Here is a 70000-nt window from a genome sequence, read left to right as displayed (position 1 = left end):
TGACAGACATAGCTGACCATCAATTTTTTGATAAAGATATGGTATTAGTTTTGAACTGATGGATGTAAGAATAGAAGCTGTATATATTCAATAACTTGATAACATCGATAACATTCAGCAACTTGATACCTAAAAGGTCCTGCAGAATTTTAAGAATAATTCCACTTATATTAGGAAAATACGACTTTAAACATTGCATTACTAATGTAATCAACGCGGATATTTTAGAATATAGTACTATTTGCCATATGCAAGTACAAGACTTTGTTTATTATTTCAAAAGTATTTACTGATTCTCTAAAAACGGAATTTTCTATTGCCTTCATTATCATTTCTTTCTTGCTGCTTCATTATTCAAAGTATCGTAATTTACACGTTATAAAATTTATATCCAACTTAAATTTTTAATCATAAAATTAAGGTATTTGCAAGTAAAATTAAATTGAAATTTCCAACAAATAATTATTTGACCAGTTTTGTTGCCAATTCGAGAAAATTCTAATACGCATTCGCATGGATAAAAAGAAAGTGAAAAGAAATTTTACTTTAATATACACAAAACCTCTCACTTTCTTTCTCTCACCCACTTTCCTTCACTATTTTTCTCTTTCTCTCTCTCCCACACATGAATATATGTGTATATATGCATATGCTTATGTAAATGCGAGTGCATGTGTGTATAAATATGAATGAATGTGCACGTATATATACTTTCATATACATATACGCGTGTATGTATGCGGGCGTACATATACATATTACCGCATATATACATAATATGTGCATATAAATATATATATATATATATATATATATACAATTACTGAACGCGATGATGTTTTATTATGCTCTTAGCATTTTCTCTTTCGTTTCAAAAAATCAAAATTGAGAAAATAAAAGAAATAAAATCTTTCCCTGAAAAGTAATCCATAGACTTAAGTTTTCACTAACATGATTGAAAAGTAAAATTGGTGTAAATTTGGTGCTTTTAAATTTTTATTTCTCCCCATAACATCGCATAAAACACGTCCCGGCTTACATATGTCTTCATTTCAATCCTTCTAATACGCATGCTTAATTATTCTGAATTTTAGTTCTTTCGTTTGATACCAGGCTTATATTTACTTTGCAGTGGACGAAACTATTGATAATTCCAGCAACTAGAAGCTATTTATATTTTAGCCGAATAGCGATGGCATTGTTTATTTGTTTATTTTTTTGTCAGTATTTTCTATATATTTATTGATTTATTTTCTTTTTAATTGAGAGATTAATGGCTGTTAAGAATAAAACAATATGGCGTAGAAACAAAGACGATTGCAACATGACGCACAGAAGCACGGATGCGCACAAGCAGACACAAGCAATGGGCATAAGACGCACACATGATGCAGCAAATAAAACACACACACACACTCACACGCAAACATACACACACACATATAATGTTATATTACATTCTAACCAATAAAAATATAGCTTCTAATCACGAGCTCCAATCTCTTCAATGCATTATATTGAGACGGAATGGTGAAAGCACGTCAACAAAAATATATGAAAAGCAAAAGAGAATAAAAGAAATGGAAAATAATAAATGTATATTTACGGATTAATTCTATGAGTTGATAGAATCAAATTGGTCGTTCGATTTTAAAGGAAATCTTCAAAATAAATATTCCATTTTATTTGATTAAATCTTCTGATCCTGTAATATTCCTGTAAAATGGTTTTACACGTGACAATAATTAGACAAAACTACATCTCCCTTTTCGACACAATTGACATTCTTTTGCTCTTTCTCAATACTCACACACACACACATACACGCATACACACACATATATGTAAGTGTATATGCATACATACTTACATATATATATATATTTGTAACTATCTCTATATCTATCTATCTTTATATATATATATATATATATATATATATATATATATATATATATATATCACTGATGTTCATATGTTGGTAAATGTGGTAATTAAACCTCCGTATACCTTGAGCAATTTTGTAATATCATAGTGTCGATCCCGAGTTCTAATCGGCCTAATTATGTTGTTATGTTCATATTCTGTTATGTCCCTGTAACGTGTCGATGTCATGAAGCAGTCATAATTTATGTCTTACGCTAACTAAAGGAAATTGGATCTCACATATACACTTAGCAAGGAGATTCAAATAGATAACACGATAATAAATATAAATATAGTGGTCGTGTTAAAGATGAGGACGAGGATAATAATGGTTTCTAATTTAAGATATAGGCTGCCAATGCTGAGGGATCGACGTAAGTTACTGCCATCGATCCCAGTTGACTCGTTATTTTATTGACTGCGTGAAAGAGTAAATCTGTTTTCGGGGTTATTTGAACTGAGAACAGACAAAAGCCGGAACAAACTCCCAAGGTATTTTTCTGCATACTAACGACTCCGTCATCCCGCTCCCCGCTCACAACAAAAATAAAGCTTTATAATATAGTAAGAAGGCCTGAAATTTTGGAGATGGGACTAGTCGATTGTTATGTGAAGATCAATGGTGGAATCGGCTGTAGGTATACTATGGACGGGGAGAAACACCCTTGGATTTTGCCGATGACATTAGTCTGTTGGCTGAGAATCACCCAACACTACAAGAAATGATAACAAAAATGGAAAGGGAAGCGGCAAAACTGGGCTAAGAATTAGCAGTCAAAAAAATGAAAGTAATGCAAGTTGGGAAACAAGAAGAAAGTGTACAGTGAAAGTTGGACAAGAACCAGTCAAGGAAGTTACAAGCCTCTCATATCTAAGAAGCGTAGTGACAAACAACGGTTATCAAGATATCAGCTGCAGAATTGGCAAGGCATCAGAAGCATTTAGAAGACTGACAACACATTGGTGTATCAATAACATAAGTATAGAGCTGAAGATTCGTATGTACAAAACAACAATACTGCTAATAACGATTTATGCTGCTGAGACCTGGAAGATAACAAAGATCGCTCGTCAACTCGATGTATTTTATCAGCAGTATCTTAGAAAGATCCTGAGAATCACTCATGACAAATGAGCCATTCTCCAAGCAGCAATATAAGGCACTTGCATGTAATTGTAAAATGAACGACGAATAAGAATGGCTGGAGACTTACTAAAACTGCCATCAGAAAGGCTTATCAAAACAGCCATGGGCTGAATGCCGTTCGAAAGTGAGAGACAAAGTGGCCGGCCAAGGAAAACATGGCGTAGTAACTTCAAAGAAGACCTTCGCAGACTGAACATCGCCTGGGAATAAGCATACCGCTTTACCAGAAAAGGAGATAATTAGCAATCATTGACTGCCCAATGTGCAGCTCAAAGGCAGCAACGGACCTAAAAAGAAGAAGGAAGAGGAGACTTGTCGATTATATTGAGTCCAGGGCACAAGTGATGCATATTTCATCGACCTCGAAAGGGTGAATGAGCATTAAGGCATTTTGTCCGGCTCGCTAACGACGACTCACCGCCTGAATAATAATAATGATAATAATGGTTTTAAGCTTTGGTACAAGGCCCGCAGCTGAGATATATCTTAACTTTCTCACTTTCTTTCTCATTCATCCTGTGGTCTCACATGGAAGCAATATCCACAATAATTGCTTTGGTATTCTCTACAACAATGTCAGGTTTTCTAGCCGCGATCAGATGGTGATAAAAATGCTACTAGAATAGAGAGACTTTCGCTGTTGTCTTTTTAATTATCTGTCCGTTTACTTAGTTACTTCGTAAGTGTATACAGCGCGTATGTTGACAGGTCCTTGTTGTGTGCCAAGTTTATAAGTCTTATTTATTTCTCATTGCATTACATATAAATATATATGTTTTTTTTTTTGTTTGGTTACAATAAAAACAATTTTACATTAATCTGAGGGGTTACTCTACACTTTTGTAGAGTATTATTCTTAAACACGAATATTGTCGACAGTTAACATCGTACAGTTAAGCCATCGTCGCTCTCTCTCCCCTCTCTCGTTCTTTCTGTCTGTCTGTCTGTCTCTGTCTCTGTCTCTGTCTCTGTCTCTCTCTGTCTGTCTGTCTCTCTCTCTGTATATATATATATTACATACTTACATGCACACACGCACGCACACACATATATACATTTATGTCATTACTGAGTGGAAAATTCGAAGATATCTTGGCTCGCTACAAAATGTCATCCCAAAAGCCATATAAGAAGTGTCATGATAAGTGTACAATCAAGCACCATGAAAGGCTCTCAAGGAAACTAACAATGCTATGGGATTTTGATTATATTTTGCATGACATAACAAAAGAGAATGTCCATAATAGTCGCTACAATTCCTTGAGAAAAGAAAATAGAAAATATCTCAATATATGCTTAATTAAAGATGAAATAATAGGAGAGTTTGGATGTCCAGTAGACAAAATAAAATTTGTAGCAGTTATCAAGAGAGATTTATTTTTAGTCCTTCCCAAGGGACTATCAAACCCATGGAACATTTAGACATCAAAACAGATGAATGCCCCACAAATCTTTCCCCTTTCGAATGGCTTGTATTCTCAGGAATCGACTTCATAATTAATATGGAGAAGAAAACAAAATTTAATATTTTTACTCATAATGTGCTTTTACATTTAATGATCCTTTCTAATATATCATCGAGGCTGTAAATTTGACAGACGTTTTGTTCAGTCAATTTGAAGGCGATAATTGAATGGTACAAAAAAACACTTATACCCTGCTCCACCGTCAAAGTTGACTTTGACGGGATTTGCATTTTAATGAACCCCATAGCTATTCTATCAAACCAAATCCTTTCCAAACATTTAAATTTTGGACATGTTATCTATTTACATATTAGTAAATCTGAGAATTGGCAACTGAGTCAAGTAGTAGCAGACGTTGTACAGCATTGAACATGTGATACACACTTTTATGCATTGTTATAAAACAATATGTACATACATCCATACATATGTAAATACATTCACACACACACACACACACATATATATATCATATCTACATAAGCATATATATATCTATATCTACCCATCTATCTATATATCTACCTATCTATCTATCTATCTATATATATATATATATATATATATATATATATATATCTATATATATATATATATATCTATATATATATATAATGCGTTATAAACCAATATAGACAACTGTCTCCATATAACCATATTGAAGTCTTCAGTTGCACTCTATATTCATCATCATTGGCAGTTATTACGCTTGATCATTTAAGTTTCACCTCTTGAATCGTAACTGGCCTATAATAGACCAAATTTATAAAATATATATAATTACCCTCATACTTGAATCAAATCCGTGCGAGCAATTTAGAATGAAGAAATAACTTAATATTTATTTCATTAGTCATGAATTTGTTAATAAATTCCTAAATACTGTCTCTAAACCTTCTTGCTATTTTTTGTTTTTTCTCTGCAGCTATTTACCGTTTGTCTTATTACTAACCATTTCTTCCATTTTGTTTTCTTCATTTGGTAGATCTCTACTGGGATCTGGGAATACATTTTGATTAGGATAAATCTAATCTACTAATCAATACTTGTCGTCACGTACAGTATTAGCAGAGTAAAGGAAAAGGTGTATTGTTGGTTGCAGAAGATGGGTTTCTAATAAAATAACGCAGTGACATATTCCGGTTCATCAGATTTTCTACTAACAGAGGAAGAAGATAGAAAAGTAAATTAGAAGCGAAATTTCAGGAGAAAAGTAACAGATAGCGAGTAGATTAGATGATAAATGAGGTCTGCAAATCAAATGAAAGCAGCACGCTGCATATTTCGAACTTTAAGGAAAATTACCTCAACTTCAAATAGTTTATATAATGTGAATATAAGAGATTCAGTTGAACGTATATTTATGAATGTTAACCATACAAATACCTTCGTCATTTTCTTTTTATATATTTTCTTCCCTCTTCTCTCTCAGGATAGTCGCCTTGCTGAAGTGAAATTACCAGTGTTTTCCAATGATCTCGAAAGTTATGCACGTGAGTGCTGAGTTTTCTACTACTGCTGCACAAATTGATACTCAAATTGTCGTTAGGAAGTTTGTAGGTGCCTTTATCTCATTAAAATATGATGCCTTTGAAAATTTAGCATACGGGAATTTTAGCAATAATGATCAATGATGTACAAAAAGAACTGGTTTGTGAACCTGGAGTATCTCAGTACATCAGCAGTGTATGATTGACAGACATTTCATTGGCTTGCAATGGAAGAGAAGTGAGTTATCGCAGTTGTATTCATGACCTGCCTGTACGTTTTAGACTTCACTCTCTTCGCTGTGAATGTCAAATTGGATACAGAATGTGACCTGTATACGATGATATGATATACATCAAAGCACCAGTCTGGGTAACTACATTCAGCGAGTAAGCCAATTCACAAGGCCTATGACTGTGATCTAGAATATTGGAACTTGCAGCGATCAAAACCTGAAGGGCGATTGAAGAGGTGAACAACAAGCGTAAAGATCGTTATTGGCAGCTTGGGAGAACCAAAAGTTTGGAATACACCAAGACCAAGAGAGAGATAATTGTGCTAAAGAGCCGAATATTCAGGACATGGCTGCAGTATTAGAGTGGGTGGGTGTGTGGAGTACCCCGTAATGTTGCTTCATTCCATTTCTGTTATATTCAACAAATCACATCCAGTGCGAAGTGCCTGTATTGTGCATGAATGACAGCTTTAAAATACTAATATATTAAACTACAAAAGGTAGTGTCATGTAAATATCTGTAAGTGTGATTAGACAGTACATCTTGCTCGTGATATACATATATATATATATATATACTACTAATATAGGATAAAATTTATTTAGGAGTTTACAAAGAATTTGAGAACTGACCTGTTTTAGCATTTTTCGTTTTGTGCGAAACGAAAAATCCTAAAACAGTTCAGTTCATCTCAAATTCTTTGTAAACTCCTAAATATATCTCCTTCTGTGTATATATATATACTACCAAATATGACTTTTTTTGGACTAATACTTTTCTGCGTATATATATATATAGATACTTCCAAATAACATGATTTTTAATGAAATCCTAATATTTTTATTGACATTTTTGTTTAATATTTTCTCAAGATATTTCCTTGTAAACTGTTTTTCCCATTTTCTTATTATTATCAAAGAATGTATATATGTATTGTAATATTTTGTGACAAAACAAAGCTTTACATTTTACTTTTAACAATCTATATCTCAAAAAAAAAGGGACACCGGTAAAGTGAATAAACATCTTTAAAATTGCATTTTCAAACCTTCTTTCATATATATATATATATATATATATATATAGTGTGTGTGTGTATGTGTGTGTGTGTGTGTGTGTGTGTGTGTTGGAGTGTATGTGTGTGCGTCTGTGTGTGCATATTTATTATTGTGAGGATGTAAATACCTCTTAAAGGGATGTTAGCTTCTCATCGATGCAAATGGGTATATTAATATTTTATCCTTTATGTATGAGAAAAAGAACATGGAGAAATCGACTGATAGACATCAATTTATTAACACAAATCCAATTTCGAATAACCTCAATTTCTTATAACCTGCAATTGTTTCCATGTTCAATTAATTCAAATTACAAATAATTAAATTAAAGATGCATTTTGAATATAGTGAATTGAATATTTCATCAGGCTTAGAAATCGAAAGAAAAGGAATCACATCTCAATGGAATGAGCGATCCTTGGTAGACTCTGCATTAAATTCAGATGTGTGTATGTGTGCATACCAATGCTTTTAAAACACTGTTACTTGTGTATATGTAATATTGTTTTATTATTATTTAATAGTATCTACGTGCGTATGCGTGTTAATATATTTGGAAAACAAAGGAACCGTTTAGTTGCATAAACAATACCTTCGATACAGTAAACTGTAAGTAAAACTATTTATCCTTAAATTTTCATTATTACTTGTGAGAGTATGAAATGCCAGTATAGCTTTTTAATTACCTAAGAATTATTTTCTCGGTCACTTAGCCATAACTGCTAGTTTTAGCAATTAATCACTAATTTTAAAATTAATTCTATTTAAGCTATAAATCTTAGTTATTGTTTACTGTGTACCATATGACTATGACGTATTCAATCTGCTTTCTATGATACCGTAGCTGCATTCTACGTCATCAAGATTTGGGTACAGTATATTATTTTATTATCAATAATGAGAAGATACAAAGGATGATATTTGAGAAATACATTAGTATTTAGAAAGTTATATCTATTAATTAATTAATATTTACTATATTTTACTTTAATATTAATTTATATTCTAACTATCATTTTAATTAAAACAAAAACTACTTATATTTGCTTGATAGTCAATTTATAATTTCAGTAACTTTTTTCATATTAACTGTAGGTTGTAAGAAATTAAGGTTATTCGAAATTGGATTTATGTTAAAAGATTGATGTCGATCGTTCGATTTTATCAATTTTATTTTCTTAAACACACACACACACACACACACACGTACACACACACACACACACACACACACACGTACACACACACACACACACACACACACACACCACACACGTACACACACACATATGCACACACACACGCACTCACACATACACACATGTATATATAGGGAATAGTGAGTATACTGACGAAATTGAATGTTTAAATGGCATACCAGGATGCAAATAGCTTCATCGATTCAACTCTCTTGAAACTTATCATTATTCTACAATGTCCACTCTGAAATGTTGAACATTAAAAGGTCATTATTTTTCTAATCTGTAACACTGAGAGCTCATAGAATCATTAGCACGCCAGACAAAATGATTAGTGGGATTTCGTCCGTTTTTACGCTGTGTGGTCAAATACCACTGAGTTCGACTTTGCTTTACATATTTCCACGGTCGATGAAATAGGCAATAGTTGATCGCTGTGATTGATCTAATCTACTTGGTCCCTTCATCAAAATTTCAGGCCTTGTGTCTATGATAGAAAGGCTTATTTTCACGATCTATGACAACAACCGTAAAAACTTTTTTCTAAACGACCATTGTGTATCAACGATATATTTTTATGGGAGATTTGAGTGAGAGATAAAACCTTAAAGTCTATAATCCATCTCAAAATATATAGATGACTGAATGTCTTTCCATCATCTAATTTGATTAGGAAAATTATGGACCTCACAACACACCATTTCTCTTCACAAGGCAAATCAATACGAAACTGGAAAAACCAGGAAAGCGGTCAGTACCCCACTTCATGCCATCATGTTGCTGCAGTCAACAAATCTTTACAACAACCCAATTAATTTATCATTAAGTAGGAACACTACAGTAGTTTAACACCTAAGTAAAATTAGCGACACAAATGTGAAACGGGTGACTGAATGTCTTGCTATATGGACTGTAATTTTACTAGTGTGATAGCTATCCACAAAAATGCAAATCCTAAATAGTCCCATTCATTTAATACCGCTTAAACCAAGGAAAAATGTTATCTCTGTAAATTACTGTGAATCAAGACAATGATTAGTTTCAAGTAAACTACTGAAAATGTTAATGTGAAAGGACGAGAATAGAATAAATGAAGAGTAATCGCTGATATTACGGAAACGGAAACTGGTCCGGAGAATCAGATTTTCTGTAGTTTAGCATCACCGAACAAGTCAGGCATGTTATCGCAATTGTCTCATTGGCAGAGACTTCGCATTTATAACTGTCATAATTAACATGGAAAGTTATTTAAAGTATTTACTTTATTCAATCTCATTCTGTTCACGAGCTGTAATTTGAAAGGGAGGAAGTAGGTTGCTTGTGGAAACCGGACATAATACTTAGAGATATTCAATGCACCGTTTCTTTTCAGTCTAAGCTTTGTTTAGTTGAATTTCATAGCTCACCGCCACCGCCAGGTTTTATAAAACACTTACTAGCACGATCCTATATGATACTAGGGGTCTAATACAATTGAATGGATCCTTCCCCTGTAAATGTGTAGCCATGCGCTACTGTTTTATAGCATATTAATAGCGTTACCTCAACCTAAATGATTTGTTAAATTTCCAGAAAAAAATATACAAAGCAGTTTTAAAATGACATTTTTTGCCAGCCATCACCTCTGCATAATCTGAATATGTATATTATGTTTCTTCTGAATATAAGTAAATGTAAAGAAACCCAAGAGTGAGCGATAAAGTATTTTGTCAGAGGATTGACTAAATATTTCAAAGTTAGTTTCGAACTGGCATATTTTCGTATCAGACTTCAAACCGACTACAAGTTTTCTCTCACCAATTACCAGATTTAATAAAATATATAAAAGAATATGGGAAGACTACAAATCATTCAAACTGTTTTAGAGCGTCAACTATGAAAAGTATTCCTGCTTTTACTCAGTGTTTGATGCGCGGTATTATAATATATATGTTTATGGAATAGTAGATCGTATTGTTGGCATTGAAAGTTCATATGAACAGTAATTGCAGTTTTGCAGAAGCTGTAACAAAAGCAAGTTTTAATCATATTTTCATTAGAACCAGAAAGGTACAGTGGCATAAGCCTGAATCAGACTAGTGAAGCCTGAATGGCTAATGTCCAACTTGAACGTCTCCAGTTTGATATCTGTAAAGAAATTTGAACAATGCGAAAGTACCAGATGCTTAAGATTCTGGAAAGTAAAAGTAAACGAAATATTTCAGGCGAAGTTTATTTTATGGAAATAAAACATAGAGGTTTGTGGAGGATGGCGTACAAAGTATTATATTTAAGAGGGATAGGAACGATTTAAATAAATGTGAAAGTGGGAGGGAAAAGAAAAAGAGACACGGATAACAGAGATGAATACGGAAAAGTGGTCAGTGAGTACTTGTACTGGATTCCTGAGTTGTCCCATAAATCCATCTCATGATTTCGTTTTGCCATCAAGCATGTGTGTAGTCAATTACTGATCCAAAATAAAAAGACATTAATATAATAGTAATGCATATTATTGGACCCGAAACTTTTTCTATTCATGTATTTCAAATTGAGACATTTTACTTAGTATCGGCTCTGTTGTTCACTAAAACTTTGATTCGACACATGTTTTGGGATGAGAAGTTACTGCTGGGATTAATTCAGAACATGAAAATGAGTAGATTTTCTCGATTAATTTCAAGATATAATTCAAAAGTTAAAGATTATAAATTTAAGCGTGGAACATATTGCTGGAAAGCCAGAGTTTTTCTAGTGAACCGATAAAACTTGCAGAATGTGCTAGTATATTGAAAGTAACATTTTGACCACAAGTGTGATACCTCTGTGGACAGTGCTACGAACACCGAGATATTGGCGCAAGAGAAATGATTCAAGTGAGCCAATGGCATAAATTTATAAAACTAAGTGGAATCGGCTGATCTGACTGAGGAAGAAACATATTTACTTGAGAAAGAAATAATTTACAGGAAATATTACTCTTAGTGAAAGAATTCAAAAACATAACGCAACAATAAGAGACATTTAAAAAAAAAACGGATAATAATTCCTCCAAACTGAAATTATTTTCAGCAAATGAATTTATCACTTTAGGATAAAGCCTGATGTTTATCACTGGTACAGTAACAACCAAGGATTCCCTCGGCTATAATTAGTCGAGTCGGCTTTGATTAATTGGCAACATTTTAATTTTCATAAAGAAAACAACTATTTGCCTTTGCCACAAATTTAGGGAAAGAATGAAGTCCGCAAATAAGTTGTTAGTTTTGGGGTTTATAAATAATTTCTATATTTAATTCTTCTCACATTCAAGATTTTATTCAACATGTTATACATAAAGCTGTATGTTAAATTATTCATATACTCAACTGTGTTATACATCAAGCCGTTCTTTGAATGGTTTTACATACGGCCTTCCACAATCAGCTATAACTTTCATGTAGTATATATTAAACTGTTACGTCAGTTACTTATATACACTTTCAGCTATTATATTAATGTAGACACTCACTTTTTGTTTGATGTGTGATACATGCCGTTAGAAAACAAGCTGCGCATTGCTACATCAGATTTAAGCAATTTCTGCTATTCAGTAGTACAGAAAAAAAAAAACAGAAAAAAACCCCAGAATACTTTGGAAAAATTTCGAAGTCTGTATTCCTTTACGTTTTACATCCATGCATCTTTTAGGATTTCTGCTGCCATATTATTTAAGAGTTACTTAATTAACTTAGAAATTATTCTCCGAAAATTATATTATTTGCAAAACATATTTCATTGCAAATAATTGATAATTCAGTATTATTTCTGAGATGACAAGGAATAGTATTCTTATAGAATTAACTGATTAATACATAATCACGACTTGCTATTCGCCCATTCTAGATTTGTTTCTTCTTGCTTAACAACTCAAGTGTCATTCACACAATTAAATCAATTCGTTGTCACACCATTGGGAATATATTTATCAAGATTTATTAGTTATTAAATATATTGAAACTAATTGAACATAAGTCTTGCACAAACGATTACTTTATCAGCTTTATTATTTTTGTTTTTGTTTTATCTTACGTAAGAAATTAAGGTCTTATCTAACAAACATATCAATTTTCTGTTCTTTAATCTGTATAAGTGCATTATTTTTCTAAATGTTCCACGTATTTGCTTGCAAATTTTTTACTTTATGGCAATACGGTACTACATTTATACCATATATAAGTACAATAATTTTTGGCACACTTAGACAACATTACATCAACATGTATATGTGAGAGATAGACTGAATGTCAGGCTCAACTTTAAGTCACTTCCTGATCCAGTTGTAAGGATTCGAATCAGGCTTCACGCTTTTGAGACACCTTGTACTTTCCTTCCCATCAACCAGGAAGGTCCTGTAAATAATTATGAGCACATCCATTCCTTTTTAATGCGTAATAATACTAACAATAATATGTATATGTGTAATGTACAGCATTATGTGTGCACGGATGTATATATATATATATATATATATATATATATATAATATATATATATATATGTATAGATGTATGTACATATACGTATGTATATATGCATATATATATATATATAATATATATATTATATATATATATATATATATATATATATATATATATATATATATATATATATATATATACATATACATATATACTGTTTTACGTGTTTCAGTAATTTGACGGCGGCCATGCTGGTGCACCACCTTTAGTCGAGTAAATCGACCGAGGATTTATTCTTTGTAAGCCTAGTACTTATTCTATCGGTCTCTTTTACCGAACCACTAAACGATGGGGAAAGAAACACACCAACATCGGTTGTCAAGCGATGTTGAGGGGACAGTGACACAAACATATACACACATATATAATGCACACACACACACACACACACACAAACACACACACACACACACATATATATATATATATATAATATATATATATATATATATATATATATATATATATATATACGCCAAGCTTTTTTCAGTTTTCGTTTACCAAATCCACTCACAAGGCTTTGGTCAGCCCGAGGCTATAGTAGAGGGCACTTTCCCAAGGTGGCAAGCAATCGGGCTGAACCCGGAAAATATGTATATGCATATGTATGTATATATATATATACATATATATATATATATATATATATATATATGTTATATGTGTATATACATATAGATAAATACATACACACATTCATATATACACTCACAAATACTTATTATAGATATAATTTCATTCTCGATAATACTCTTGTATTAGTGATATCTATGTTCTCTTTTATGGTATCTTTTTTAAGAGATCGGAGTCTGCTGATTAGACTGATCTTTCAGTCAGTTCGGGCCAGTATATTTCTACCAAATGATAAAGTTCTCCTAAGCATCTTATCATTTATCTTTTACTTGTTTCAGTCATTAGACTACAGTCCTGAAGAATTTTAGTCTAACACATCGACATCAGTTCTTATTTTTGTTTGTTAAACCTGGCGCGTATCCTATCGCAATATTTTGTCTTACTGCTAACTTACAGGGACGTAGACACACAAACAGGGGTTGTCAAGCGGGGGTATAGGACAAGCACAGACGCAAAGGCATGCACACACACTTATATAAATACGACGGTCTACGTTTAGTTTCTCTCTGCCAAGTCCACCAAGAAAACTTTCGTCGGCACCTACTCGAACTGTCATGCAGTAGGAGTGGATCCTGTTCCATGTGGTTGGCATGCAAATTTCTTACCGCACGTTTACGCATGCGCTTCTATGTACAAGTTGTTGTGTTGTTGAGTATTTTGTTCTGCAGGTTTTGTTGCGTTTCTCAGCGATGTAGACGTTATTGCTAGCAATATAAAAATTTGTTATTGTATATATATATATTGTCAATGTTATTGTAGTCAATGGAATTAAATCTCTGTATAGCATATTTCTTATTTGTTATTTATCAAGTATTTGTTCGATAAGATAATAAAGGATAAATTCTCTTCAATTGAGAATAAACAATTACAACCTGCTTTACAATTTACAATCTATATAAAAACAAAAAAGAAAATCAGGCACGAATTCAAAACAGAGGTATTTAAAGACATATACATAATTGGACACATAAACACAACTATTTATACCATGAAAATTAATTCTTAATAATTATCAATGATAAACATTAACTAACAAAACGTGATAATTCACAGCATGGAGTCAGGCACTTCTTTATTTCGAAGAGATTGACTGACTGAAATTTAACTGGAGTGAATTGCAAAACTGCTTAATACATCTCTTCGACAACAGAACTAAAACAAAACGCGGACGTTTATAATATAAAATAGAAAATCATTGAGAGTTTGAAATTATATGTAAACGGTAACTGAAGAAGTCACTCTTTACGAAGGAAAAAATACACGAATTCCTTTCACCACCTCAATATATAATTCGAAATATTTAACCATTTTTGAAAATGCTGCAATATTTATTACCATCAAGTTAAATTCCTTCTCCATACCATCCATATATTTAGTTATTTTTGTCTGAAATATATTAGTACAGAATACATATATTCATTAAATATTTACGCTATTTTTGTGCAGCCTTAAGAATATATAAGTTATCAACAAACAACATAGCATTCAATAAATTCCCTGATGACCTCATTCACGTTATGCTTTCATTTCATCACATTTGATGTCATATGCATGTGTATATATATATATATAATATATATATATATATATATATATTATATATATATATATATAATATATATATATATATATATATATATATACTAGCTGAAGGGACCCGCTCTACGCGCGGGTAAGAGCGTGGTATATATATATAAATGTATACAAATTATATATATATATATACATATATATATATATAAATAAATACAGATATATGCACTTTGTATATATAAAAATTATTATATATACATATTTATATATAGATACACACACACACATATAAATTAACCCAATAAATATCTGATTCATAATATTTGTTGTCATGATTGAGTGGTGGTCGTGGCGATGATAATTCTCTCTATGAATGCAGACAGATGTAGAGAGTGAGAGTGTGTGAAAGCGCTGTGGAAGGCAGGGAGGAGGGATAACGGACGCTGTGAAACGACGTTATATAGAGAAAGTGAATGTAAGGGAGGTAGACGCTGTGAAACGACGTTATAGATAGAATGTGAAAGGAAGGGAGAAAAGTGAGTGAGTGATGGAGGAAGACAGATACATAAAAGAATGTGAGTGTTGGACGTTTTGTTTGTTGGACCAATGTATTAAGGTAGTATTGTTTTATTGTTTTAAAACGAAAGAGGCAATGTGTTTGTTTAAAAAAAAAATCTGTAATAGTGAATGAAATTAGAATTCACACCCAGCTCAGTTTTGTAGAAAGAGTATCACGACGTGAACTCATGAGTTGGGAGTTTGACTGAGAGAGTTTATATGGTGACACATGCCAGTCCTTTCGACACCACCTAAACAATGGAATCTCTCTATATATAAGCGGCAGTTTGTCTGTGTGTGTTTCTGTGTGTCTGTTAGGTTGTACCCTCACCCTGACCACGGCTTTCAACCGATTCTGATGAAACTTGACACACACATAGTCCAATGTCATAATTCAAAACTAAAGCAGCGAAAATTTTGAAAAGTTCCCCCAGTTCTGAAAACAATCGATAAATTCGACATGGGGTCGAGAATCAGAAACACAAACCACAGACTGTCTAGGGGATGCAACTCGACCTTTTTTACCATCATTTTTTTCCATTTTTTGGCTATAACTCTCTAAAAATGCTTTATAGTTATTTCCCTTACAAACCCGAGCAACGCCGGGCGGTACTGCTAGTAGTGTATAAAATGTAATTAACAACTCATTCACTTTATGAATGTCTTATGTTAGCGAAGAAACAATAACTTGACAAAACCGTTTAATGGAGACGTAGAAGGAATTGGAAAATGAGGAATAAAGAGAATGAGTTGGATCAAATGTTTGCAAACATGTGAACCCGATGTTCTTTATGAAGCATGTTCTTTTTAATGTCTTTATTTTCAAGAATGAAGAGGTGCAAAATAAAAAATCAAGCAAAATTTCATGACTTACAATCAGTTTTCTTTTGTCAGAGCCTCCTGATAAACCACGTTCCTTGTGCGCTCATGATTGCCAAGAATGAAGAGTTTATGTGGATTTCCAACTCGAGAACAGGCTACGTACAATTGACCATGGCTGAAAACCGGTTGTGACAGGTTAATGCCTACAATGTCCAGTGATTGTCCCTGTGACTTGTTGATTGTCATCGCGAAGCATAGTTTTATCGGAAATTGAAAGCGTTTAAACTGAATCGGAACATCAGAGGGTGAAATACTCATTTTATGTATCATCTTGATTGTTCCTACAAATGGTCCACTCAAAATTTCAGCAGTTATTACATGGCTTTGAATCCTCCTTATAACCATTGGTGTTCCATTGCATATTTCAGGCGTTTCCATATTTCTGAGCACCATGATTGGAGCACCAACTTTCAAACACAAATGATGAGGTGGAAGTCCCGGAGGTGTTAGCTTGTTGAGTAGCTCGGGTGGATATTTGACTGCATCATTGTCATCTTTATTTGTATCGATGGACATGAAAGAAACTATCTCACCAGGAATGATATCAAGTACTTGTTTATTTGTAGCATCAGCTGTTGTATTATGAGGCGATAGAATAGCTCTTGCTCTTAGCCAATCGAGATCCTGGAAGTTTGTTTCGACGTCAGGTAAAACGGCCCTTATAAGTTCCTCTACATTTGGAACGAAATTCCCAAAAGGCAACCGAATATGCTCATCATCAACGAAAGGCAAAACTCCATCACCAAGATCTAATAGGTGTTTTGCGAAAGCCTCAGACTCCACATCACAATGAAGGTGGGCTCTCATGTTTGTTTGAAGATGGCGAATGATAACACTGTGCCACACATAAGAATGCTTTATACATGCATTAACCTCATCGGCTCTAGTGCCTGCTCGGACAACAGGAAGAGTTTGTCGAAAATCTCCTGCCATGAGAAACGTAGCCCCACCCATTATTTTTGTATTGTGACGCAAATCTTGGAGAGTTCTGTCAAGAGCTTCAAACATGGCCTTATTACTCATTGTAGCCTCATCCCAAATAAAAAGACTGCATTCACGAAGAAGTCTTGCTCTTGAGGAACTACGATCTATATTACATATAGGATTATCTTTCTTTCCAATGTCCATGGGCAATTTGAATGCACTATATGCCGTACGGCCGCCTTGAAGCAGTGTCGCTGCAATACCACTTGAGGCACATGCAATGGCAATTCGGCGTTCAGCGCGCAGCTTTGCGAGAATTAAATTGATAACGAAAGTTTTACCAGTACCACCTGGAGCATTCAAAAAGAAAACTTTCCTTGGTTCAATGTAACGCTGTCAATAATTTCATTATAAATCTCTCTTTGTTCAGGCAAAAGTCTTGGTTCATCTCGCGTAATTGTTTCCGTCAATTCGGCAATGTTGTAGTTTTTTTCTGACATGTATTCAACATCCAAAGGCGCTTCATGATGGACAGGTGTTGGCAGATGGAATTCACTTAAACCGCGTATAACATAGCGTCTGATGTGTCTGTCCATGTCGATTAATGCCTCATTATAAACATCGTCGTTGCCATCAGGTAGCGCTAAATTAGCCTGTATGTCCTTTGATAGGCTCTGTCTGAACGATTCCCAAAGGTTAAGAGGGTTGCTGGGATTACAGTGGATTAATATGCTACAAAACAATCGACGCATTTGCCATGGCAGTTTACAATTCGAGGCCTCTGCTAATGTCCTGTGTAAGTGGTCGTCATTGAGAAGAAGTCTGCGCCTCAAACATGCTTCCCTGTAAGTGGCGCAGATGATACCATCAACCGTGCGAAGATCAGCAAAAGACTTCGGTCCAGTAACTACATGAAGTAGCATTCTCAAAAAGAAGATTTCCTGTTTGGTAGGATGAATATTATACACACGTCCAATGACGTTCTTCCTAGAAACACCAGGCCAATTGTCAAGTTCTGTTCCATGTGACCTGCGCTTCCAATTATTGTTGTTGTATGTGTAATATTCCGGTACTTCAGGGTAAATGAGAGTAGCAGCAAACTCATCAACTGAACACAATTTAAAAAATGCTGTAAGCGTAGTCCCTTTTGGATTTTCAATGACTTGACGTGCATTTTTCTCTGTGAAGTAAACCAGCTGTCTCTTCTGTAAATGAACATTCAGGTGGAAAACTGTTGGTGAGCTTAGATGAATCTCGTATCCAAAAATGCGCCACGCTGCATAATTGGAGGATACATACCTACTAAAACGAATTGTTTAATTTCGTCATGTCTAAGGTTTTCATCACTGAATACAAACACGGCCATATCATCGCCCTTATTAATGTACTTGCAGAGGTATCGTATGCATCTCACCGAACTGCAGTACTCAACATTAATGTGTGCATTAAATGTTTTGGAAAGCAAAGGGTTGAATGGAACGATCCAGGCATTATCAACATCGAATGTTTTTAGCCGTTGTCTAATTGTAGCTGTGCGGCCACGCAAACCTGGGTCACGCCTTCGGTAGATGGGATATCCGTCATTCATAGTGCAGGTTTGACCGCAAAAGTCTCTAGGGTACCGCTTCGAACATCTTTTATTCTTCATGCATGGACTTCTCGGATTAAATTCACCACATGGACCGCGAATCATATGCTTTGTCACACTGCTGTGCAGCTGAGGATCAGCATTTTGATCGGGCAACTCAGCAGATATAATTCAGTCAATATCCACAGGGTGGATTCTATCGTGACACCAGGCTAGCATATGAACGTGTGGAAGACCTCTCTTCTGCCATTCCACAGTATACATCCAAGCAGACAGTGGGCCAAAAATATGCAAAACTTTCATTAAAAATAGCATTTTCTTCAACTTGGCATGAAAAACGCGCGCCACAATGTCATGTCTGTGCTCTGGCAGCTGCCCAGCGAACACATTGTCTTTAATCTCTGGCCAGGTAGGATTGCAGGTAAATGTAATGAAGAGGTCCGGCTTTCCAAACTTACCGAGGTATGTCATTGCGTCCTGCATTTGTTTATTCATATACGGAGGTGAGCCAATAAATGTTGAAGGAAGAATAATACGTTTCCTACGTTGGCTGCATCATTGTCTTGACGCATTGCATCCTCTAGATTAACGTATTCTGTTGCTCTTAATTGGTCCTGGTGAGAACGAATGTATTTTAAACGTTCGGACTCAACTTTACAATACATGTCGACCAAAAACTGATTGGTCAAAGAGTGGCACCTTAGTACTAAATTGAAATCGTTTTCTCGCACCATGAGTCAATAGGCGTAAAATGCCTTGCAGGAAACCTTCTTGTCAAGAAGTGTGAGAATTGTGGGATCAACCTTTTGAATTTCTAAGTGGTATCCATCCTCTCCATGAGGAAAAAGGAGAGGGTACTGCAAGCAATCGTAACATCGGTGTAATTCTGAAACAAAAGTCACGTCTTCGTCGCGGTGACGGAGGATTATGTCACGATTTCCATGGACCTCATCGACCATGAGTGCTGCAACTTCATTCGTAGTTGGAGCGTTGAAACGACCAGGGTGCTCACCGGCAGGAGTTTTGTCGGCATGTATCACCAATTTTAAATGAGGTTGAGAATCCAACGTATCCATTGCATTTTTGAACTCACGAACATAAGGATGAGTCTGGTGGAGCATCATCTGAAGTACTTCAATTACACGTTGCTCAAGTTTTGGATTATTTTTTTTCCTGATAGCAAGTTCCTCATCGTGACCACCAACAAAGGAAACCTGCATGAATGTAGGCTCTTTACCAGGAATCGGCCGAAGACTTCCCATTTCATGGTAGCACTGTCCATGAATTTTGTATGTGTAAAAATGTTCATACTTCTCTGAATGATAATTAGGCTTTGTAGAATGTCTGTCGACATGGGGGTTTTCGAGTACTGTTTTCGCAACGGGTCTTGAAGGTCCAGGGACATTGAGGTTTTCCGTTATTGTTGTTGTAACAGTCCATGAAGGTCCGGGGACACTGAGATTTTCAGTTGTTGTCGAAGCAACATTTGAAGGTCGTGGCATATTTTGTTTATTTTTATTTTCGTAGCAGAATAAATAGAGAGGGCGGAGGTGGCAGACGTCGTTGCAATGTAAACATGATTTGTTTTAAGATTTTGCAATGTAAACATGATTTGTTTTAAGAGAAAGATTGTCATGATTGTGTGTTGGTGGTGGTGGTGGTGGCGATGATAATTATCATTAGGAAAAAGAGTGAGTGAGGAAGACATACATAAGTTGTGGCGATGATAATTGTAGACCCCTTTTCACATTTTGATGAAGAGAACCCGATTTCATTCGTGTGTATGGGGCCCACATATAGGTGTGTGTGTGTTTGTGTGTGTGTGTGTGTGTGTGTGTGTGTGTGTGTGTGTGTGTGTGTGTGTGTGCACGCTGTAGAAATTAAATTAGAGATCAAACCACTAAAAGGGAAATGAAACAGTAAAAAAAACGCAAACATAAAAATAAAAATATAATATTAGATATATGTATATATATGTGTGTGTGTGTGTGTTGAGAGGTAGACAATAGAATGCGATGGGGATGGCGATGTAATATTTGTTACTGTCCATGAACGCTGATAGATACATGAGTAAAATGTATAGGAAGGTAAGAGATAGAGTGAGTGAAAATGTTCTTGGAAGAGAGTAAATAGCGACAGAGTGATTTGAGGAAGACTTTACATTAAATAACGGTAGTTGCATTGTCATATGAAGAGGAGTGACAGAGTACTGGAGGAAATAGGGTGAGGTAGGAATATGGCCTCTAGCAACCACACCTTTTAAGCTAAGGATTTCTAAGGTAGCCCACGCGCATCGTCACCTCATTCTACATGTCCCTGTAAATTTTGGAGCGAATCGGACGGGATGTAGTGGCATTGAAAGCGAACCAAGCGGTAAAAACGCATTTCAGTTTTATATATATATATATATATATATATATATATATATATATATATACACGCACATACACACATATATATCTGTATATATAGGGGTTGGACAAAATTATGGAAACACCTTAAAATTTAAAACAAATTTATTTCGATATGTGGTAGGATCGTGTTTGTCAGTAATTACAGCTTGAATTCTACGCGGTATGAACTTGAACAAAGTTGGAATTGTTTCCAAAGGAATTTTTGTCCATTCATCATCTAAAACAGTCTCCAGTCCTTGTAGTGATGATGCTGGAAGATATCGACTCCTTATATGTTTTTCTAAAATGCCCCACAAATGTTCAGTAATATTGAGATCTGTGGACTGTGTTGGTCAGATAAGCTGTTCAACTTCACTAGAATGTTCCCCGTGTCATTCAGTAACAATTTAGCTGTGTGAGTTGGTGGATTATCATCCTGAAAGATTGCGTTTCTCTCCGGAAACAGTTCCGCAATCATAGCATGAATTTGATCAAATATAATACTTAAATAGTCTTGATTATTAATTCTGCCATGAAGGGAAACCATTGGGCTGGGGAATTTCCAAGATATAGCCTCCCAGATCATCGCAGATCTGCCTCCATATTTAACAGTTGGAAGAAAGCAATCTGTGTCAAATGCTTCTTTTGGTTGTTTCCAAACGTATACTCGGCCGGTGGTCGGAAATAAAGTAAAGGATGAGAAAATAATATTGTCCCACTTCTCTAGGGACCAATTCTGTAGGTTTTTACACCAATCTCTATGTGCATTGCAACGTTTGTTTTTGAAAGTAGTGGTTTTCTGACTGCAGCCCTTCCATAAAATCCGGTTTGTGCAGCTCCCGGCGAACTGTTTTTGTGGAAATTGGGTTCTCGAGGTGGTCATTAAGCTCTGTAGTAATTTTGGGAGCTGTACTATTCTGATCCTTTCTAACAATTCGCGTAAGAGTTCGACAGTCCCTATCTGAATGTTTTTGATTTCTTCCAGATTTTTGTTTTGACGAGGAGGTTTTTTCCCTCTTTCTCAAAGGCTGTCAATACTTTCGAAACAGTACTTCTTGATACACCAAACATTTCGTCTGTTTTTGTTACGCTAGCGCCTGCCATACGAGCACCAACAATTTGACCTCTTTGAAAGACCGATAGATCTATCATTTTAATGAATTTTAATTACCTTTTCCTGGTGATATCTGAAAAGAGACAAAAACTTTAGCAAAATATAATGAGCAACACTAATAATAAATTTTAAAAAAACATAACAATAAACAACCTTTTGACGATTTTTTAGATGTTACAAAATTACGATGCTATGATGCTAGGTGTTTCCATTATTTTGTCCAACCCCTGTATATATATGCATATATATGTATGTATATATATATAAATATGTATGTTTGTGTGTGTGTGTGTGTGTCTGTGTGTGCGTGCGTGCGTATTTGAGCGCCAGTGTATGTGTGTATTCCAGGTAGAATAGATTTTCCCGAAATATACCTGGTATAACTAAGTCATGTATTTTGAGTAATGAAAAAGCCCAGGTATGAAGTTTTTCTTTTACTTGTCTCACTCTCTCGTTCTTCGGCAATTGTTTCTTGGTTGCTCCTTGAATATTTTTTTTTATCTGTCGTTCATCTTTGCTCGATTGGGAATATTTTTGTTATAATTCTCTTTTTATTACTCATACTACTTTATTACTTCGTTTCTTCTTTTCTGCACTTAGAGTTACTGTTTAATTAATTACTCACTATTTGTTTCAATTTTCTCCGTCTTTTTCTCGTTTTCGAACACCTCTATGCACATACAACTCATATTGCTTTGACTTTCTCTTTCGCTCTTTCTATCTTTCTAAATTTCCCTGTGTCTCTACACAAATATAAACACAGATCTATCTATCTATCTATCTATCTATCTATCTATCTATCTATCTATCTATCTATCTATCTATCTATCTATCTGTCAATCTATCTATCTATCTATCTATCTATCTATCTATCTATCTATCTATATCTATCTATCTATATATATATATATATATATATATATATATATATATATATAGATATATATATATATACATGTTAATGCATAAGTATATGCATATATATATATGTGTGTATACATATGTATGTATATGTATATATATAGACATATAAATATGTAGAAATATATATATATACACATATATATATCAACAAATATATACATACATATATATATCAACAAATATATACATATACATTTATCTATATGTATATATATGTATGTATGTATATATATATCTATATATATGTATGTATATGTATATATATGAACTCATACTGAGTATATATATGTGCACATATATACATTAATTTAGATAGCATCTGTGAAGAACAATTATAGTATTAATGCCTGCGGTCATGTTTCCCGTCTTTAATTGCCATTTGGAAAACGGTAATCTTGACTTCCCTGGAGATTATTTCAGCGAAAGTCTCTTGAGAATTGCTCACCGTATTTTCCCTCTTTTTCCTCTCACCCTAGTGCAATTCTGAATAATAATGACTCTTTTTACACAACAATCTTGCTCTCACTGACCTACACCTGACTTTGATTGGCAGCAGTTCTTTCTACACCTTGACCCTCCCGACAAACACAAAACAGTTACTGAAAACACACTCATATAACGTCCGTCAGAAACATGCACACATACACAAATACGTATAATTAATACACCACAAACCATGGATATATGAGCGTGTGTGACTATGTAAGTGTATATATATACATGTGTTTATACAGATATATAAACACACGCATTTACTCGCAGATACATACACATGCACACGCTCAAATATAGATGTATATAGATATTATATATGCACTATAAACACGTATAACTGCATAATAAATCGCCACCACAGATTAACACGCAAACACAAGCACAGACGTCACATTCACAGATTAAGTCACACATGAAGTCCCACACTCGGAAACATACACAGAAACATACACTTGCATACACACACAGGCATACATATATATATTACAGAAACACAAGTAAACATCATATCTCCCTATCACAACTTTTCACAGATGCACACATACGTTCGCACATACATTTACATATTGTCAGTACATACACAGCGTCCAAACACAGATACAAAATTAAAAATATAAAGAAATCGAACATAAGTCCGTAGATCTGAATGAAAATCCTTCTTGTCACTGACAGCCAATCAATAGATTTGGAAAGGATTTTACTTACCAACCAATCAATATGCTTGTATTTAAACAATGTTTCCCGAAAACTGTCATTGTATCATGTTCTAGTTGTTGTTGTTGTTGTGATTGTTGCTGTTGTTAAATCAACTGTATTGTGTACAGCCATGACGATAATTCTTAAAAATTATTTATTTATTTAGACGTTCATTTTCATATGTAAGAGAAGTATTTTCTTATATAGCTATAACAGCTTCCTTGCGAAATACTGAATATTTCACCATAGTATTACATTTTAATACCGAAATTATTATTATTATTATTATTATTATTATTATTATTATTATTATTATTATTGTTGTTGTTGTTGTTGTTGCTTTTGTTGTTGTTGTTGCTGTTGTTATTATTATTATTATTATTATTATTATTATTATTATTATTATTATTATTATTATTATTATTGTTATTGGTGTTGTTGTTGTTTTTGTTGGTGTTGTTGGTGGTGGTGTTGTTGGTGGTGGTGTTGTTGGTGGTGGTGTTGTTGTTGTTGTTGTTGTTGATAATGTTGTTGTTATTATTATTACTATAATTTTTTTTTCTTTTAGTCCGCATGTTTGTTACAGTCACTTGCCGAGACACAACCAGTATCCTGGTGCGAGTGAAAGATAAGAGATTTTACAATATGACTGAAATCTTGGAGAGGGGAAGTAGCGAGATATCATCATGTAATAGAACATGCATTTAAATGGATAGGGTTTTTCTATGGCTGTGGTTAGTACTTCTCAGTACAACCTTTCGGATTTCTCTGAGACATCGTTCACCTGGGATCTTATCTAGATGTTTATGAGATCTATTTTTTATCATAAATAGGGTACCCCCAATAACGAACAGTTCTCGTTTTAAGATGCCACATCTTCTGTATTTCAGTTTCCAGGTCCTTATATTTATTTAATTTGTCAAATTCTTTGACAGATATATTTTTATCAGTGGGAACACTTACATCTATTAGTATACAAGTATTTTCTTCCTTGTCTTTAAAAATTGTGTCTGGTCGATTAGCCTGGATTGTTCTGTCAGTGTTGACTGGAAAATCCCATAGGATAGTGACATTTTTACCTTCAGCGACTGGCTCAGGATGATGTTCATACTAGTAAGATGGAGTGCTAAGTTTCTAGTGTTTACCTATTTTCCAATGTAAATGCTGTCCTCCCCTACCGTGGCGATTTTTGCATTTTTGTATTCGTTTGTTGTCAGCACACGACATCCCGAGACGAGATGGTCTATTATCTCGTCATATATGCCGCAGAATCTGCTTTTAGAGGCAGAACCAATTTCACGAAAGTTAGCCTGGTAGTTTTTGTGAACAAGCTTTCATTATTACTATTATTACTAGCAAAATTACCCATCTATGATGAAGGCATAAAATGACGGAGGGAAATCATAGCAACAGTGTGTATTGGAAAATGTGCAAATGGATTTCAATATCAATATGATTACAAAACTTCTTTGTAGATGATATTTTGTGTGTGGGCGACACTAATTTTCAAATTACTGAAGTCCGTTGCTCTACACATAACGACGTATGACTGACCGTGTGTAAACATTAGTGTGGTAAAAATACACCTACACGATCTAATATCTGGTCCTGTGCCTTTTTTGATGTGAATGAGAATGCCAATTTTCTAGGAAATTGCTAGCATCTTAATTGGAACGGAAGCTGGTTATTGGTTGGTATAAGGGGTATCTACGGAATGAACAAGTGTTTACAATTGTTGGGGGCCAGTTGCAATCACTGCTTCGATAACATTGGAATTTAGTTCTGCTAAGTGTATGTTGTTCCATTGGATGGACCAGAATTCTTATGGAGCACTATCGGATAGTTCATTTTCAATTTGATTATATGGGGTGGCAATTCCAATGGATTTAAGTTGTTCAAGAAAGCCTGTGTGTACTGGTGGTAGTTTTCATCATGTGTTATATCCGAATTACAGTCCTCTCGACTTTTCCTAGGGAAGTTGCTAATCATGTGCTCATTCACACTGTTTACCACTTCATTGGTTGAGGCGATGAGAGCTCGGGAACACAGCCGTGATGCAATTTTGTAGTTTTCACTTAAATCATCAAATACGAATTTGCATATTTCGGAAATAGATGACGTTTCGAGCAAAATATCTAGCCTAATTCGAATCACATTTCTCAGTGGATCAGAGAGCAAACATTGTCCGGAACCGATGTCGCTTATATAGTTTACGAAAGTTGCGTCTGAAGAATTTCGTACACTCATGTTTTTCTTTAGACTCAACTCCGTCTCAGACATCCAGATGTACAATGTTTTCAAGGTGACGTGCACTATTTGGGCTCCACTACCACATTTAAGAACAAGTAGAATCTGCTTCCAGTCATCTACAAAAAGAAGGCATACTCCTCAAAACAGGGATTCGTTTGCTCTCATATCTCGAATGCTGTTGTGTTTATGGGCACTCTGAAATGAGAATGAAATATCTAGCCATTGTGCAGCAATGTTGCCGCAATCACAGATAGAGCTGTGGCGAGTACAATTTTTCTCCAAACGTAGAAAGTCTATGATGGCATTGATAAGATATGTTTTGCTAATTCCATCAATCATGCTCAAGGTGAAACCTTGATTGTCTGTTGTTGTAAAACTGAGTTTAAAACCATATCAAATCGTGCTTTTGGTCAGTATTTAGAGTATTGTAGACGTCAGTAGACACTATTCGAAGAACTCAATGTCATAGTTACATTCTTCTACGATAAACTTTGGCATTAGTTGACAGGTTTCGTTATATTCAGGTTGAGGCAGTTGGAAATCTCGAACTTTATTTAGAGCGGCAGCCTTCCTAGTAGTCCTACAAAATCCTGATTTCCGTTTCCAGGTCATAGCGGCCAGGAACGAAGGAAAATTTGATAAAGCAATTTTATGTATAAATCGCAATTGACAAAGTTCATAGTAGTCATACACAGATTATGAGCCAAAGCCATCACAATCATTCCTTAAACACTTAATGGATCAATTATTTTGACATGGCGTTTCATTTCAGAACATAATTTTTTATTTCCTTTTTAAATTATATACACTGTGTTAATTACAAAAACAGCTTTTTTTTATCTTATTTCCTTTATTTTTTGTTATAAAAATTCAAATGTACTTTTACTCATTTGGATTTAAACAAGTTAGCTCGGACATTGAAAACATACATATAACTTAACCATCGTCGATTTTTTTATAACATATATTGCTTTTAAATCATAGGAAATAAAAAACAAATATGAGATACTCTCTCTTTAACCTTTACTCTTTTACTTGTTTCAGTCATTTGACTGCGGCCATGCTGGAGCACCGCCTTTAGTCGAGCAAATCGACCCCGGCACTAATTCTTTGTAAGCCCAGTACTTATTCTATCGGTCTCTTTTTGCCGAACCGCTAAGTGACGGGTAGGTAAACACACCAGCATCGTTTGTCAAGCAATGCTAGGTGGACAAACACAGACACACAAACATATATACACACATACATATATATATATATGTATACATATATACGACAGGCTTCTTTCAGTTTCCGTCTACCAAATCCACTCACAAGGCATTGGTCGGCCCGAGGCTGTAGCAGAAGGCATTTGCCTAAGATGCCATGCAGTGGGACTGAACCCGGAACCATGTGGTTGGTAAGCAAGCTACTTACCACACAACCACTCCTGCGATAGTTTATTTAGGATGAACATTTTTAAAACAAGGAGTTTACACACAAAGTTATCTTGCAGACATCACACATGTATCTGTTTTCTCTTCGAATCTTCTTTCCTTTAGCGTCTCTCTTTTCTGCACATTTTGCATACGTGTCTAATTCATTCCCAGAGCTTTCCAGATCGTAGAAGGAAAATAACTTCCGTGATTGCTGAATATATTTAAATATTCATCAATTTTGAAAAAAAATGCGTAAATCATTCTCTTATTTGTATAAATAATAGAGAATCAAAACGAGACAGTTCTAAAAGGACATCAACCTCCTCCTGAATCTGAGTATGCACTGAAGTAAAAGTTCAAAGCCCAGAAGCATAAATTCTTTGAATTGGTGCCAGAATGTGCTGCCAGGCGTACGACAACGTGAGTAAATTCGTGATTGCTCAAAAATGAAACGACACAAAACAAATAAACACGTTTGAGTGCTAAAATTAAAAGTTAATTTTGACCGAGTATACTCGTCTGGTTCTAAAAAGATACACTTGCGATGCACGAGTAACTTTTAGGGTAACTCTTATAATAGCTCCTAGGCAACACGTTTAAGTTTAACAATAAAATATATGCCCAGGACGAGGGAGCAGCCATCGGCGTTAGTATCGCTGGTGATGTGGCCAACCTTTTCATTGTATGGTGGGACAGAAGGCTTAAAGAACGCCTAACACAGAACTCCATACTCGTAAACATGTACTCTCGCTATGTTGATGATATCAACATAGTGGTAAAGAGAGTACTGTTGATATAGTAATAGAAATTAATACTATGGAGAGCATCCAGCAAATAGCTAACTCCATCCACCAGAGTATTAACGTCACAATAGACTAACCCACTAAACACCCCAACCATAGACTACCAGTACTAGACACTGACCTCTGGCTAGAAATTGTGAATAATAAGACCCAAATCCTTCATTCATACTATGCCAAACCTATGGCCTCAAAATACTTGATCCACCGGAACTCAGCCATTGCGGACAATGCCAGAATCAATATTTTGATGACAGACCTCGTCAGAATATTGAGAAATGTGTCATGCATGTGCGAGCCCACAGAGTTAAAGAGACACATACAATATTTCATTCACCACATGCAGTTTTCAGGTTACAGCCATAAAGAAAGGATCCGAGTATACAAAGGAGCCATTAAAAAATTTGATAATATATTATGTAATGATAGGAATGGTATTTGCCCACTCTATAGGAACAAGTCATGGAACACTATAGAAAGGACAAAAAAGAAATAGGGAAGGCCAACTCTTGGTATGATAGCCATAAATACCAGAGTGTCATGTTCGTTGACACCACCCATGGAGGTGAACTGGCGTACCGCTTTAGAAGGACCCTAGACAAACTTAAGCTAAGGATTAAGGTTGTTGAAAAGCCAGGCAACCCTATCAAATCTATAATTGGTAGAACCTATCCTTTTAGTAGAACCCCCTGTACGGATAAGTACTGTACTTTATGTAGATTTAGCCTACAAACAAACTGTAAAGCCAGAAATGTAGACTATAGTATAAGATGTATAGAGGGACGATGCAGTAACAAGACAACGACATACATAGGGGAAACGGCAAGAAGCATAGGAGATCGGGTAAATGAACATTACAGACAACTCAAGGAAGGTAAAAGCTCATCGATTCTGTACCAACACGCCGAACAGGAACACGGGGGATCAATCAACAACATAGAAATTAAAATATTGTCCACACATAGAACAGATGCAACAATCGGACAAATTACAGAAGCTACACACATAATAGAAAATAAACCTAGCCTGACTAGAAAACTAGAATGGAACACTAGCACACACCACAACATATGACGGTAGAGGATCCCGAAAACATAATAAATACACAGATAAATTAAACAAATACAAATAAATAACTATAAAAATTTTTTTATTTAAAAAAAAATTTTTTTTTAAATGTTTATATTATTTTAATATATTTTTTTTCCGATTTATTATTATTATTACTAGTATTGTTGTTATACATACATACATACAGGCATATGTAATGATAATAATAAGTGGATGTAAACACATGAACAAAATATGAATAAACAAAAACAACAACAAAAACAAATTACATGAACGTATATAAACAGAAGATACAAATATTACAGGAACCCCCCCACACACACACACTAAATAAACATATACGTACATAGAGATATAAGCATGCGCAAATGAAGACATACGATAGAAATACAAAATGGCTGACGGTTAGTAAGAAGAGACAAGAATAAGAAGAAAACAAAGGACCACTGATGCGGTCACAAGAGTGTGAAAAAAGAACCCTGCCGAAATAAGATTAAGATTAATGTAAAAAATGAATAACACTGAAGCAAAGTAACACCAAATATATAGTGCGTGTGTTTTTATTGGGTAAACTGGCAAAATGACCATTCCGAAATATAACGATATTATTATTATTATTATTATTATTATTATTATTATTATTATATTATTATTATTATCATTATTATTATTATTATTATTATTATTATTATTATTATTATTATCATTATTATTATTATTATTATTATTATTATCATTATTATTAATATGCGTATTCTTTCTCACTGAGTTGGTATTGAATGCCTGGTCCTGAGAAGCGATGATTAGGCTTTCAGTATTCATTTTAGGTCAACCTTGATGGGCCACCCCCATGATGTTTCCTGGACTTTTCTTTGTTGGTTTCACGGTTGCTGCTGCTGCTACCACTATTACTACTACTACCATTACTACTACTACTACTACTACTACTACTACTACTACTACTGTTGTTGTTGTTGTTGTTATTATTATTATTATTATTATTATATTATTATTATTATTATTATTATTATTATTATCATCATCATTATTTATTGTCTTTGCACATTTTCTAGCGCTGGATTTGTATTACGGTGCTAGTTTTGACAGAGTTGAGGCCTACATACACTCTTTCCAGCTATAGGCGTATTCTCAGCGCTGGCTCGTTCACTCTTAACATTCTCGCCAATTTCATTCACCCTTCGGCACATTGACTAGAAGACTTCCCTCTCTACCGTTATTTTCCTTTTCAAGTGAAACTTGAAGTAGTTCTTTAGGGATTGGCCGAAGAGAAACGTATTTGTTTTCTCACCCTTTAATATCGTCCACCACACTTCTTCTGCCATGGCCACCAGACATATAAAAACAACTTTTTCTTCCCGATTAAAGGAAGGCGGCGGAGCGATCTTCATGAGGGATCCTGATAATCGCCGGATATGTTCCACACGTGACATCAGGGTTTCGACATAAATCCACAGGTCAGCAATGCTCGGCACTGAACAAGTGCACGCAGGCCCGTCTCCTTGTCCTGTGCGCATCTCGGACGTGCTCGGCTGACGGCACTTTTGTGCTTGTGAAGTTTATCTTCAACAGGCAAAGCTCTTCGGTAGCACTGCCAGGCTAGAGATTTTTGGAAATTATTCATTGGTCCTGGCCTGAAATTTATCCGGAAAATATGACTAGCTTATCTTCGACGCCGAAGGTCTCCTCAAGAACGTCGTCGCACTTTTACCCCACGGAACCTCTATAAAAGGCTAAGATGGGCGTTCTACCTACCGCACTATCCGATTGGCTGAGGGATGTGAGCTCTTGAAGACATACCACTCTCCAACGCTCCCCCTCGATCACTGTTTTACCCAGGACGGCAGTCCGTTAAGGAAACTAGCTGCGGAAATAGGGTCTGACGAACGGCAACCACAGCTGTTCACCGCTAAGAAGGACTGGAAATATCGTAGCCTCAGCGCATGTCTGACAAATCACGACGGTCAAACGATAGTAGATGACGAACGCGATATATGCGTTAGCCACTTCTGCCCTACCTTTCTGGGACAGATTTCTCTCGGCCCATTCCCTGGTGAGAGAAGTCACCCTGCTCCTTACCTGCCGACACGCATCTCCCACGTCATAGGCCACACGGGATGTCTCTCAACGTAGAAGAGGCATGTAGAAGGGGACAGCCTTGTCGGACCGAGCGCATGATGTTGGACGGCTCTGAGAGGTGACCGTTCACTCTGACCACTGAACAAATATTGCTGTGCATTGCAGTGATCCAGCCTCTGAATACAGTACTGAAACTAGCTGCCTTGGGGACCACCGCCGGGTATAGATGGTCGACCCTAACGAGAGCTTTAGACTGATCTAATTTGATCATGGCCTCATCCGTACCAGGTTCTTTAGCCACATTTTCAATGATGTATCGCATGAGGTGGAGGTTGTCGTGGATGGATCTTTTCCGGTTGGCACATGTCTGTACCTCCCCTACCAGATCCCCGACGGGAAGCGCCAACCTCGTAGCTAATAACTTGGACCAAATTTTGAACTTTGCATTCAGCAGATTTATAGACCTAAAGTTGTCAAAACAATCCCATTTGCTCGGGTCTTTTCTCTGCAACTTCACAGCTCCCCGGCTCACAAAACTAGGAATTCTCCCACTCTGTTAGCAAACGTTTGCTAAGAGGTCACCGGGCATGTCTGGCATGTAAGCGTAAAGCTAGTATAGCAGAGCATCCTAACTAGGCGATTTACCCCGCAGTGTTTCGCCTCCGTCGTCGAGAGCCGCGGCCACCCATCCATGTAGGACATGAAATCCATCTTGCGACCAGAATCACCGCTGCTCCCGAAGAGTTGAACGAAGCGCCACTGAAAGATCTCACATATCTGTTCCAGATCAGTTACCATTTGCTCTTCGTGGTTCAGCAAGAATCGGATCGTAGATGTATTGCCTCGCCGTGTCTCTGCCACTCAGGCTTATTAAACAGAATTCGGCACTACGTATCTAAGTGCTCGCGCCTTAGGTCTGACAACACAACCTTCGTGTTTTGAGTCGAAGAATTAGTCGAGTGACAATCTCGCTGCGAAGCCTTTCCTAAAAGTCTCGTCTAACTTCTTCACTAGCTCTTTCTCTACTCTGATTTGTTCTACAACTAGTCCTTTGCTAAACCTTATCGATTCTATTCCAATTGCTCTTTTAAGGGCTAACCACCATTTGCTGTTGATTATTGTCCCCGTCAACGCACTCTTAATTAGTTCAATAATCTATTTCTGAAATCTTTACGCGCCGGCAACGACATGTTCAGTTTTCAATAACCGGGTCCCTGTCTATGAAGCCTAAGTCGACTGTACAGATCACGGATTTGTGGTGTGTGTAGTCGGCTACTTTAAACTGTGGACAATCTACGCTATCCTTATCTGGTAGTCTACAAAATACCCTGTCTAGATATGATCTGGATGAGTCGATGCAGTTTGACCATGTCCTCAGTGAAACATCCGGGAAATACAGTTGATATCTGTCAGACAGTTGGAAACATCTGAGCAGGTTTAAGAGGCTTTTGCCCCGTCCTCTCCTATCCGCTACGCCTACACAATCCCACTTTACATATAAAACTCTATCCCCCCCCCCCGCCACTAAAACTAAAGAGTAGGACGTTCGCTGGAAAGCTTGCTGGCGTCTAAGAAATCTGATCGTCTTGCTTCTGTCAGGGCATAGACGGCATCTAGGTTAAAAGTATGTTCTTCGCTGTCTGTCACGTCCAGGACCGCCGACTTACCGTTAAGATCCAGGAAGATCGTCCGTAATGCAAGACTCAGATGTTTCCGAACCATCACGGCGTCTCTACCTCCCGCTCACGGACGACTTGTGAGATGCGTACACCTCATAACCACCGAAAATAGGTCGGACGTCCCGTGAGTCGGAAATTCTGGTTTCGCTAATGGCCACCACGTCGACATTCAGTTCCCTGAGGTCGCTGATCAGGTGATCGCGCTTAATTCGGGCCGCATAATTCACGCTGCATATTTCGTACACGACCATGTTGTCGGAAAAAGAGAAGAAAAGAAAGAGTAAACTTACTTAGTCTTGTTTGGAAGGGCGGATTGCCTGTCCCTCCCGTTGGCTTCGGGTGTTTCCAACAGCAAATCACCAAGAATTCTCTTGGTGATATTCTATCGAAAATCTCCGAATCCCTGTGGGAAATGGGTTTTTATGTGTGTGTGTAAGTTTTGTGTTGTTTGAATGATATGTATGTGTGCAAGTAGGGAGAATGTGGGTGCGAGCAAAAATCTTTTGTTGTAAAATTTGGGCGTGTTATTATATATTTAATTAATTCAACGTTTTTTCAGTTTATTGCCATGTAGTTCGTAATGTTACTGTCTTTAAGTTGTGTTTGTTGTTGTTGTTGTTGTGGTGGTGGTGGTGGTGGTGGTGGTGGATGTGGTTGCGTGTGTGGAATGGCTTGTGTTTAGGGTGTTAGACGTTGTGGTGTCGATGCAGTATTTGTTTTGGGCGTGTCTGTTCTTCTTGTTTTTATTTTTTCCCTTTCCACTTCTTGTGTAGATGAGGATTGTCATTGTTGTTGTTTCTCCATATGTTTATTTTCCCTTCTGTCTCTTTTACGTTTTTTCGTGTGTTTTGTTTTTAACTGCCAGTCTTCATTGCGGTCCGTCTCTCCAGCTGTGATGTCAACCCACTTGGGAAGTGGAACAACTTCGGGCGCTGAGAAGTGTTTGGGTGAACTCGGTGTCGGTATGGATGTTAGTGTTGGTGTTGGGGGTGCTATGGCTGAATCTGCTGGTGGTGATGCTGCTGCTGTTGTCGCTGGAGTTCTGATGTCTGTAGTTGGTGTAGAGAGGAGAGGTGCCCGTCTCTGTTTTCTGTTTTGTTTAGAGAGTCGACTTGTAAATTCTTAGGTGAAGAGCAAAGGTAGCACTTTGCTTTTCTTCCATCAACACTCACGAGAATGATGGTGCCTCTAGGAATAAGAATCTGACCTGGGGCGAGATCCACATTCTTTTGTGCTGCTTGAATGAGGGGTTCTACGGTCATTCCAGACCAGTTTTCCTTTTTGATCTGATAGGTTTTGAGGATTTTCGAGTTTTCCTCAATGTCTATCATCACTGCTGCAATTAGCCAAGGAATGGCTATTCCTGGCGACAGCTGCTGGATTATACTTTTTGTCAGTCTCTGACCGCAGTAGTAAGGAACTAGTAACGGCTCCTCGCTTTTAAGGGGATTCAGAGGGTGATGTTTGACCTCTTCCTCGGTGTGGAATTGAATGTCCACCATTCCATAGTCCTTTCCTCTCTGTATATATTCCTTTAGATTCCAGACGAAATCTAAAGCTTGTATTTGAGCCTCTATGGCTCTTTCCAACCTCCTTGACTTTAGCCCGATTGTACGGTACGTCACTGTGCGACGTATCGTAGCTTAGATTGTCTCAGGTGGAGTATTCAGCTTTACCGGTAGTTGAAGACGGCTACCTTCCTCTTTGACCAAGACCTCATTGACTTTTTCAGGTTCCTCATGAAAGGGAAAGTGAGGTTGAAGAGGGAGGTACTCTTACACAGTAAGTTTGTTGAAAGGTGAGTGAATGTATCAAGTTTCAATTGGAAAGGAATGTGAGGGTGGAGTGGGAGGTGCTGTCCTCGAGTGAATTTATTGAAAGTTCCGAAACTAGTCAATTGAATGATATTGCTCTAAGTATAGGGCTTTGAGTCAGAAAACAAATTGCACAGGTCATTGCCCTAGGTGTTTGAGGAGATCGTGGGCGGTGGGGTTCGTCGATTATCCCTGCAATATCAGAAAGACCACATCACTACCATCCTTTCCCCCTCTTTTCTTTTACTGTTGCTATGTATGCATGTTTTTTTTTTTGATTATGTTGCATACCGGGTATGGCTTTTTAAATGTAACCAAGTCTATGTAAAGCCCGCTCGTGTAGATAAATTGTCTCTTTAATGTCTGTCTTTTCTTGCACTTGTGGCAAATATAACAATTTTAATTTTTATTTTTATTCTCATTCATATTTTGTTATTGTTATTGTTTTCGTAATTGTTGTTCTTGTCGTCGTTGTTGTTGTTGTTTTCTCCGTTGATTGTTAGCTGTAATCATCAACCGGCTCCGTAGCTTCGTTGCTCGTCATTCGCCTATGGCGTTCGTTCTCCACTCTGAAGAAAGAGGAGACGCCGAGAGACCATTTCTAACACGTAATATATTCTCTGATAGAAATGGAAATTACAAGGAAATTGCTATGAAATCTCTTTCATGATCTTTGGATTCGTCGGAGGAAATTGTAAGATTCCTCACGGCACTACTGGCCAAATGAAGAGAGTATTCTTGCAACCACATACGCACAGAACGGTATACACGCTGTCATACACACGTAGTATGTATGTGTGTGTGTATATATATATATATATATATGCATGTACGTATGTTTGTATATATATATATATATATATATATATATATATATATATATATATATATATATATATGTATATGTATATATACATGTATATATATATATATATAAATATGCATATGTATATTATATAATGATATATATATATATATATATATATATATATATATATATAATATATATATATATATATATATATATGGAGAGAGAGAGAAAGGTAGATAGATATAGATTCATATATATCTACATTTGTATGTATAGATATATGTTAGTACATGTGTCCGTGTTTCAGTGTGCCTGTGTACACACAGACTCGCAGTTACGTATGTATGCGCACGTTCTATATCACTCGTCGCAATTATGACATTCATAATACAGATGTAGGTGTTGCTTATTTTGATCGTAAGGGTAAATAATATTGTTAGCTCTGCATAAAAGATACTGGAAATGCAGTATAAACAATATTGCAAACCCAGTATAAAAGATATTGGTGACTCAGGCTAATAATATTGAGTTAACAGTAACCTATTGACTAACTGCAGTGAAAATTCAGTAAAAGGGGACTGTCTAGAATAAATATAGCATAATCCTGCCTGTCTGTTTGTCTGTCCCTTTGGGTATACTCACACGCACACACATATATATACATATATATATATATAATATATATATATATATATATATATAAACCTTCCAATACATATATACATATATGTATTGGAAGGTGAGTAATGTAAAAAAATACGAAGGATATACTATAAATAAAGATTATTTATGAATATATCACTGGCCAAATTATGTTATCAGAGGTTTTAAAAAATCCTTACATGTTAAAATAGCAGCCAAAACCGTTATAAAGCCAAAATATCACTCATGTTATTTCTCCTCTCGATAAAAACTGTCTTCGGGTGACATGGCAAATAGAATCCACAACTTAAAAATAATTGGTTAATTCCCAATTGCAATCTCGGCGTTAGGGACCACTTAAGGGTCCCATTCGTCTCGTCAGGGGAAATATTCCTATAGATAGAAATCAAAACATTATTTAATAATGCACTGCATAGTATTTTGGATAATTTGCCTTGAGGCTAGCATGAATCCCGATCGGCAATAGAGATGTTTTCACTTCTATCTACACAATCAAGCTTTGAATTCAAAAGCCATGCACAGTGTTTATGTGAAAAGACTGGTAATTTCGATTTAAGGGAAAAATCACCATATATGAGTTAGGGAAGTTTAAATATATATACGCACTAAATCATAAACTTTTTGGCTACTTGTCCTCATCTCTCGACTATCAGATATACTACCTTTTTTTAACCGTTATTTCTGCATTATCCAACCTAGCTGGAGTAAACATTATCTTGTATCTCTACAGGGTGGATAAGATAAAACTACCAGTCAAAACTGGAGTCGATGTTACCGGCTAATTCCACGCCTCGAATTTGTTGGCCTTGTGCCTAAATACAATTTATGGAGATAACTGTCTTCGAAAACTCACATTGTCATTGAATGCTCGAAATGAGGAGTAGATATACAGTCGACAACTGATGATGGGTCGTTTTCTGTGTTGCTTGCCCTGTTTACCATTTTCTCTCGTTGTCTGCGTATTTAACTCGTTTGTTTTCGTAGTTCATGTTGTTTACACAGTTGTACCCATATATATGTACCCATACACACACACACATATACATACACACACACATACACACACACACACACACACACACACAAACACACACACACATATATATATATATATATATACTAGCTGAAGGTGACCCGCTCTACGCGCGGGTAAGAGTGTGGGTGTTACTTTCTGTTGCTTCTTTCAGCACGTAAAAAGCACCATCCAAACGTGGCCGATTGCAGCACCGCCTTGACTTGCTTCTGTGCCGGTGGCACGTAAAAATCACCAACCGATCGTTGCCACTGCGAGCCCCCCTGGCACCAGTGCCGGCGGCACGAAAAAAGCACTCACTACACTCACAGAGTGGTTGGCGTTAGGAAGGTCATCCACCTGTAGAAACACTGCCAGATCAGACTGGAGCCTGGTGCAGCCTCCTAGCTTCCGAGACCCCGGTCACACTGCCCAACCCGTGCTAGCACGGAAAACGGACGTTAAACGATGATGATGATGATGATTTTCTGTATTTGTTTCTCTCTCCTTTCTCTCTCACTTTCCCACTCTCTTACTTTTCTTTTCTCTCGGACTCTCCCTCGCTTTCTCTTACTCTCTATCTTTATCTATCTCTCTCCCATTTATAAACAACAGAAGATCTTGAGTAAGTTGAGAAATAAAATATTTAGAAAGATCAATCAGAAATATGAGGCAGTGGCAATGGAAAGGTTTGCTTCAAGGCAGACAGCATAACGCTAACATTCAAAAGGGACAGACGAACTTGCGAGCTGAATAAAAATAATAAAATATTGGAAACCAAAGTTTGAAGGGATAGAATCTGAGGATAGTAGAGTCACCATGGCTGGCATTTGTTAACGACGGACAGCAACGTAGTGACAGTTTAACGGCTGGCGTAAAATTTTGAACTTGATGTAAAAGAAAATTCGTAAACACCAAGTTTTGAAGTGATTCTTTCTCACGACAGTAGACTCACCATGGCAAGCATTCAAAACTTCTTTATCATGGACGGCAACACATTGACGATTAAAAGGCTGGCGCAATTTTTTTAGCTTGATGCAACAGAGAATTCCTAAACACCCGCTCTTTGAAATTTTAATCCCCTTCCAGCCCCATTTAGACCCCTATTCACATTTTGGTTAATATAACCCGATTTCATTCGGGTGTACTGGGGCCACATTTTATAAGATGAGGAATTTTGTCCTAGAGGTGACGCCTTTCGTTTGAGGAAAAAAATAGTTGTCATGCAAACTTGTCAGCACCTTTAACATAGGTGTGCATATTTTCAGGTGAATCGACCGACTACGTAATGCACACATATATATATGTGTGTATATATATATATATGTGTGTGTGTGTGTGTGTGTGCAAGCATTATATATACAAATGTATACAAATGAGATATATATCTGTATAAATTAAATTAGAGATAAAACCACTAATAGGCAAATCAAACAGTGAAAAACCAAAAACAAAAACATAAAAAAAGAAAATATAACATAGAAAATATATCTATATATATAAAACTGTAGTTGTGTGAGTGTCTGTCCCCTTCGATTTAGATTCCTAACTACTCCCACATTTTGCGGTGCAGTTTAACCAAATTCGGGTATCTTATAGTCGTGATTTATATCGAGCCCGTCTGGGTATTAGCGCGCGTCTACGATGAGTCTACGATTTTAAAAATAATTTAACATCATTTTTTATTCCATTTTAATGTATATTTTTTCGTGTGTCGATGGCGGCGGAGTTGGCGTCCACGCTCACGCCTGCACCTGTGTTGCTTCTTCCCCTTCTTCCCTCCCTCGTGAAGCTGTGTGGAAGGGAGTGTAAGGAAATCAACGTCGTAATGCGTTGTGAAGGAGACCAGCGTTCTTTTAGAACAACGACTTCATGGCTTGAAGTCGCCAAAACAGAGATCGCTAAAAAAGCTGAAACAGATCCACAAAAACGGCAAAAACCGCCACACAGGGCAGGTTTCCTGTGCAAACAATTTGCACAACCGAATGTTTTAGTTGTTGCACAAATCTTTATATATAAAAGTAAGGTTGTGTGTCTGTCTCCTACGATTTAGATTCCTAACTACTCCCACATTTTGCGGTGCAGTGTAACCAAAACCGGGTATCTTATAGTCGTGATTCATATCGAGCCCTTCTGGGTATTAGCGCGCGTCTACGATGACTCGACGATTTAAAAAAAAATTACCATCATTTTTTATTCCATTTTAATGCATTTTTCGCTATTATATAAGGGAAGTAACTCTCTAAAAATGTCTACGATGAGTCAACGATTAAAAAAAAATTACCATAATTTTTTAATTCCATTTTAATGCATTTTTCGCTATTATATAAGTGAAGTAACTCTCTAAAAATGTCTACGATGAGTCAACGATTTAAAAAAGAAATTACTATCATTTTTTATTCCATCTTTAATGCATTTTTTGCTATTTTTTTGCTATAACTCACTAAAAATGCTTATATAGTTATTTCCCTTACAAATCCGAGCAACGCCGGGCGATACTGCTAGTAAAATATAAAATTGAAAACTTTAAATTATTTAAATTGAAAATAAAAATTATGAAATTATATTTATAATTTGTTTAAAAATATATATAACAATGAAAAAGTATGAAAAAGTTTAATATACATAAATACAGATATATACACTTTGTATATATACATTATATATACATATTTATATATAGAACACACACACACACATACATTATATATACATATTTATATATAGAACACACACACACACACACATACATTATATACATATTTATATATAGAACACACACACACACACATACATTATATATACATATTATATATAGAACACACACACATGCATTATATATACATATATATATATAGAACGCACACACACACACACACACACACATACATTATATATACATATTTATATATAGAACACACACACACATACATTATATATACATATTTATATATAGAACACACACACATGCATTATATATACATATATATATATAGAACGCACACACACACACACACACATATAAATGAACGCAAGAATATCTGATTCATAATATTTGTTGTCATGCTCGTGTGTTGATTGTTGGTGACAGACATATACTTAAAAGAACGTCGCCGAAGTGATAGGAAGGTAGGAAACAGAGTCAGTGAAAAAGAAAGGAAATAGCGATAGTGACAGATACTTTAAATAACCGTAGTGGACTTCTGAAAGTTATGAAGAGGAGTAAGAGAGGGAAAGGAGGAAATAGGGTGAGTGAGGAAGATGGCCCCTAGCAACCACACCTTTTAAGATAGGGATTTCTAAGGTAGCCCACGCGCATCGTCACCTCATTCTACATGTCCCTGTAAATTTTGGAGCGAATCGGACGGGATGTAGTGGCATTGAAAGCGATCCAAGCGGTAAAAACGCATTTCAGTTTTATATATAAAGATATATATACAGAGACCACATTGATTCGTATTCTCCACATGCAATAATATAGTGATTTGAGTAAAATATTGTGAAATACTCCACGGATTTCTCATTTAAGGCATCTGGGTTAAAGCTATGCATCACCCCACCTGCATGTAGAATACTCACACGCACACAAATAAACTATAATAAAGAAAACTCGAAGTGAGGTATATCCATTACACGAGTGCAAGTTTACATATACGCACGCACACAGAAACACACATATGCATTCGCCCTCCAACTCAGATGACCACAAACCTGTCAGTAATCGCTCGAAGTCCAAAAAGAAAAGGAAATTGAATCCCAATGCAAAATGTCGTGTATTCACTTTTATGCATTATGATTACTACATTTTCTAAACAGAGTTCTACATACGGGCCGTAGATATATGTTTCATATACCTCCTCCACAAAGTAATACAATCATTTAAACGCACTTACACAATCATAACACCTTAATTGTGATGGTGATGTGACAAGTATATCTGTTAAGGCTGTATTGGGTAAAATACATTTGGTAAACCTGCAGCGAAGATCTATACGATCCAGTTAACGATATAGTGACAGCTTCCGGTAACACAACCGCTGCCACCGGAAGACATCAGCAAATGATACTTAATCTACTTCGGCCATATTACTTACAATATCACATTATTTTCATATACAATTAGCAGGTCCATTATTTCTGTTGTGGATGATGGTGATGATAGTTATGGCAGTAGCGGTGGTTTTGATATTAATGTTTAGTTAGTGATCAGTGTGGTTGCAGTGTACTGGCTGTGATAGTGTTGGTGGAGGTTAGATTAGTGGTGGTGGTGTCAAGATGCAAGTGGTGGTGTTGTGTAGTGTGATATCTGCAGTAGCGTTGGAAGCGATGGTGGTGGTGAGGGTGGGGTGGCAGTCGTGTAGTGGCAGTGACAGTACTGTCATTTTTGTAGTTATTGCCTATCCCGATTTCTGCAGTCATCGAGTAGTCTCATGAAAACAGACATCCCATAGTTTTCCTCTGTTCATGGAACCTAAGAAACTTTATCAAGCGTTTCATTTACAAAGATGATCGAGGATTTGATAGGAGGGCGGTTTATTTCTGATGGGGATCGATATTATTACTTTTAGTGCTATCAGCACAACAAAGTCCTAGTGGTGGGTGTAAAGATACATGATTAAGCAGAACATAGAGGCCCGGTTAATAACATACTGGTTAATGTATTATTATCAACGCATAGAACTGACACAAAACTTAGATTATAGAGGCTACACAAATTGCAATAGACAGACCGAGCCTCAACAGGAAACACAAACGAAACAATAAAACCCACCACCACCACCACCACCACCACGAAACACGACGTCTAAAGGCAGGAAGGAGAAAAAAAAAACAGATACAAGCAGTGTAATACACACACAATAGACAAATAGTCACATGCCTATGATAAATCTAAGAAATTGAGATAAATAGGAAAACAAAAAGTATATAAAGGTCACGAATACAAACAACATAGTAAGGGAACACGTATACACATACACAGATACACATAGAGTAACTTCACAAACGGCCGCAGCAACATCAATAATGCCATGAACAACAGCAACAACAAAACAACAACAACAGCTACTACCATGGTAACAGAGTGAGCGAGCACACAAACACAGAGATACAGAAACGATGAAGGGAAACAGCAGTGACGACTGGAGAAGGGACGGCGTGTGGGGAGGGTCATAGTGCTACTAAGAACAATGTCAATACCGATGACAACAATATGAAGGGTATAAGCCCATAGATACACACAAAGCACACATGCGAAAAGCATAGACACGCGTACGCACACGCACATACACACATGTATACTCACACACATGCACACTCACGCACATGTACGCTCACACACATGTGCAATGACACATGTACGCACATATAAATACAGATACAAACGTATGTGCATAGAATAATACACATCATACAGGAACATAATAGACAAAACGGAGCAGGAGCACACACGAGGACGGAAAGTATGAATAAAGAGGTCACAGATGTGTGACGAAAGATTTCCGGGCAATGAACACGAGTTAAAATAAGAACAGTAATAAACAAGTGAAGAAAGAATATTTAGTTCGTGTGTTTATTTGGCCAAAAAATATTGAATATCCTCAAATATAGCAATATATATATACATATATATCCATTGGACCTCTTTCAGTTTTCATCTATCAAATACATTCACAAGGTATTGGCCAACTCGGGGTTATAGAAGAAGCCACCTGCCAAAATATACCGTCCGGCAGGACCGAAGCCGAAACCATGTGGTTGGGAAGCAAACTGCTAATGATACAGTCACGTCTGTACATACAACACCAGGTAGCAGCATAGTATAGTGGCTAGGGTTTGGGGCTCATGATCACAAGGTTGCTGGTTCGATTACTAGGGTGAAAGTAAAATTATATCCTTCAGCAAGGTACATAACTTCACGATTCTACAGTATCTTCACACACATAAACATTCACAAACACATACATACAAACATACACACATACGTACAAACACACACACGCACACATTCTTGTGCAGTCCAATCGTGACGGTCAAATGTATTTAGTTTAGCATGTGAATGTTGACGGCTTGAAAGTATGAAGCTACAAACACCTACAGTACTGCGAAAGAAAGATTGTCGGTGCGATAGAAAGTTTTGACAGTGAAACATGGGACATAACATCTAAAACATAACCGTGCCCGCATCGATCTGTATGCCAGCCTCGTTTCCATATTATCTGTTTGGCTATACGTATAGGAGAATAAACCAATGAGTATATCCGCATTTTATTTAAATGTATATTACGAACAAGAATACAGTATCTATATATGTTTATATATATATATATATATATCTTTCTCTCTCTCTCTCTCTCTCTCCCTCTCTCTCTCTCTCTCTATCTATCTATCTAGCTATCTATCTGTACAACACACATATATAAACGAGTGGACAAACATATGCATGTATATTTGTGTGTGTATGTGTGTATATACATACACACGCATATGCATGTGTATGTAACGTACTTTTATATTCACGTGTAAAACTATTACATAACCTTCTACGTAAATTGCGCAATATCGGTTATATATATATATATATATATATATATATATATATATAAACATATATGCCTGTAGATATTTTCATATCTATCTATATGTGCGCGTGCGTGGTTGTGCGTGTAAATAAATATAGGCACACACATGTGTATTTATATGCTTTTGCGCCTGTGTGTTTTCGTGTGTATCTACATGTACTGTAAAATTCGCTATTCCTTCAGTCATTTATCATCGCGCAGGTTGCTAGTCTTTGCTTAATATCTTTAAATTCAATTGTATATTTTAGCAGCGAATCAGAAGCCCACATGTTTACTGCAATTGTCATGCATCTGATGTCTTTTGACAGCAGTAACTAGTGAATGCATCATTTATATTCATTAACATTATGTCTATCGCACACACCACTGGGGGTGACTGTTTATAGACGAACAAAAGATAATGTTAATAATGGGCTACATTTCGAATAGAATTTCAAAAACTAATGTAATTTAAACATGAATCCCCGCCGTATTCGTGAATAGATGAAGCAGTGGATCGTATGATTTTACAGACGTTTGGCTGTGTTCGTGGTGAAACACTTTAATTCTAAATTGATAACATCCACATTAGTCTCATATAATTGGCAAGCAGAGGTAGAGTTTATGATGCTAAAACAGTGTGAGACACGTATATGTCATGACAAATAATTCCTTCAGTTAACAATACTCCCATACACTCACAATATTTATATATGTTGTCATTATTATTATTATTATTATTATTATTATTATTTATTATTATTATTATTATTATTATTATTATTATTATTATTATTATTATCATCATTATTGTTGTTTTTGTTGTTATTATCTATTAATATTATCATCGTTGTCGTCGTCGTCATCATAATTATCACAACTAATATTAGTATTAAAGTATTTCATTGGAGCAAAGTTACGCGACTTGGTCGTGTTTCGCTTCTTCGTCATTCTGTTTGCATCGAATGGATCTAGTTCTTAACAAAATCCCCAGCTGAAACCGTCTGAAATCTTTATTCTGGTCACAAAAAATTAAAAAAAAACAAACATATTTTATATCCTTTGTTCATACTAATATACAAGAATGTGTACATGTGTTTTTATGTGTACATATGTACGCATACAAGCGATTGTGTGTGTCTGTGTGCCTGTATGTATATACATAAACATACATACATACATACGTACATACACACTTACACACGTACATACATACATACATACATACATGCATACATACGTACATACATACATATATACGTACATATATTCCTGGATTCTTCTGTTGCGAGTTTCAAGCTTTGAGACAATTGTGCAGATTCTTCTTGCTAGATTAAATGGAATATTATTCTTCGTGTCTTTCGGATGGCATGCAGAGAACAGTAGGTATTGTTTAGTATCTGTTTGTTTGTAATAACTGTCTGTTTCAATGTTTTTATCTCTTTTGGTGATTGGTATGTCCAGGAATGTTGTTTTACTGCATTTCATGGTGAAGTTGATAAGGCTTTTGAAATCGGTAAATTATTCTATTGTGTGGGTCCACAGTATTAGGCAGTCAACTAGGTAACGTTTCCAGTTTTCTAGTAGATATATAGATTGTTCATATATCTGGAACTCTATATATGACATAACTAGGCTGGCGCAACTTTTGACTTCGATGGCAATATTTACAAACAGGTACCTAGAAATGCGACGGGGAGAAAAGTTGCTCCGACTCCAGGAATCAAAACAATACTACTTAAAAACAATATCCATTAATGTTGATATATAACTGAATAGAGCGTGCCAAAGCAATAGATATCCACGTACTGCTAAAAGGTAAAACGCTCCAAGTACGTCCAATACTCTACCTTTATTATAACACACAACCTAAAAAACAATGTTTTACAATATTAATAAGACAAGCATACGAAATACACAAAATAATCAAGAGTAAAAGACAATCAAAGTCTCTCAAATTCCTCACCAGCACTAAATTACCTTCCACTATTCCCACACCAAATGTCAAAAAGTGTGGCCTTTTATATGTTTATATATTTATATATTAATGAAATGCTGAAAGCAGCAGAAAGGAAGCGTGTTAAGGTGTTTTTTAGGCGGTGGTGGAATATATATATATATCGTGTCATGTTTTCGTTATGCAGTGCAAAGAAGAGTTCCAGGCAGGGGGAGGTAATAAGGGATTTCTTCCGGTATAAGGGAGATAATAGCTTTATATTTCTTTTCCCTTTTTTTAATGAGATCAGTTTCTCAGTATAAGAATGTTAGGATGGTTAAGTTCAGGCTTATATTTTTCAATGAAGAATGTTTCCTTGTTTAATCTAATTTGTGTTGGTGTTCCAATAGCATATTGATAGAATGGAAAGATAAAAAATAGTGGTAGTAGTTGCTTTGCGCATTTCTCAATATGCACACTAAAGGGTATCATTCTGTATTCTGGGAATGCAATCTGTTGTCGATGCAGAGTGCATCTGCGTCTGAGTGATAATCCCGTGGACCCTACGAAGTTTTGGGGGCAGCCCGAGCATCTTATGACATAAATTATGTTTTCAGAAGCACAAGAAAAATTAGAATTTTTGTCCCTCTTTGAAAAGGAATTCTGATCCTTCTAGAAGGTTTGGGCATGTTGCGCAGTTTGGTCTACTAAAATTAGAAAAACAAATAAAAAAAAGGGAAAAGAAATATAAAACGATTATCTCCCTTATATCGGAAGAAATCCCTTATTACCTCCCCCTGCCTGGGACTCTTCTTTGCACTTCATAACGAAGACATAACACGATGTAGGTAAAGACATTTGAGAAATTTGAAAAGTTTAGACGAAACCGGTAATTTCTCCTAAAACTATGTTACTATATAAGGCGCATGAGTGGCTGTGTGGTAAGTAGCTTGCTAACCAACCACATGGTTTCGGGTTCAGTTTCACTGCGTGGCATCTTGGGTAAGTGTCTTCTGCTATAGCCTCGGGCCGACCAATGCCTTGTGAGTGGATTTGGCAGACGGAAACTGAAAGAAGCCTGTCGTATATATGTATATATATGTAAGTGTGCGTTTGTGTGTCTGTGTTTGTCCCCCTAGCATTGCTTGACAACCGATGCTGGTGTGTTTACGTCCCCGTCACTTAGCGGTTCGGCAAAAGAGACCGATAGAATAAGTAATGGGCTTACAAAGAATAAGTCCCGGGGTCGATTTGCTCGACTAAAGGTGGTGCTCCAGCATGGCCGCAGTCAAATGACTGAAACATATAAAAGAGTATATACAAAATTTTATAAAAATTTTCTAACATAACGACTTAAATATATTTTTTAACCTTATAAAACAAGCCTTCTGTAGTTTTTTCACTCTTTTCTATTTTTTATACATCCAACACTTGCTTTCACACACCAACTTTCTCACTTATATATATATATTATATATATATATATATATATATATATATATATATATATATATATATATATATATATATATATATATATATATATATATAATATATATATTATATATATTCCACCACTGCCTAAAAAACACCTTAACACGCTTCCTTTCCGCTGCTTTCAGCATTTCATTAATCTTTCCCTGCTGATATTAAAAATGCATACTCTTCTGTAGTCATGTTTCCTTTCTCAGTCGCTGCCCTCAACACTACCTTATCCCCAAAGGTTTCGACCTCAATTTCAACGCTACCTTCCATTCTGCCTCTGACATCTTTCCCATACTCCTCACCATTTCCTGCCGCCTTATGCGTGCTACCATTCGTTCTAATCTCTCCAAACTACGCACCCTCGACCGCCTTGTCCCTTTCGCCTTTTTCTTTTTTTGATGCTGCTCCCCGTCCATTACGCATCCCGCCTTATGCGTTATCCTCAACATAAACCAACTTTTCCACGACTTTCTCGCTCGCACTAAACAACTTAAAATCCACTCACCCTATCATCTTGTCCCACCCGATGCAACTACACCCATCCACCCCATACACTCACCCCTCATTCTCACTTTCACCCTTCCATTACTCCAACCCTCCCACACACCACTTCTACCTTAACTTCTCTTCCTTTCACCCTACCTACAATAACCTCTCCATCTCATACACCCGATTCCTCTGTCTATACAGGCTCTGCATTAACGGCCAAGACTTTCAGACTCAGTCTCAACTTATGACACGCCATTCGTCCTAAGTAGATATCCCCTAACCATTATCCACACTACTCTTCTCCGGGCGCGATCTGTGAACCCTACCTCTGCTCTTTCGCTTTGCACCCACTCTACCCTTACCCACCTCCCATTTCCCCTCACCTACCTCTCCTCCAACCAACCCCTCCAACGCACCATTCTCCGAACCTTCCGGTGACTCTAATACGAACCCCTCACCACGCACATCTTCTCTAACCTACCCCTTCCCTCCTTCAAATGAGCCCATAACCTACGTGACTTCTTGTATAGTTTATTTCTTCCTAGCCTGGCTCCTACCCCTTCCCCCATCCACACTGTCGCACCTGCACATACCGCTCCAATAACAGCATTCGGACTGTCTCTACACAGGGGCTACCTGGACTCCTGTCTTCGCCGTGAACTAGAATTAATCTTCTCTCTTCGTTCCTTTGCGTCATATGGGCTCAAATCCCTACCTGTCTTCATTTGACACCAATCCCAGACATATTCCCACACACCTCCAGCATTCAACTGCCCCCTCCACCTACGCTCCAGCATACCGCCTAACTCTGTACCCCACCACACACACACACCACTATACAAACATCCATACACACTTCAACACATTACCCACTTTACACACCATTACACACACAGACACACACACACACGCAAACCCCTTCCTACTCTACATACACTAGCACCGACCACTTCTCAGCAACCACACCACACATCGTCATCTACACATCCACATGCAATCGTCAATAGCGTCATTAAACATAATACTGTACGAGCAGCCACGGACACTGTTTAACTCAGAACACACCACACACAATCATGCACATTCCTACACCCATACAAGAACATAATACTTGAACACAGACAATATATATATATATATATATATATACACGTTTTTGCACCTTAGTTCTTTGGGGGTAACCATTACCGTTATTATTATTATCTCCCTTTCATTCAACCGCTTTCTTCCAGCTATCTCGCCATGTAGGACCACTGAAATCTGCACACGTTTTACATATCAGTTTTCTTCATTCTCTTCTTTTTCCCCCTCTTAATTTTTTCTGTCAGAGAGCGTAGGTTCGAAACGTAAAATATGTTTCCATTTTGCCTAAGCGTTAAACTAGTACACCTGCTTGTTGTTTCTACACCTGTCTACGTCTTTCGTTTTCCGTAAAGTTAAACTAACAATTTGAATTTCCCATGCTTGTCTGCCCACATACTTTCTCATCCATTGTACATCACCTCTTGCGCATGACAACACGAGTATATGCGCACATGCTTGTGCGTTAGTGCGCATATGCATATGCTCAGCGTATGCGTGCGCACGGATGAGTGTGCACGGGCTTACAAGTAGTGCGTCTGTGCCCATGTACGTATGCATCCGTAGACATGCATGTGTATAGACGTGCACACTCCTGTACACGCATGAGTGTGCGCACGTACGCGTGTGCTTGTGTGCCTATGTACGTGGGAAGAAAGGTGTGCACGCGTGCATGTGTATGTGTGTGTGCCTGTGTGCGTGCCTGTGTGATGCATACACACAGATATATGGGCATATACATGTACATATATACACATACAACCCCAAATCCATCGCCCCTTCCTACTTCCCTCAACTACACAACCGACATGTTGTTCACCACGTGGTAGATTTCCTGTTCACCACGTGGCCGATTTCCTGTTCACCATGTGGTATTTTCCATCTATCTGCTGTCGCTAAAATAATATAATACCGACATTAATACCGCGTTACATTTCTCGTCCAATCGCAAGAAATAAACATTGACTCTATTCAATCGATCTTACATTCAGACCCCAATGGCCGAACACTAGCCCCGGGTTTGAAACAGAGAGTAACTAGGATTTGAATCCAACCTTTTTGATCTATACATGTAACTCCCAATAAATGTAGTGAGTGCGCTTCTTTCGTTTATCTACTGACTCGTGTATGTATGTATGTATGTATATATATATATATATATATATATATATATATATATATATATATATATATATATATATATTCTTAATTAATGATAGGAAAGCTTGGAGAGTGTTTGTGTACGGATGAGTGAATTGACGTTGCTGAAAGGGGTACGGAACCAGCATATGCTGTCGAGCCCCACTGCTGTTATCGGGAGTTGCCTTTTATACCTTGACTCGAACATACAACGGGTCTCGCCACTTAAGGGGTGTAGGCCTTGGTTATTTGCGAATAAAGGGTTCAAAGTTGATCATATGTCGGTGTGTGTATATAAGAATTTTTTGCCTAATGTGATTAAAAACCAAGGCTGTGTAGATATTAGAACATTTATAGATAGAATGTTTTACAGCTATTTCCAGGATATTTATTTATTATATCCCTTCATCGGAGACGGTGTGAGAAGATGGTTAAGTAATAATTAATTTAAATAGGATACAAAATAGAGAGTAATAATAAATCTCTGAATGAGATGCAAAGAGTAACCGCTCGACAACGTAAAGTATACTAGCCATCTCAATATGGCTAACCCCTAAGGGTGGGTGTTACTGTAGCTTTTATCCCCAGGAGATCATCGTCTCCAGCTGGCTTTAGGAACACTTTCTGTGCTCTTATGGTATTTGCAAAGGGAGGTCATCCCTCTCTCGTAAACCTAAGTGATACGCACGGACTGCAGTTTCTAGGTATTTGTATGTCTTCGGTGTACGGCAATCACCGGTTTTCGATGAAGGGAGACCTGTTTGCAAATATTTATATATTGTTTTTCCAGTAACTTCTGTCACTGATAGATGTGAGATATGTAGGGATATTGAATTTGTAGATCCATTTTTTTAGGCAGAATGGTATATATGTAAGATTCCAATACCTTACGAGAAAAATCCAACAGTATTTAAAATTGTTCATTCCAAGTATAGAGTTTATACACAATGTAAGATTCAATACCTTGTGTCAATCTCAGCGACAAGTACAGTGAGTGAGCTGGGGATTAATATGGGCAGCGACACCTCGCTTCATGTACATATCACCAAGACGGTGGAAATGCGCACGCGAATGGTCGGATGGATACTGAGAATTTTCAGAACAAAGGGCTGGGAAACTATGCTAGTCCTATGGAGGACACTTGTCCTCGGTCATCTGGGTTACTGCACTGAACTGTGTTCACTCGACAGTGTCAAATAAATAGTGGAACTTGAAGCAGTACGGTGACGCTACACGAAGAAAATTGTATAAATGGAAGAGCTTATTTACTAAGAGAGACCTAAAGAGACACGACTCAACTACCTCTAGCGAAAATGGGAGAGATATGTGGTGATATATACATGAAAGATCGTAACGGTGTTGGCACCAACTTTGGCATCAAGAGGTATGCTAGCCCCCGAACAGAATGTCACTGCAATGTTCCAAAATTTTCCAGCCATCCCATCTAGAGTGAAGTCCATGTACTGCAATAACTTGGGATTCAAATGCCTCCACCTATTTAACATCTACGAGGTCTACATGAACTAGGGATAGCTGTTTTAACGAAACAATTTGGTCTCCAGCTGTCCAAGGTCCTAGATGAACCTACACCAAGACAAGACACTCAAAAGGGAGCAGTAATATCGAACACCCAGCTTTATTAAAAGTCAATCACAAAAAGAACAGGTAGTGAAAATTGTATAATACTCGGATTGCCCGAGAATGGACTTCGCCTTTGGTCTCAAATGCATAAAGAAAAAAACATAAAAAATATGTGTGTTAGTGTGTGTTTGTGTGTGTGCGCATCCGCACGCGCGCGAATAAACACATATTTATGTATACGTAAGTACATGTAATCATATTTGCGTTTGTGTGTATATATGTTTATGTGTATATATTTTTGTATATGGTCATGTATGTGTATGAGCGCGTCGTGTAGAGAATTGCTTAAATTTAAATTTAAGCAGTGTGCACTGCAATACGAGTTCTCGATGGTGAACCTGCAGTATGTTTGCTTAAAGTCTCGTTTTCAATAGCTATGACTCGACCTAGTTCAATGACAATTTGAAAACTAAAAATATATGGAAATTAGGCGGTTGAAAGGCAGCTTTATTTGAAAGGTCCAGCTACACCATATTCTGTCACATTGATTGTATTTGGATATTAATTTAAGAGTAAAATGTTTGTGAAATACTCAGCTAGTTACAGTTTAATTTCAACGTTTAGGTCATTCTATTGATCAAACCATTGGAGCTGTTAAAATCACGAAGATACAGATCTGTCGTGTGAATATGTGTGTGTGCGCGCGTAAGTACATGTACCATTTGCAAAGTGCATCATTCTTTTCCTTATTTGTTGACTGAATATCAACAGGATTGCAATAACCTCTGTCTGTGATAAATCCCCTGTCTATAAAATACGAGCCATATTGATATTATCAATGAATGTCCACCAATCCTTTGGTCAGCATCGTTGATGTATTTTTGCTCCTGTCATCCATCTTACCATGCAAGACCCCAATGTAGCTACGCAAAGATTATTTTTGTTAACACATTTACCTGGGATGTATTTTCACTCTAATTTTCATTGTTCCCCTTCTTTAATTATAATGACACGCTCTCAGCTGCCCTCTGCACCCTTATAATCCATTCGACTGCGGCTCTGCTGGGTGATCGCTTTGAAGAGTCTTGTCGAACACAGTGATTACCGAAATTTATTATACCGTTTCTGCTGTCCTCAGTCCGTTATATCATTTACATTCTGCTAGACATACGACACAATGCTCCTTTACATTCTTGTAGATGCCAAATATAAATATTATTACTAGTATCACAAAATATACCAACCTACCAATATAGCTATGAGATCCCAACCAGTAATACCTATTTATAACAATTATTTGACTGGGGTTACCTAAATAGATTTATATGAGGATATCTATTCGTTACCCATTTAGTTCTATCATCGTAAGTAGTTCGTAACACTATCTAACAATGTTCTGCCAATGTGTAATATCTGCATCGACCTGGGTGGACATGATGTCGTAAGTGGTGACAGAAACAATTCAATGACAATACCAATAAACGAACCTATAACATTTCGCTTAACATCTCAATCAACAAAATCATAATCTGCTTAACCAGTAGGGATGTAGTTAATGTATAATCCTGTATATATCTGTATAATATCTATAAAATCAACATTGACATTGTTAATTCCTACAGGCCGTGTGATATTCGTCTCATGTTTCCATCCAGGGATTGTTCTGTCAGCATTGCCTCCTTAGATAATTACTGAACACCCTATACACTGTGTGTTTCCGATCCGTATTATCTACTTCACAATCATTTAGAAAATAAAGGGTGACAAGCTAGTCCACATCTATAGTTAATGTCTAAACGGCAGTGCTTATCCAATCAACATTTTATAAACTGCTGAGATTTTCAAACTGAAATTTAAAACTTTTGTTCATGAGGATCAAACAACTGGTTTGTTTTTGGAAGTAATATTTACAACCTGCTATGCCTGTACAATCAATATTTATAGACAAGCAAGTGCGCTCAGTCTGCTGCTATTCAATTAACAAATATAAACTGTTGTATCATTCTAGTCAACATATTATAAACTGTTTTATCTATCCAATCGATATGGATAAACTGCGACTAACTAAGTTATATTCACGTGCGTTATATGATGTATTCATTGTCAAACTGATATGGTATATCTCACGGTTATGTGATATACTGTATTTGGAATGTACGATACTTAGATATTTAGTGAATAGTCACAATGTCTCTGATGGTCGTCAGTATAAGTTCAGAGAATATTTCCATAATGTAAAATTGTCTAACACAATATACTGGCTATATACGTGTGTGCTTTTGTGTGTGTGTGTGGGGGGGGTATACACACACATGCACACATGTATATGATCAACAAATACCAAGTGTCTGAAGTAATCGATAAAATACAGGCTGTGCAGAATTTAGAATACTGCGAACTGTATTTATAATAATCTACTGTGTGTCTAGTCAGGTTAGTATCTCTCTACACACCACATCTGTCAGCCTCTACTGCTGAGAGTGAGTGTGTATATATTTGAGAGTGCGTGAGAGAGGGAGAGAGAGACTCTCACTCTTACCGTAAACACTACTTATTCTTTGATTGCTTGCAAAATAAACGCAATCAACATCTTGAAAATATAGGTCATTGATTTCTACCTCTGCGCTCCTAAATACATTGGTAATTGATTACAAGTTAAAAGGTAAATATTTATTGGCGATTTTGCCTGAAACAAATTTCGAAAATTAGGGTTCCTGGCTTTCTGTGAAATAAAATAAATGAGTTCACAGCGTGATCAATTTGGTAGAAAATCATATCGCAAACACGTAGTGAGAATATAATCTATACTTGCCTGCGAAATAATAGTGATGTCTATTAACTAAAATTTTGTATCTAATACATTGAGAGTTCAAGGAAATCAGACGGAATATGCTCTGTAAAGAGGTGATGATAAATAGCCATTTGGATGATTTCTGGTTCTTACATATAGTTATCTATTGTGTTTCCTATTTCCAGCTGTTCCCATTGATTACATTAACAATGGTAAAGAAAGAATATCTCCTCCTATTTTATTGAAGCAATTTTCTTAATTTGTCATCTTAAAATATTCGTAGCTAGAGGCCTAAACACTAATACTTTAACTAAATCAATGGATAAAGAAAAATTGGTTGCAATAGATTCTTAATTGATTCCCTACGATGGGAAAATGTTGTGAATGATTCAGATAAAATGAAAGTTCTTTACGTTGACCTCCACAGGAAGAACTTGGCACCATTTACGGACATGATTCATAACATGCCATTGAAGATTTAAAATAAAAACGATTAAGTGGGATGAATATTTAACCCTTATGCTAATGTCAAGGTCATTAACCACTAACCTGGAATCGATTTAATAACAAACGGGAATATAAAGATTGTCATACGTATTTGTCACTGATGAATACCTTGTCCGCCAGATTGACTCTACGGTAGAAACAACTAAACTGATTTCTTCATAAAGACAATGAAAGGGTGACAGTGAGGAAAAGGATAAAATACTGTGTTTCATGACTTTGTTATGAATATTTACTGCCTAAGTGAATGAAATAATCTACGAATGGGAACTAAAAGTCTCGATGAGCGCACTCCACTGACACTTCATATTTACTTACCATATTAAGCAGCAGACAGTATTATTTCATATACACGCCATGCTTTATTTTCAGAAAAGTAAGTTCTGAATTGAATACCCTACTCCTTGTTTTATTTTTAAGGCAGTTTTATACGCTATTATACTGTAAATTTATTTTTTATATTCTCCCTTAAGAAGTATAGAATATAAGTACCAGTAATATACTGAAGGCTTTCAAGAAACTACAAGCGTCACATAAATCATTTCAAATTGGATCTAAATATGATTCATATATAGCGTTGTGTTGTGTTCCATTAATCAATGCGTAGGTTACTAATGAAACAAAATGTCGGTATGTTTCAGTTGCCGGTAGACAAATACTAGCATTTGGTTGATGAGTCTCTTGTATAGGGATGGCATGCAGTCTCATTGCTACTGATGTTAACTGCCATAGTTTCACAGCAAGATAGGAGCGCTATTTCCCGAGGAAGATTGGTTCGGAATGAAGAAAGCTACAACAGCTAAATGATGTTGTATTTAATGATAGGCCGTAACCGGAACCCTTCTGTAGACGAAGGCTAATTCTGTCCTTGTTGCTCGATGTAGGTGAAACGTACAGTCTGAGGTGTGAACTGCTCTTAAGATAGAAGGAAGGTCTCAAACAGTAGCTTTGGTTACCATAAGAACTTGTAGCATCTTAAGCTCTTGCAGATTTTCATTGTGGCTAGGCGTATTTTATGCTTATTTCAAGTCATCATCTTGTTTTTCGTTTCTTTAAGTATACACTCTCTGTTCCGAACAATAAATACTAAGAAAAAAAAATTTAGTCCGCAATATACATTAAATAAATATTTCGTTTAAATTACCTCATTATCTTTCTCACAACCCCCAGAGAAAATGTCTTGTTATTGGAGCCACTGAAAGATATAAACTAAATATAAATACAATTGACAATATGTCATTGTATTTGTGTTTAAGTATCTTAATATGTGTATGCATTATATGATAAGGATAAGTTACGAATGTCTATCAATCTCTCTATACAGAATGTTTCAGACTAAGCTTGGTTATTGTTTATATCTCCTCTTTTCAGGAACAGCTCGATGTATATGGGAAGATTGGACGACGTTGGAAAACAAGGATTGAAGATATAGCTGAGAACAATTTAGCTGACAGAGCGGACAAGAAGCCGTCTAAATAATGGAAAACAGTTACCAGTAACAAATTTTGCAGCAGGTATCAGAATGCCGACATCTGACTACTACTCAATGGTCTGTGAACATTGTAAAGGCTGTAAGATGTGACAGGGACACCTGCAACGGAACTACGGAGCCGTGGGTTGCAGGAAGGACTACAGCAAGCGGTCTGACAGCGCCCGCACGCCGTAATTCATTACCAAATCTTTGAACATAGCAGTTTGAATTAAGTCCTAAACTCAATTCAGACGCAAGGTAAAACTGCGAAAGAATATTGTAAATATAAAGCTACTGAATATTACTATGTGTGGGGCAAATTTGAGAAACACACCAACCGCTCTGCCTGCAGTGGCAAGTCGGAGCTAGTGACCAAGTTAAAGGAAGTATTTGAAGATGTTCCCAAAGACGTAGAGATTAAGGCATGTATCACTTTCCCAAGCCATCTTGAAGCCGTAGTGGAAGCTAAGGGCGGCTGCTTTGAGTAAAATGATATTTCCGTGCCATAACCTAGATATAATTTTTTGATAATTCAAAAATACATATATTTTTGAAAGGGATATTGAATTATCTTTTTTCTTTCATGCAAACTGTCAACGCTTTCATCTCATAAGCCGAAACCAATTAGTAACAAATTTAGTTATTGGTACTGCCAACCAAATTATACTTTACATTCCCAGTAGATATAATCTATAACAACAGATTTAAGCAAATAGACACGGATTCTATTGCTAACGCTCTATCAGACTAGGAAATATGGTTTAATCACAAGCGTTTCCGGAATGTAATAAAAACACATCTTAATTAACACTCTGATCAATTTTTCGCTTCGGTTTTATCTAAGAACCTTTGTTTTAATTAATGTTTTACCTTTATATTTCTTAATTACATATTTAACAATCATTAATAGATAAACATTTCCATTTCTTGCTACGATAAAAATCAAATTGAGATTACTTTTTGACATCGATTTAAAACAGTGACAACATATTAAACTGTAACTATTTATCAGTTCCTTCGGTTTATCACTATTGCTTTACTAGTATATTCGAAGGAAGTAAGATTTTCGTCTGAAACTGATCAGATTAATTTTGATAGTCATTACACAGTTTGTATTGTATGGCATATAATGATACCTAGTTATTTGTAGTCATAATTATCATAACGTCAAATATTTCGAACGACTTTTAGAAGTTGGTGGTTGGTTTTAGTCATGTGATGCAAAAACAAGGCGGATGTCAGTTTACCAATGGTAACATTCTCAAATTATGTATTTTACCAACTGCTTCTGAGAAGATGAGAAAATGAGATAAGGTAGATTGAAGTGATATGCTCAGAATAAAAACGATACTCCTGCAATTGATGTGATGACATCCTAGCGTCTTCCTGCTTGAAATTCATGTATATATCAATGTCTAATAATATATGCAATATATTGCATATATTATTGCAAATTTGTATACCATATTAACTTACATCTTGTTGGCCAATTGTAGACTATTACAAACTGCATTAAAATAGTAATACATTATACTGAATGTTAAATATAATATGCGTACCGTCAGACTTCGATAACATTTTACTGTATGAAAATTTGACACAATGATATTAATAGCCAACGTTTATGTATATCTATATATGTATGTGTGCGTGTGCGCGTTCACACATGTATATATGTACCTATGTATATATGTACGGTTTAGCATCTGAAGTTATGTGCATGCCCTGGTTGCATGTTGTTCATAACTATAGGACACGGCAAAATACAATGATATTTCTTGACGTGTAGTGATAGATATTTAAATTTACCACATCTAAAAACCACATTTTGAAACATTTCAATATATACGTTCAAACTATACTATGATCTTTTACAAACTCGAAATGGTAGATGGAAAAACCACTGATGTCTGCATTAAATAAGTAAACTACAGTGGTTACATTTTCCGAAAGTGACTGCAACAAAAATCATTCCCGATCAATTATATTTATTAATACAAATCAATGAATCACAATAGCTGATTATCAATAGATCGTGAAACAATTACTCATCATAATTCTCTGGTCAAGTTACACAATTGATAATTGTTTATATTTTGAAAATATTAATTACATTAATTATGCTAACTGCTTTTCAATTCAAATTATTAATTGATTTTTTCCGTTTCTTCATAAGTTAATAATAGAGATGAGTTGAGTACAACTAATTTAGCACAAAGTAATAGAATAGTTTACGAAAATATTATTCTCTATGATCATTTATTATTCCTTATTTACGCACACGATCAGAGGTGATGTATGAAATTGTGACATTAATAACTTCTTTAAATACAATAAGACTATAAAGGAAGTGATTTTGTTTCAACTAAGTTCTGAAACAAGGAACTCGATGGAATATCATTGTAGGCGATGAGTCTGATGAGTCTGCTAGAAAAAGCAGTTAAAACATACTCTAAATATATCTTATTGTCTTAGAAATCATACATCGATTAACAGAGTTGTAGATAGCTATCTCAAAACTATAATGCGATAAATATAGTTACATTAGATGGGTTTTCTACAACGCTCTTAGTTAAATACCAGTTGGATTAGAACGGATTTGGCGTGAAACAACAACTACGATGATGACAACCGCAAAAACAACAAAGCCGACAATAATAGCATCAAACAAGAGCAATCGGAATGAAATAAAGTCTTCAATAATTTGTACGATTTTATGTTTCTATATGATTTTGTTTATAGCTTATTATCAAATATATGGCTGGGATGGCAGTCAGGATATGACATTTAAGGAAATATAAAAGTAAGAAATATAAATTATAATTAAATATGTAACTTGCTATGACTTGTGTGTGTGGAAGTGTGTGTGAGTGTGTGTGTGTATGTTTTTATGTATATATGTATGTGTATACACACATGTATATACACAAACACGCACGCATACACACATATACATCCGTTATACGAAAGAGATGAAGTATTAGATTAAAATAGCCCTCTGTGCAACATACTTAATGCCAAACATTTCAAAAGGGCAAATTAGTAATGGTATTCATCTAGAGATATCTATTATGGACTTACTGTTTTTAAAAAAGGAAATACATCAGTATCAGACCAAAATCCTCCACAAGATGTGGTGAGATTAATACCTACGCATTATTTCTGCCTCGCTGGACTTTGTCAAAAGCATTTCCCCAAAGTCAACCATGCTTAGACAATATCAATCGCTACCAATATTATCGTCAGAAAAAAATATGTCTGCGATGTAGTTGAAATCTATGTCTACGACGTATTTACATTACGTATCCTTCGATGTAGTTAAAAATCTATATATGCGATGTACTTGCATTACGTAAGCTGCAAAGTAGCATGTGAGTACAAGATACAAAGGCCAACGAAGCAGAAATGGGCATCTACGATTCTTACGGTCACTCTCAGACAGTTTTCGCCTATTACTGATGTATCTATGTTTTCCAAAAAAGAAAGTCTATAAAATATATCCTTTCCGGTGGAATACTGCAGTTAATTAGAAGTGAGTGTGATACACAGAATGCATTTATGTATATATAAAAATATATGGAAAGAACAAGTGTATTACCACACGTGAAAAATATAGAAGTTTGAAAACGCATCTGACTCTAAAAATGTGTAGTAGTTTTTAAATTTTGGAAATGATTTATTGACATGCCAATCTAATTTCGACAATTTTCTTTACTTATGAATTGTATAAGTATATAAATAATGGTTTAAGAGAATTTAAACTTACAGGGTTAAAACTGGACCATCACGTTTTAACGTTCCAATGTTCATAGATCTTCCCAAATCTCCAATAGGAACTTAGACATATGTTTACAACAGCTGAAAATTTCAGGTCTAGATTTCAGCAGTGAGTTAGAAACATTACATCTGAAAAAGATTTGAGCTAAGCATAGGTTACATGTTTTGGATCCGTCGACATAAGGTGTAGATTGGTCAATTATTTTCTCTTTATCGCATGTTGTGTGACGCTTGATTTCAAACTCCATACGTGGCCATCTAAATTAGTAGCGTTGCTTTTGTCCTCAGCAAGTTCCTCCTATACTTGATTAATTTGTATCATAAACTCTAAGTCACTGCCTTATAATTAACAGCCTTATAATTTACGGTCCAAAGCACATAACTATTTCTCCCTTTTACTTATTTCTGATTAATTTTTCCATTTGCGATTCTTTGAACCTTCTACTTTTTATATATACTTCAGTCTAATCTTTTCTCGTTTCTTTCCTTACTCGACTTTTACTTTGTTATTTCATGTGGGATGAACCTGCTGTGTGTCCGACATTTCAGACATGTAATAAATTTTTGCTGAGCATGTTCTCAACCCCAAAAGATTATTAGTAGCATAACAAGATATGTATTGAGTTTATTAAATATGTATGTATGTATATATATATATATATATACATGTATGTGTGGGTATACACTTATATATTCTAAACAAAACTCTCCGATGAACGGGAACGTAAATCTCTGAGTAACAGTTTTCGTGATAATTTTGGTGTTTTAAAATTTAGTATATATATATATACTTATATATGTATGTGTGTGTGTGTGTGTGTGTGTGTGTGTGAGTATAGCATGAAAAGAGTTCTCTTGAATCACATCTACTTATTCCAGAACTCCAAATTTGTATATATTGAAAAAATTGGTAATCATTATACTTCGTTATAAGTGTTTTATTTGTTGATATGAGTCACAAAATTTTACATAAAAAACATGTAAAATATCTTGTTCTAGAAATACTTCGAAGAGCCGAAGAATACAAGCATTATTTTATTCTGTGTTTGAAGAATATTCAGATGGGGATATCTTAAATCTTTTACCTAAAAGAACAATTTTATAACTCCAATAGGCAAATGAAACAGGTGTAATGATGAAGAGGTAATACCAGCAGTTTTCCCAATATCCTGTTTTGGTATATGTATTAGTGTTTGTGTATGAATGTATATGTATATATACATACACACACATATATATATATATATATATTATATATATATATATATATATTATATATAAGTATATATGTGTATGTATATATACATATACATATACATTCACACACACACACACACACACACACACACACATATATATATATATACAAAAGAGATACCCGAAGAATAGGATATCTGACTCGCTAGAAAGAGCAGTTAAATCCTCCAAGCCACCAATTGTTGTAATCCCGAAAGTGATTGGAAAATAAAAACTTTTACCTTAATCCTAGACCTGAAAGGTTTCTGCTGACTTAAATACAGACTGAAATAAAATAATTTCAGTCTATATCTGGCGCTGCTTCTTCAGTAGGTTGCCAGGACTGAACACATAGGCACGGAGCGATAAATAACCCGCCACGTGTCTATAGGATCTAATTTTTCGAATCTACCGCTGCAGAAGCGGAACTCAAACAGCACTAAAAAAGCAATTTATTTTTATATATACACATACATACATACACACACACGCACACACACGCATATCACTGTATGACTCTACTGACCAGACTATCACATATATACAATGCGCTTCCAATTTTAACTTGATTGCGTCATTCTTTCCCGTCTTGGCAGAAATCGTTTAAGAAAATCATATTCCCATCGTGATGGAGGTCTTCCGTGTAGTATTTTCCAATGTCTTGGATGCTACACGGCAACGGGTTTGTTTCACATATTGTTTGTAAACTGTCTAACATATCTGACCCAGCGGAACTTGTACACTCGTTTTCTGCCATCACGTCGTCCACTACGCTCTGTCCCGTAATTATCTCGGATATGAACTCCCAGTGATATTCATAACATATAACTTTCCATGGCCCTTCCAGTCGTAGCTAATCGATATTCTCTCTTCTTCATTGTCGCTCATATCTCAATAGGGTATAAAAACGCAAGTATGACGGTGCTATTGAAGAGTGGCACATATGATCTTGTCCATTTTTTTAAGCATATGATTTATTGAGTTAAACGCCGCACATTCTGCTCTTATTCTCTTCGAGATTTCATCATCCCTGTCTTGGCGCATAACCATTGTCTGTTCTTTGAAGACGTAGTTCTTTACCTCCTCGATTTCATAGTTTGTCAACTCTGCTGGGCTACATTTTCGGACAACATATTTATTGTCTACACGTGGTTTATATTAAAGCTTATTGCAAAGCAATAAGCATCCATCTTTGTCAGCATGAGCTGTACTTTTGGTGAAGAGTATGGTATCAAGTGCCAATCGTATCTGTGTTAGTACCAAACCGTTGATACTCGTGCCATATATCTAGTCACTCTACAGGCATTTAGTCAGGAAAGAAAAAATATAAATTTAGATCGCAAACCCCAATTTTCAATTTTTTATTTTTAAACACACACACACACACACAGACAGACGAACAATAGTATTGATATAGAGAACAACTAAGGTCATTTGAAGCAGTAAATACACAGAAAGGAGTTAGCTCCCTTGTTATGTTTATCCAGACCAGAAAAAACTAATTTAACCATAACAGCACAAAAGATTGATTTTCAAATTCATCCACTTCATAATTGTTGAAGATTGCTAGAATATTACCTAAAATTTTCCACTTAAAATTTGACTTTTAAACTCTGATGGTTTTCGATATATACAAAATATGGCTGAAAATATTGCACTTGATAATGAACTCAGAACGAAACGGGCGTTGTCCTAATTATTAAATATACATATATGTAGCTCATACCATATTTTGAGTACTATATGTAAAATAAATTGACTTCTATTGAACCTATTGCAACAGAAATAATGTATAAAAGCTGTTTATCATTGTCTCTCCGTCTCTGTCTGTCTGTCTTTCTCTCCATCTGAATGTGTGTGTATGTCAAACGCTCTTTCCCTGTCTTCGTGTATGTATGTATGTATATATATATATATAATATATATATATATATATATATATATATATATATATACATACAAATATATATATATATATATATATTATATATATATATATATATATATATATATATATATATATATATATATTACACAGAGAGAGAGAGAGAGCGAGAGAAGAGAAGGATAGAGATAGATAGATACACGCATATACGTATTTGTGTACATGCATGTAGGAAGGCATGTATATGTGTGTACGTGCAGTTCTTCCTGTGTTAATAATGACAGCGTAGAAGTGAAATGCGAACATCAAGTATATTAGTTGCTTTCTAATTTCGCCAGCATAGTTGACATTCAGTGATCAGGTGCAATATATTGTGTAATTACTAATGTTAGGCTGATTACTATTTCAACTCATGCAGGATATATATGTCATATTTCAGATTAAGATTTGGCGTGAACACAATGGACGCTATAACAACAACATCACCAAGTACAACCACGATAACTACTGCAACATGAACAACAACAATAACAATTATAAAAATAACAGTTGTCCAAACAAATTTTTGTACAGACCAGCATATCCGAATCTATAAAGTCTAGTGTAATACGTGGATATGAAATAGTATACTGACAAATGAATGTTATAGAAAGGTGAGATAAAAGTAATTTTGTTTGTAAGAATCATTGTATGAAAGAATAAACGTGTTTGTAGCAAGTGAATATGAATATAATATACATTTACAACACTGTTCGTATTTCATGCTAGGTTTAACTGGTACGTGTCTCATCATTTCATTAATACAGGGTTGATGTGTGTTCAATATTCCTTTGTAGAAACAGATGAAACAACTGTTTCTTTGATGAAGATCATCAGCTGCCTTCTAATGTACCTTATCTCGTCTAACGTTATCATTTGCACTGATTCCACTACGAAGATTTATGAAGTACTTATTCGCTTAAACAATGAATAACGTTTTCTAGTGCTGTGCGTCGAAGTCTGGAATGAAGTTACGAATCGCCGTCGCAGAATTTCATGCACTTAACAACTACTGCATGAGTGAAACTCTATGTGGTCGTTCAGCTGTTTGACATAGTTGCCAAATCTCCTTCAAATTATGCCATACGCTCTTAAAAGGGGTACTACAAACTAAAAAATATATTCCAAGATAAACATGACATGTTCGAATATCTTTTGCTCGTAGGATAGCTGGCAATAGGGTCGGTTTGAGGGTTGCATAAGTTTTTGTGAATGCCATAGGACCAATATGTAACCATCCAACCTGTTACAAATAACAGCCAAAACATTCTCAAATGAAATACTAACAATTCTCAGTAAGTGGAATACAAAATATCGGCCTTAATAAAATCACGTTTTTGTGTTTTTTGCGATGGGAGTGAAGCACAAATTATAGTCTTTATGGTGAAAAGGGTCAATGGCCACATCAATATTAGGATTGAGAAATGAGAAGTCACCGATCCTAATACTGGCGTCGGCAGAACGCTGCTTAAAGAGGTTATAGGACGGCTTCAGAATTATGGAATTGATGTGAAATTTGTTGCTTGCTTAGTAAAGTTCATTATTTCTTCTAAAAAATAATCAAACATTAACAGATTAATGGTGTCCCCAGTTTTGTCTTTCCTCCTCTGACAGTGGGGGAACTAGAAATAAGCCCCCACCCCGCAGAATATTAGTTTATTACTATGTCTGAAATATTAGGCATCGTACAATAATCTTCAGATTACTTTACCTAATTTGTTGATATAATATTTAGTACCATGATCTCTGACGCCATCTTTTCGCTGTCACATGACCAAACTAATTTAGTCATTATGAATACGTGACTGTATTATAAGAAAGCCATATTAAACATATGTCTATATTTGAAGATACCAATCAACTAGTATAGTTAAGCCGAAAACATAGCATGGTGTTTAATTCCCAAACTTGCGTTTGAAAGAAGTTTCTTGCGAACCGATAAACGTCAGCTAAAATAAACAAACGATAATATATAGTGCAGTAAAAACCTTGTTTGAAAACATCTTCAAACCAAATTTTAGTGGAAAGTAATTATAGAGAATATTTAATTAATCTGAAGTTTCCTCTCAAATACTTTTGTCAAAAACTCGAGTAAAATATTGGAAGATTGGGGAAACAAATCAACAAATAATAAATAAACAATAACAATAGAATTTATAAACAATAATAATAAGATAAATAATTCTTAAATACAAATTCGTCGTGTTAATATTTAATTTCCCTGTAGGCCAATAAAAATATTGCTTTATAACAAACGAAAACAATATTAAAATGATAGAATATGAATCAAATACAAATGAAAAGGAGGAAGGGGCTAGATAGTAACATAGATGAACATATATATATATATATATATATGTATGTATATGTATATATATATATATATAATATATACACACACACATATATATATATATATATACATATATATATACACGCACATGTGAAAATAGAGAGAAAGACGGAGAAAACGAGAGTGTTTAGGCAAACATAACGCAATAAATTATGGCTTTGTAAAGACAGTTGTCACTTGAGATAGTGTTGGTGCTCTGGTCATACTTTTACAATCCAATTTACTAAAATGTTTAAAATAAAGATTGGTCGGTGACTAATAAAAAAAATATGTCCATGACATTAAATTATTATTTTCTCTATGAGAAGAAAAATACAAAATAGAAAATAACGATAGCTATAACGTTTCTTTGAAATGATTTGCCAGTTCAAATACTAAATTATATAAGATATTCTTATTTGAAGCAAACCATTAACCCTTGAAATAAACTTTGGTTTTTGAAATATAGTTTATAAATTATTCATGAAAGATGTTATTATTAGAGGTTTGACAACTTCAATATGTAATGAAATTACATGCATAAAGCACATTTATAAGCCATGCCTTCATGTAAGAGAGATAATATCTTATATAGCTCTCAATTTACATGGAATATAATGTAGGCTACAGCATTGATAAGACTGCCTCTACGGAATAATGAAATCATTGTGGGTGTGTTAAGGGGCTGATAATGACATAGTATACATCCGAAACAGTTGTAATAACCGGATTATTTAAACAAGGATTAATAGTTATTCTGATGAATATGTCCAGTAGTAAGACTTTTACTTTTACTAAGTCATGATCAAGATTTAGTAGTACTTCACACCCGTCAGTGAATGGTGGACGGTACACTGAATATTGCACAGCCTACATAGCTGCGCCTGTTCCTGTTTCTTAATAGAAACATTGAAGGAGGCTCTTACACTAATGCTTACAGCGGATCATGTACGAGGTGGGGCGAGCGGCTAAAACGTTCTTGGTTCTGGGTAAAAGGAAATAAAAGAGGATCAGTTATTTATGATTTTATTCAACATATTCCCCTTCCCTGATTCACACACTCATTGTAGCTGTCCTTCAGTTTTCTAAGTCTTGTAAAAGAACTCGGAAGTTTGGACCTCCAGCCAGGCTTTTCATGATACCCTTAAAGCCAAGAACTTTTCAGCACCACCTCCCGGCTTTCTTTAATATAGTTACGATAGTGTTACGTGGATGAAATTGGAAACTCTACACTCTTAGTTTAATTAGTCTAACAGATTTACTTATGAAAAAAATTGCTCATCACAGCAAGACATTATACGTCCTACATTGCACCCGCTGCATTCACCAGCGAGTTATTTACCATCCATACGGACGTTCATGAAGCCTGTGATTGGTCGATTCTTGTTGAATGCTAAAACAAGGAAAAATATATATACTGGAGAACAAGTAGATAGATATATTTTTCAACGCCTAAATACTGACAGAGCAGTATAGATAGGATAAAATCCATATTTTAGAGCAGAAAAGTTTGTCGACAACCAGCTATGTGGATAACACTCACACCCCTCTAATATCCGGTCAGAGTACTCTACCTTTCAGCTAAACTGCCGACTGATAAATTCTTCTACAAATTTAGAAGTTATAAATCCATCCAGAAACGCTAGATGTCATATAGATTACGTCATAAATAAACAAACATAAGATTTTTTTTTAAGTGTTGAAATGTCTTGTAGAACATGTAGAAAGATATAGTTTTCAACGCGTAAATACTGACAGAACAGCATATATATTGGATATAATTCTATATTTACGCGTTGAAAACTATATCTTTCTACTTGTTGTACAATACATATGACGTAGTATATGTACTGGAACGTGGTGCAAATGATATATTTGGTTGATCGAAATATTTTCTTTTTCCTTGGACACCAGATTTCATTGAGGCATACTACATGGTGATAATTCCTGAACAGTTAGGTCCCATATATGGGTAGAAATATTTAAATATTAATAAATAGTTTAGTTGGATTGTTGTCATTTGTTCCTTCTCGAGCCATGCCGGTTTCGCGTTTCATTGGCGTATAGGTTCACCACCTGTACGGGACACCGGTTCGTCACAGGTGAACTGTTATATATATATATATATATATATATATAATATATATATATATATATATATATAATATATATATATATGTATATATATATAACTTAATACATACATTTCAGATAATGGCATAGCTTTTAAAAATAGAATTTCATCTTAAAACATTTCAAAATATGAAGAATTTGATGGACTTCGACCTTTATATCTGGTCAGAGCAGATTAAGTCTTTTACTAGATGAGGAGAGGAAAAAGAGAGAAAGGAAGAGAATGGAGGAGGTCAAAGAGAAGAAAAGGAAAAAAGTGACGGTACATTCGTGTGTGTATGTGTTTGTGTCTAATGTTATAATGATATATTTGTCATTCTTAACAACACCATAGTCATCCTGTATTTCCAGCTGTGCACCTTATCAGCACCATAGTCATCAGTACTTCAAGCACTATTGATGAAGTATTGGAATATGGAAGTTATCACATATAACTTCAACACTTATAGTTTCATCCGCTGAATACAGAGCTTAAGACTTTTGGCCAAAGTGCTCGCGAAAATTGACACTAATCATCCATTGTGTTTAAACATCAACCACAAATTATTTTATCGAACCCCAAAGAGTGAAAGGCAATGTCGACCTATAATAATAAGCGCTGTCCGGTGTGAGAGTGCGAGATCGTGCAGAACGACGATACTGTTGTGTGTGCTTATGTGCAACGTCCGAGTATTGCTGACATTTAGAGTCTTGCCGAGCAGCGGTTATTGCGTGTGCAACGTATCCGACTGGCGACCGAATGCATCGTGACGATCACCCACATTAACCACCTTTAACAAGGCGCGGAAGGTGATGTTTTCTTACCTATTGGTTATTTTGAAAGTGCTTAGGTGGCGATATAGGATTGAAGAAAGACACCATCCTCTTTGATCAAGCTTTCATCGATTTTATAAAGTTCCGCTTGGAAAGAAAAGTTAGGGTAGAGAGAAGAGTATTACTTCCCAGTGAATTTGTGAAACGAAGGCTCACTGTGGCACAAATAGTTAGAGTGAATGGTCCCACTCTAAATATATGCCTGTAGATTAGAGGACATGAGAGAAGGCTCGCGCCTTTGGTGATCAGAGTAATCCTTGGCCTGTGGCGTTCCTTTATTGGACTTTCTCTTGTTTCAGGGGAATTGCATCATCCATATCATCACATACTTAGTACGCTATGTATACTTTTATTGCATTTCACTTTTTCCG

The 70000-nt window shown here is 35.8% G+C and overlaps 2 protein-coding genes across 2 annotated transcripts; both read right to left on the bottom strand.

The window, feature by feature from the left end:
* Positions 1-19877: 19877 nt before the first annotated feature.
* LOC115217944 lies at positions 19878-20642 on the bottom strand. The gene has a single exon (XM_029787663.1). It carries the CDS (start codon positions 20640-20642, stop codon positions 19878-19880), a length of 765 nt encoding a protein of 254 aa, XP_029643523.1.
* A 5905-nt stretch (positions 20643-26547) lies between these two features.
* Positions 26548-27624, bottom strand: LOC115217943. Its single transcript, XM_029787662.1, has 2 exons — positions 27486-27624; positions 26548-27128 (listed from the first exon to the last, which is right to left on the bottom strand). Exons 1-2 carry the CDS (start codon positions 27622-27624, stop codon positions 26548-26550), a joined length of 720 nt encoding a protein of 239 aa, XP_029643522.1.
* Between the last annotated feature and the right edge of the window lie 42376 nt (positions 27625-70000).

The sequence above is a fragment of the Octopus sinensis genome, linkage group LG12, assembly GCF_006345805.1.
Source record: "Octopus sinensis linkage group LG12, ASM634580v1, whole genome shotgun sequence".
Classification (NCBI taxonomy): domain Eukaryota; kingdom Metazoa; phylum Mollusca; class Cephalopoda; order Octopoda; family Octopodidae; genus Octopus; species Octopus sinensis.
This window is presented reverse-complemented; position numbering and strand designations above follow the sequence as displayed.

Excerpts from the sequence above, each read along its gene's own strand:
- LOC115217944 (XM_029787663.1), bottom strand. The coding sequence starts at position 20,642 with ATGCCACGACCTTCAAATGTTGCTTCGACAACAACTGAAAATCTCAGT.
- LOC115217943 (XM_029787662.1), bottom strand. The coding sequence starts at position 27,624 with ATGACCTGGAAACGGAAATCAGGATTTTGTAGGACTACTAGGAAGGCT. Across the intron at positions 27,129-27,485 it reads AAAGTTTATCGTAGAAGAAT|ATGACTGGAAGCAGATTCTA; the intron begins GTAACTATGACA and ends TTCTTTTTGTAG.